This window comes from Gastrolobium bilobum, unplaced genomic scaffold, assembly GCF_033153095.1.
Source record: "Gastrolobium bilobum isolate Gb01-03AN ecotype WA unplaced genomic scaffold, APGP_CSIRO_Gbil_v1 utg4229, whole genome shotgun sequence".
NCBI lineage: Eukaryota > Viridiplantae > Streptophyta > Magnoliopsida > Fabales > Fabaceae > Gastrolobium > Gastrolobium bilobum.
This window is the reverse complement of record NW_026898412.1, coordinates 403,038-475,126: the sequence shown is the minus strand read 5'-3', so window position 1 is coordinate 475,126 and position 72,089 is coordinate 403,038. Positions and strand designations below refer to the sequence as shown.

The 72,089-nt window shown below is 35.7% G+C and overlaps 1 protein-coding gene and 1 pseudogene across 2 annotated transcripts; both read left to right on the top strand.

The window, feature by feature from the left end:
* The first annotated feature begins 25,367 nt into the window (after nucleotides 1-25,367).
* Nucleotides 25,368-26,562, top strand: LOC133315991 (protein SRC2). 2 transcript variants are annotated; one of them, XM_061517674.1, is made up of 2 exons: nucleotides 25,368-25,869; nucleotides 26,089-26,562. In XM_061517674.1, exons 1-2 carry the CDS (start codon nucleotides 25,399-25,401, stop codon nucleotides 26,290-26,292), a joined length of 675 nt encoding a protein of 224 aa, XP_061373658.1. In that variant the 5' UTR covers nucleotides 25,368-25,398; the 3' UTR covers nucleotides 26,293-26,562. The 2 variants fall into 2 exon arrangements, with proteins under 2 accessions (XP_061373658.1, XP_061373657.1); XM_061517673.1 differs by having other exon boundaries at nucleotides 25,368-26,562.
* A 9,917-nt stretch (nucleotides 26,563-36,479) lies between these two features.
* Nucleotides 36,480-68,283, top strand: LOC133315986 (endochitinase PR4-like; annotated as a pseudogene).
* The last annotated feature ends 3,806 nt before the right edge of the window (nucleotides 68,284-72,089 follow it).

Genomic DNA, 72,089 nt, shown 5'->3' with positions numbered 1-72,089 from the left:
GATGAAATTAAAGTATTAGAGAAGTGGTGCTTATGTGGTCCAGTGATACATATTCAAAACCTAGAAGGCAGAGATGATTGTGATCTGAGGGTCGATTTTACAAATGACCAACAGCGTGTTGTTTATGAAACTACGTCTTCTCATTTTTAATATTAAAGATAAGGAATGGAAGTTCTTTATAAAAGAGATAAGAATATTGAGGTATTATATCAGGAATATGCTGTGGTTGGTTGCTTCAAGAAGAATCCAACGCAATGTGGGTCATGTTTTGTTGAGAAGCAAGCTTCGTAAGCGAAGTTGTTTGCTATGGAACTTTGCTTTGAGCTAATAACATCTCAAAAGTTCTTGATCCAAAATGGACAGACAGTCAGACACAAACTGAGAATATTGTTAACACTAGACCCGCCGTATCACGTAGCAGAAGCCGAGTGCTGTGTGTATAAAATAAAAGGAAAAAATTATTCTCATGTTACATGATAACATAAGTTTCTCTTCTTATATATTCTTCAAATAACTGTGCAATCTTTTTATTTTTAAGTGTTGTCTCCTGCTATTATATATTTATGACATAAAATTTCTTCTCTAATGTCAATATGAGACTAAATAAGCCCTAAAATAAAACACCATCCCATAGGAGAAGGCATGGAGTCATATAAAGAATACCATGTGCTTATTAGTTATATATAGGGTACCATGTGCTCATTAGTTATGCAAGGGTTGCAAAACGAGTTTCAACGATAAGGTTGATCCGTTTAATCCGCTAAGGATTAAAATGAGTTCTGTAATTTTTATTAAGGATCTAAAATATATTTTATTTAATAAAAGTATTCTTAATAGAATTTAAAAGTGGTTAAATTTTTTGCCAAATTCATTACCTATAAAAATTGAGATTTATTTTTCTTATATTGTTGTAGGAAATAATAAATCCTTTTTACAGAGATCATAAAAAAATGTCACTTTTTTTATAAATAAATGGACCCACACTTATTATATTTTTGACATGAGATTAGAGACTTATTTTTCCTATACATTTTTTAATGAAAATGTAATTGTCTAAATAAAACATTACATAACCAACAATTACTGGATTAAAAATGAAACATCGTACTTGTGCAAAAAAGAAGAAGGAAACATCGTACTTGTTGTCGGAAATGGTTTTGCGTTTTATTCACAAAAGTAAAAAGAGAATAAATATAAAATAGAGATAAAATCATAAAATAATTTGGGTTGTTCCCAAAAGATTCCCAAATCAAACCAAGTCTTTTTTTTGAAAAAAAAGAAATTGTGTTCACACTTGAAACTAGGCAAAATCCTGAAATTTTAATCTATTTGCAAGCTGAACTTTTGTCCTTTTGTTAACAAACTTTGAAATTTTACTTAGCAGCCACCTACAATACTGATAACAGCTGGCATATATGAAATCTTTATTGGAACGTGACACTGGAAAAGAAAGAAAAAGTAAAATAAATATACTTGTTCATGAGGCAAAAAAATTTATTTATTGTTTTTTAATAAAGAGTAAATATCTTTTTTAGTTTCTGACAATATTCACGGACCCTTTTTCAGTCCCTAACAATAAAAAAAGGATAAAAATTGGTCCCTGAAATAATAAAAAAGAGGCCACGTTCATCCTTTCGTTAACTCCCACCTAACGGCCCAACTAACGGTGCACAGTTGGCACGTTAGTTTGCTGACATGGCTTGCTGACGTGGCTTGGATGTGGGACACCGTGGAAGACGAGACGATGACGTTTTGGTCCCTGTCAAAATCACGAGGGCTATTTTGGTCCCTGTCAAAATGCACGAGGACGTTTTTAGTCCTTGACAAAAAGCACGGGGCCCTTATTGGTCTCTAACCAAAGAAAAATAGGCACATGACTCCATTGCTTTTCTATGCAGTCCAATTTTGCAAAACAGAAGTCCATTACATCAAAAACAGGAGTGCAATCCAATTTTGCAAAACAGGAACATGACATTAAATTGGATTTGTATGCAGTCCAATTTGTTAAACCAGAAGACATGAATGTACAAGAACTACAACTACGTATATTAGTTAAAAACATCAAAAATGACAAACTTAAACATTCATCAACCCTGTGAAACATAATAGCTGGAACATGATTTGAGTATCATTATATTTGAAGACATGGATGTACAGTAGTGCATTACAAAATAAAGCCAACTGCCAGGAATTAAAAGAAAGGCCTATAATACAATATGGCCAGAATTTACAAAAAAAAACATTGACATAATAAGACCTCCAAATACATAATGGCCAGAATTTTCAAAATAATCAGTCACATAATAATAACCCTTCTCAGTTGGCTCATGCACTACTCCCAGGTCATATACAACAGCAGGTCATTTTTTTTAGGCAGGCCTTGGTGGCCTAAAACCAGGTGTGCTCATGAAGGCCAATAATCTACTTCGTGTGCCACTGGTTGCTGCATTCATTGTTTCATTACTCAACAGCTCATTTGCCTGTTGAGGATTTGATGGAGGTGGGCTACTTCCTCTCAAGTTGCCTTCATGTGGCTGAGAACTACCAATTGCTGCAGTCCAGTCAACTGTCATGCATTGCAATTATCAACAATCATTTACCTGACTTCTTCTCTGATTTTTCTCTGTATTTAAATATCAACAATCATGCAATTATCTTTTATAGAAAAATAAATAATATAATTGTAATGCTACACTACTGAAGATATTGTTCGTAAATCGCATAACGTTATGTCTTATATAGACTAAGAGAATTAAAGCAGTTCATAGTATTCTAGGGATCGTAAAAGCTGTTTGCAAGAGCCAAGAATCTCTTTTAACAAAGTGGGAAGCTTAATTAGCATTGAAAAAGAAATGAATAATTGTTAATAAGGTCGAAACTTCAGCTAGAAACACAAACTTCATTGAAATAAAATGCCAAGAAGGAGTATTTTACTTTGTGATGAAATTTAGTTTAATTACTTTGTGATGAACAAATGGATTGCACTCCTATTTCTGATGTAATGAACTTCTGTTTTGCAAAATTGGACTGCATAGAAAAGCAATGAAGTCATGTGCCTATTTTTCTCTGGTTAGGGACCAATAAGAGCCCCGTGCTTTTTGTCAGGGACTAAAAACGTCCTCGTGCATTTTGACAGGGACCAAAATGGCCCTCGTGGTTTTGGCAGGGACCAAAACACCGTCGTCTCGTCTTCCCCGGTGTCCCACATCCAAGTCGCGTCAGCAAACTAACGTGCCAACTGTGCAACGTTAGTAGAGCCGTTAGGTGAGAGTTAACGGAAGGATGAACGTGGCCTCTTTTTTGTTATTTCATGGACCAATTTATCCCTTTTTTATTGCTAGGGACTGAAAAGGACTTCATGGATATTGCCAATGACTAAAAAGGGTATTTACTCTTTAATAAATTATTTACGTATTTATAATAGTTTTTGAAATAATGACGAATATACTGCATAATGTGACGTCCAAACTGGGCGTCACGTGTAGGGTTGGCAAAACAGGCCAACCCGACCCAATCCGCGTTCAACTCGAAAAAAACGAGCCAGGTTCAGGTTCGCTCAAAAACTAAACGAGCCAGAAAACTCAACCCAACCCGACCCGAGCCGGGTAAGGGTTGGCTCGCGGGTTGGCTAAAAAAAAAATAAAAAAATTCCATTGATGCTGTAAGCCTGTAACTTCTAAATTTTTTTCCTAAATTATTAATTCATTCAATACAAAGACATTATACAGATAAACCATAGAAAATTTCTTTTGCATTTGGACTTGAACTTATTGGCAGTTGGCACTACATTCACACTGTCACACATACTATAAAAAAGGTCCTTAATGCACGATTTTGGACTTATTGACAGCTGCATGGTATTTTCGTTTGGGTCTTTAAAATTGAAATTTTAGGTTTTAGCTTTTCACTTTACCTTCATTAATTTTATACTTTTATATTAAAACAAAAAAAAAATCATAACCCGCGAGCCAACCCGTTTTACCCGTGGATTGACTCAATTTTTTTCGAGCTGAAATGAGTCGGGCTGACTCGAGTTACTAACTCATTTTTCCTAACCCAACCCGACTTATTTTAGTCGGGTTACGAGCCAACCCTCATTTTTGCCAAGACTAGTCACATGTGACGCCCCAATTAGGCGTCTCACCCATATGGGTGATGCCTAACTGGGGCGTCACATGTGACGCCCAGTTTGGGTGTTACATGTGCGACCCTATACCCTTTCCACTTTATTCACTCTTCACACCTCTTCTCTCACTCTTCATATCTCTTCTCTACCAAAAATTCTGACATCATACATACAGAATTCGTTATCTTTAATTTAGTATTTTCATTTTATTTCTTATTCTATTTAAGAATGAGTTCACATCCTAATTATGTTCATGTTGTGTTATATTACAATGGTAGGAAGGTAGAAGGTCGACGAGGTGACATGTTTGAAAGTGAAAAAAGGCCGACACGTATCCAACGCAACGCAATCAGTGGCGAATTGCCTCAGAGAATTCGGCATAAGTTAAGTCTTCAAGGCAACCAATGTATCACTCAGATCATGACAAGGTTATGGCAATGTGATAAATACATTAGTTTGCAAGTGGTTGACGATGAAGACGTGGAGATGACAATGGAAGAATTTTTTAACCAATCAAGGACAGATTTTCTGGAGTTGTATGTCGACATCGCCACAGCGGAGAATGTTCCTTTACCGGTGAGGTCAGTTGATTTAAATTCTCCCCGTCTTCCATTAACGTCTGTCGTTCATGCGTCTCCAGTTGGTAACATTTCTGAGGTAGATGAAAATGATCCGACTTGGGAAATGCATGACGAAGACGACGACGATGATGATGAAAATATCGCAATGGAAGAACGTCTTCTGGCGGAGGATGCTAGTGCTTCATAAGGAGATGAAGGTGGTGAGATGGGTGCGTCTCAAATCCCAGTATACCATGAACCAGTGGTCGCACAAATGCCGCAATTGCATGACGTTGCGTCTGCCCCATTAGGAAATCATCATGAAGGTAATTGATATAATTTGTATATACCTGATTTAATACCCGATTTAATACTTGGATATGTCACATGCGGGCAACATGTAGAAATCCAGCCTGTGAGGTAGTTTGTGACCACCTCTGGAATAGCGCCGGTAGGTGGCCCCCCCTGTGGTCTCCCATGCCTGGTCTCCAGTCTCCTCACATGTTCCGTATTCCACACTCGCTATGAAATATGGGCACTCAGCGTCCTCTTACGAAGGACCTCCCATCTATACGGCCCATGTATGATGTACATGCTAGGATCTGTAGGCTCTGGATCCGATGCAGAACCCTCTGATGATGATGAATCACCCATGACCCTAAACTATATAATATAAAACAACATTGAAATTAATCACATGTAACAACACATTTTATGTACAAATTAATTAAGCAATGCCCTAATTTATTATCAAAAATATTAAGCATAAACCCGACGTTTTTACTACAATCGTAATTAATGAAATAATATTAATACGTAGTACAGTAATTTATTTGTAATTAAATAATAATAAAACGTCGGACACAAATTAAATCATACTGACATAATACTTAACCCTAAGTCACTAATAATTTCATAAATATGTACTAATAATAACACCTAAGTGACTAAAAAATTATCAATACACTCCCGCATTCATAACATCATACAAAATTTACGAAGTGACTATCACTATTTTCTAAATCACTAATTAATACGCTAAACTCCAATGCATAATTAAATAATAATAATAATAACTACGTAACAAAAAAATTACTAAATCAATACAACATTCATAGCATGGTACAAAATTTCTAAGTGACTATCCTTATGGTCTAAGTCTCTAATATATGATAAATCCTAACATGTTCGCAAGGTAGCATTGTAATTTAAACGTATACATAGCAGGTATTACGAACTTACCTAAGTTGGCAGAGCTTTGCTACGAAAATTTCCGCGTTCGGTTAAGAGCACAATCCGTGGTTAGAGAAAGGTTAGAGAGAGGTAAGAGTAAGAGTGAGAAGTGAAATTGTAAAAATGGGGGTATTTATAGAGCTCAAGTGTGACGCCCTTTTTGGGTGTCACATGTGACGCCCCATTGAGGCGTCTCCCCTTAGGGTGTGACGCCTGAAAGGGGCGTCAAAAGGGGCGTCACATTGTGCAATAAATATGAATTTTTTTTTTGAAAAGTGTAATAAATGCGTAAATAATTTATTAAAAAGCAATAAATAATTTTTTTTGCCTTGTCCATGATAATGATATAGATTGTGTTTTGAGCTTTTTACTTAATCGATTTTTGACATTAGCAACAAGCCTCACACATTAGCAAGGGCGCGAAAGATCTTTCATGATTTTCATATTCTGCATTTCATCCCTACATTGTTACTTTGCCTGAGCCAAATCCAAACATATGCCTCCCCATTTACTAAGCTATTTTCTAAGCTTAGGCACATCCAGATCCTCCATTAAAATTCTGATTCATAGGGTTATTGTTCCATTAGACCCTGTCATAAAGACATACTTCCGCCATTCAGAAGAAAAAATCTTAACTTCCATATAGTAAATATCATCTTACCTTGACTTCAATATCATATAGAAATTATATGCACACATGATTCATCAATCTTCACATTACATTACATGGTGTATTTTCATCTCTTAAATGAAGGATAGACTTGGGCTGTTGGGTATAAAGATTTTTTAAAAAAATTCTGAGAAAGTGGGTGATATGGCCCAAATAGCCAAAGCCCAACAAAACCATCAGACCCTAATGGCAGGGAGTTGGAGATAACCAATGAAGAAAAGAAAAAAAGAGCAGTGGCGCAAGAGAACATTCTAGATGTGCACGTGGAAGGAAGACCCAAGAGGAACCGTATGAGACCAACACGTCTGAACGAGGAAGACTTTGTATTGTAAGTGATAGAATGTTGTAGGTAGATACCAATATACTTGTATTCTGAGTTTTGTATGTGATTGTAATATTGCAAGCTGTGTTGTCAGTAATTACAAATGGTATTGGACTGATTGGTTATAAAAGGGGATTCTAAAGTGTAATCTTTTCAGTTGTTGATTGAATAAAATTTCAAAATATTTCTCTCCTCCTCTGTTCATTCTTTCTCTTCCTCATCATCTCTTTTAAAGAATTCTTTCGATAGAACTGGGTTCTATCATCTGTTGCTTTCATCTTGAACCATGGCCCCTGACACTCTCTCTAAATCCCTGGACGACGGTTTGGAGAACACCTAAGCTGAAGTAGAGGTGTTAAAGGAGTAGATGAACAAACGTTTTCAGGAACTGGCTTGCAAATTGGATGTTATTTTCGACAATTACAGAGATCGTCAACCATTGCCTAGTGCCTCAACAAATCCTCACTCTTCAAGCTCGCGAAATCATGTTGCAGCAAAGAATTTACGCCTCAAAGTTTCGCGCTATGATGGCTTGAGTGATCCACAAGGTTGGATTTACAAAATCAATCAATTCTTTGATTTCTATGATATGGAAAAGGAACATCGATTGAAGATTGCCCCTTTCTATTTTGAGGGCAAGGCTTTGAAATGGTACCAGTGGTTCAACAAGAATTCGACAATTGACTCTTGGCCAAGATTCCTTTAGTCTTTGCAAATTCGATTTGGTCCGTCTGAAATGGAGGATTATCAGGGCCAACTAAAAAAATTGCTTCAAACAGGAATGATGTTGGAATATCAAGAAGCATTTGAACATCTTTCCAACCAGGTAGATGGGCTATCAGAATCCTTTCTTGTAAGTTTTTTCATTTCTGGGTTAAAACATGAAATCCAGCATGATTTCTCTGCATTTCGTCCTTCTTCTTTAACACATGCCATATCCTTAGCCAAAATCCAAGAATCCAAATTGCAACTTAAGAATAATCCACCAAAATTGCATTCACCCTATCCTCCATTATTACCCACACCCACACCACAATCACGATATAACCAAAATACAAACACTGCCAAAACCACTTCCATAAACATAGATGCTACCCAGAACAAACCTAGTACTCAAAAGAATCACCCAAAGCCAAATTTAAGAACGTAGAGAGAAGAACCTGTGTTTTACTTGTGGAGAAAAATACTTCAAAGGCCACAAGTGCAAAGCTTCTATCCATGTATTAATTGTACCAGATGAGGATTACGCAGACTTGGATGATAGTACTATAAGTCAAGAACCTAATGTTTGCTGTATAGACACACAAGTATTGGACTCTGATGCGCCTCAAATTAGCTTGCACGCCTTATCTGGGGTGCTTCATACCACAAACTCTGCGTTTCACATGTCATATTGGTAAAACTGAATTAACTCTTTTGGTAGATGGGGGAAGTACACACAATTTCCTCCAACCAAGGGTGGTATCATCCCTTAATCTGCCAGTCACCACTGATAGGCAATTTGATGTGATGGTTGGGAATGGCCAAGTCCTAAAGTGTGAGGGATTTTGCCCAGCAGTACCTATTCAAATTCAACAACATATTTTTCTGGTTGATTTTTATATTCTTCCAATTCAAGGGGCAGACATCGTTCTAGGGGTCCAGTGGTTGCAAATTTTGGGGCCAATTAGGCTGGATTACAGCCAGTTAACCATGGAATTTTCATGTGAAGGAGAGACAATAAAGCTACAAGGTGATAAACATTCTGGTCCAATTTCACTAAACCAGTTTAAGATCCAAAATACTGATCAGATTGATTCTTTATATCAACTCACATTGCTAGACTCGGATATCACAACACCAAAACCTACACTTGATCCGAAAATTCAGAAGCTGTTAGAAGAGTTTGACATCCTTTTTCAAGAACCAAGAGAATTTCCATCACACAGACAGCTAGACCATGAGATCCATTTAGAGCCTAATGCACCTCCAGTTAATGTTAGGCCCTACAGATATCCTCACTTCCAAAAGAGTGAAATTGAGAAGCAAGTCCAGCAAATGATCGAATCCGGATTCATAAGGCATAACTCCAGTCCTTTTTCTTCACCAGTTTTATTGGTTAAAAAAAAGGATGGTTCATGGTGATTTTGCATTGATTATAAGGCCCTCAACAATATCACTATTCGTGATAGATTTCCAATTCCAACAGTAGATGAATTAATGGATGAACTTGGGGGATCACAAATCTTCTCCAAGCTGGACTTAAGGGCTGAATACCACCAAATCAGGGTGCACCCAGCTGACATACATAAAACTGCATTCAGAACCCACCAAGGTTATTATGAGTTCCTTGTAATGCCTTTTGGGTTAACTAATGCACCTTCTACATTCCATTCTACCATGAATCTTCTATTACAGCCATACCTTCACAAGTTTGTTGTTGTTTTCTTCGATGATATTCTGATATACAGCCCTTCTTTGGAGCTACATTTGGAACACTTGCAACAGGTACTAACCACTCTTAGAGATAATCAGTTTTTCATTAAAAAGAGTAAATGTTCTTTTGCTCAAACTGAAGTAGAATACTTGGGTCATCGGGTATCTGTAGTTGGAGTTAGTATGGATATGAATAAGGTTAGAGCTATGGTGGATTGACCCATTCCTAAGAATCTTAAACAGTTGAGAGGATTTCTTAGCCTCACTGGGTATTATAGAAAGTTTGTTAGCAACTATGCATCCATAACTGCTCCACTAACTGACTTATTAAAGCATGACTCGTTTATATGGACAACAATTGCTCAAACAATCTTTGATCACCTTAAGACAGCAATGACTTCAGCACCTGTTCTGTCATTGCCAGATTTTAGCAAAAAATTTGTTGTGGAAACTGATACTTCAGACTTGGGAATTGGTGCTCTACTTCTCCAAACAGAACACCCAATTGCCTATTTTAGTAAGAAATTAGGCTTAAGAATGCAAAAAGCTTCTGCCTATGTGAGGGAGCTATATGCTATAATAGAATCAGTCAAGAAGTGGAGACAATACCTCCTTCGGAGAATTTTTTTGATTAGAACTGATCAAAATTTTTTGCGTGGGCTGTTGGATCAAGTTGTTCAAACACCCGAGCAACAATATTACTTAGCCAAGTTATTGGGGTTTCAATACTCCATTGTTTATAAGCCAGGGAAGGACAATAGAGTGGCTGATGCACTTTCAAGATATCCTACTGTTAAGTCAATGGCAACTCTTGCTGTGGTGACCTTTGATATTCTAGAAGAGCTTAAAAAAGAGAATAAGCAAGCTCTTTTTTCCAGCAATTATACCAACAACTAGAGACTGATACAGGAATGCATACCTCTTATGAGGTTCGGGATGGATTGCTGTTATACAAAGGGAAACTGTTGTTAGATCCAACTTCTCCTCTCATTCATAAAGTCCTCAAGGAAAGTCATTCCACCTTGACCAGCGGTCACACTGGTATACAAGAGACCATGGCTAGAATTTGTGCTTGTTTCACTTGGCCTGGGTTCAAAAAAGCTGTAAAAAATTATGTCAATTCCTATTTAGTCTGCCAATAGGTGAAATATCAAACCACCACCTGTAGGATTATTACAACCCATTCCTATACCTGAGAGGATTTGGGAGGATTTGTCCTTAGATTTTATAACAGGTCTGCCCATGTCACATGGCTATACAACAATATTAGTAATGGTTGACAGGTTGTCTAAGTAAGCACATTTTGGTTCTCTTCCTAAGAAATACTCAGCCACTAAAGTGGCAAAATTATTTTCTCACTTAGTCTACAAATTACATGGATTGCCTAAATCCATTATTTCTGATAGGGATCCAATATTTCTTAGCAAATTTTGAACTGAGTTGTTTGATCTTAGTGGCACCAATTTACGCCACACAACTGCTTATAATCCACAATCAGATGGTCAATCTGAAGTGGTTAACAGGGTCTTGGAACAATACTTACGGTGTTTTGTGGCTGATTTTCCTAAGAAATGGTCCAAGGTTCTGCATTGGGCAGAATATTGTTATAATACTTCAAATCATAACTCAACAGGTATGTCTCCTTTTAAAGCAGTGTATGGTCGTGATCCACCTTCTATCTTAGACTACTTGCCTTCTGTTGCTTCAGTATAGGAGGTTGGCAGATTATTAGTGGATAGACAAGCACTCTTACAACAGTTAAAAATTAATCTGCGCAAGTCTCAGCAGATTATGAAAGACCAGGCCAATAAAAAAGAAGAGATGTTCAATATAGAGTTGGTGATCTAGTTTGGGTACTTCTACAACCTTATAGGCAGTCTTCAGTGGCCAATAGGCTCTCTCATAAACTGTCTAAACGATATTTTGGGCCTTTTCCCATTTTAAAGAAAGTGGGACAAGTTGCTTATAAATTGGAGTTGCCACATCATGCTAAGATTCACCACACTTTCCATGTTTCATTACTCAAGTCGTATAAAGGAGAGCACAATATTTCCCCATTTTCCACTACTAGAGATTTTTCAAGGAGGGCTTCCAGTATTGGAACCTCTCCAAATTTTGGGATCCAGAGTAGTTCAGGAAGGAGACTCTCAAGTTAAGCAGGTTTAAGTTTTGTGGGATGGTATGTCTCAGGAGTATATTAGTTGGGAATCATAGACTGACTTTTCCAGGCAGTTTCCTACCTTCAACCTTGAGGGCAAGGTTGATTTTAATACGAGAGGTATTGATATGGTCCAAATAACAAATCCAAGCCCAAATACCCAAAGCCCAACAAAACCATCAGACCCTAATGGTAGGGAGTTGGAGATAACCAATGAAGAAAAAAAAAAGAGCAGTGGCACAAGAGAACATTCTAGATGTGCACGTGGAAGGAAGACCCAAGAGGAACCGTATGAGACCAACACGTCTGAACGAGGAAGACTTTGTATTGTAAGTGATAGAATGTTGTAGGTAGATACCAATATACTTGTATTCTGAGTTTTGTATGTGATTGTAATATTGCAAGCTGTGTTGTCAGTAGTCACAAAGGGTATTGGACTGATTGGTTATAAAAGGGGATTCTAAAGTGTAATCTTCTCAGTTGTTGATTGAATAAAATTTCAGAATATTTCTCTCCTCCTTTGTTCATTCTTTCTCTTCCTCATCATCTCTTCTAAAGAATTCTTTCGATAGAACTGGGTTCTATCAGTGGGGTGCGAATTTTTTTCCAACTTTTGGCACAGGGAAATTGAAAATATTTTCCTATCATTTCAGTTTTAACTACAAAATTTCAAACGAAAATATACAACAGATATTTTTATTTTTCCATAGCATCAGTATAATTAACTCAACATTCTTGAAAAAATTTGGACTTACCAAACACCTTTTTGTAACTTACCGGGAATAAAAATTTCTCACTATATTTCCTCAAATCTTTTTTTTCGATAAATAAAATATTTCCTCTGTCAAAACGCCCCTAACAAAATTTAGGATAATTTCCATCCAAGTCTTGTAATATCTTTTAAAATATCAGTTTCGTATGTCACCTTGGGCTGTAGCGATTGCTAAGGGTGTGCATGGCAACCATTCTGTTTCCTGGCACTGTTTCTGAAAAGAAAAAATTCTTTTCGATTTCTGTGCCTTAGAACAATTTCTGAGAAAAAAATGTGTTTGATAACATATTTTATTTTTATTCCGAGAATGAGAATTTTGTTTGATAACACAACAAATAATAGAATAAAAAATCATTCCTATTAAGCATAAATTTTTTTCGGATCGTCACTTTCCTTTTCATATGGTGTGGTGGTGATGGCGGTGGTTGTAGTAGTGGTGTTGTGGTGGTGGTGGTGGTAGCAGTGGTGTTATGGTGGTGGTGGTGGAGGTGATGGCATGGTGGTGGTAATGGTGGTGGCAGCGATGACAATAGTGGTGATGGCATGGTAGCAGCGGCGGCGATGGTGGTAATGGTGGTGGTAGTGGTGTGGTGGTGGTGACGGTAGTAGCTACGGCGATGGTAGTGGTGATGGTGGCAGTGATAGAGATGATGGTGATGGTGATGGTGACGATGATGATGATGGTGGCGGTGACAGTAGTGACCGCAACGATGATGGTGATAATGGTGGCGATGGTGACGATATGGTGGTGGTGGTGGTGGTGGTAGCAATGACGCGATAAAGGCAGTGGTGGCAGCGGTAGTGGTGGTAATGGTGGCAGTGGCGGCGGTAGTGGTGATGGTTGTGGTGACAGCGACGATGGTGATGATGATGACATGGTGGTGGCGGGGGCAGTGGCATGTTAATGGTAGTGGTGGCGGCGGCGACGGTGGTAATGGTGGTAGCGGTGGTGGTGGTGGTGGTGGTAACAGCAGTGTCTACAACGATGGTGATGGAGATGACATGGTGGTGATGGTGGCGGTGGTTGCGGCAGCAACGATAGCGGTAGTAGTGGTAGCATGGTAATGGTGGTGGTGGTGGGGATGGAAATGGCTATGATGATGGTAGTGGTGGTGGTGATAGCAATGGCTACGATGATGATGGTGGTGGTGGTGGTAATAATGGTGGTGATGGTGATGGTAATAGTGGTGGTGGTGGTGGTAATGACGGTGGTGGTGACGTGGAGGTGGTGGGGGTGGTACGGTGATAGTAGCGGTGGTCGTGTCGGGATGGTGGTGGCGGTGGTGATGATGGTAGTGGTGAAGAGTAATTGAGAGAGATAAATGTTTCTCATTCTGTGTCCAGAATCAAAAAAGCAGAAATATTTTGATTCTTTTTTCTGTTCTCCAGCACAAAAAATAAACCGGTTCATCCCGGGAACAAAAAAATAAACTGATTTTACCAAACGAGTTTCCTATCCATTTCTGTTCCCGGGAACAGAAATTAAAAAAAAATGATTTCAGAAAGGTTGTCATACACACCTTAAATGATATCCAACAAAAATAGTTTTTCCAAACTCGATTGTAAAGTTACAGCACAACCATATTTTTTTAAATAATTAGTCAAGAGTCTAATATGACTTGCTACCAAAGATTAAAAAATAATAAAATAACATTTGGGCAATCGCCAGTGTAATTTTTATTTAAATACTATTGGCTATTAGGAATTCGCCTTAAGGTGAGTTACCAATTGCAGTTATTTAATAATACAAATAGACAAATAAAAAATAAAAATCTCTTAATAATAGCTTGTCGTGCCTCACTTGCCCACATGATCTGATTATGTTAACGATTCGGCTTTTTGACTTTAGTAGTCTCATTTTTATAAGGTTTTATCGGAATAATTTTTTGGTCAAATGTATTACTTATATAATGCATAACGACGCGGTACTATGTGAATCACTTTAGGACATGACACTTTAGCAATCGCATCCTTTGCATTTGTTCTTGACCACTGGAACGTGATACCCTGACAATCACGTCCTATTTCCAAGATGCGGTATCCTCTCAGCCGTGTGTCAGTGCCTCCCATCCCCAAAAAGAATTCAACGGGAGGCGGTAGTGTATAAGTCGCGTTCCAGGTTACAAGTCAAGTCGGAGCCAAGCAGATATATATGTTTCACCTAAAATTTAGGCATATTGATATATTCACTGTAAAAGAGTTCATAAAATCCAATAAATCCAATAGTACCCAATCTTATACCCCTGTTTCGTGTTTGGTCTTCTTTCCCGATTTTCAATATGTGAAAGAAATAATTTAATCCAAAATTTTAAAGTGATGAGTGAGAGTTTTTTTAATGGTTTATATTAAGGTAAACCAAAAAAATAGAATCTATGCAAAACTCATACTTCAAGCCCAAAGGGCTTTCGTATAAGTGAGTGTGTAAGTGAATAATATAAACTATCATAAAGACTTTCATCCAACACCTTAAAATTATAATAATTATAATTTTATTGTTAGTAAATTTCTGAATTAATTATTCTCTGCTTTAAGAGTTAGTCTTCTAACCAGTAAAGAATAAATTGCTAGCAACTATAAAGATCATTTTGTACGAAAATAACTTGTTGCTTTTATTGAATTTTTTGAACTCTTTTACCGTGAATATATCAATAAGCCTAAATTTTAGGTGAAACATATATATCTACTTGACTCCTACTTGACTTGTAACCTGGAACGCGGCTTATAGACTACCGCTTCCTGTTGAATTCTTTTTGGGATGGGATGCACTGACACGTGGCTGAGAGGGTACGCATCTTGGGAATAAGACGTGATTGTCAGGTATCACGTTCCAGTGGTCAGGAACAAATGCAAAGGATGCGGTTGCTAAAGTGTCACGTCCAAAAGTGATTCTCACATTACCGCGTCGTTATGCATTATATAAGTAATACGTTTGACCAAAAAATTATTCCGGTAAAACCTTAAGAAAACGAAACTACTAAGGTAAAAAAATCTAACGATTATCTTTCGAAAACATGAAGCGTGAGGTTGACGTCGTCGTTTCACAAAATAAAAATAAAAATAAAAATAAAAACCTGAAACCTTTCCATATGGCAAGAGTTGAGGTGAAATTGTCCATGGGGAAATTGTAATTATCCCACAAAAGCAAGGCCAAAGTAACGAATCCATAAATAACTAAACAAATAAAACCGGCAACGGCTCGGCTACATAAGTGTATTTTTTTTTTTTTTTGAAAATATTCCGATCGGTTAATCGCTTCGCAACTAATTTAATTCGGGGTGGATCCAGGATTAAGGCTTTTCCCAAAGGTGGTACTGGGGGATTCAAACACATGCTCTTACCCCAGTTATCCACATCTCAAGTGGTATTCTGTAACAGTGAATTTCATCCAAAACTCAACACAAAATTCAACTCTCATGTTCCATCTGAGCTACTACCATTTGATTGTATCTCTTTAAGTCTTTGGAAAATTTCTACACTATTAAATTCTTTATTAAATATGAAAAAAAGTTATATACTTATTTTTTCATTTTATCCATTTTTTATGGTTATTATTTTCTCAGTCGCTATTTTTTCTTATTTTTAGTAAAGAAGTACTCCTGTAATGTTAAAAATATGCTCAAGTGAAAACCTTAGATAGTTAGATACATCAGATGTAGGTATATCTTTACCTAATGAAATTTTTTTTTGGGATTTAGTGACACTTTAGTCATATGTTCCACTACATCGCCCACGATCAGTACATGCGAAATTCTAGCTCTGGATCATTCCACACTGTCCCAACTGTCATAAAACCTTTATAAAAGGGTTATTGCATTGGAAGACACTTACTCTCTAAGCACATTATCCTAGTGCGATCCTGAATATTGTTACTCATACGTCAGATATATACACACCCCATGTCTTACCATCGGACAATTGACTATAGATTCTGATCCATCCCCATATCACACATTTTTATCATCTTTCCTTTAATGAAAATACCATTTTCTTTCGGCGGGACATTTCCCGTTCAACCAGACGAAATATATTGTACGATAGAATTACCCGATCATTCTCATACCCTATATATAAACCCGAATTTATCACTCTCGACACCACAGTATAAGCTGTATTTCTCTCTTAAAATTAGGATTTCTTATACGAGTCATGTAGATATCAGTTTGGGATGTCACCTTGGGCTTTATTGATTGCTCAACTCTATTCAACAAAAATATATTTACCAAAATCAATTGAAAAGTTACAGCCCAACTATATTTTAAAAATAACTTATCATAGACTAATATGACTTCCTAACTAAGATTTAAAAAATAATAAAATAACAATCGGGGACATCGTCATTGCAATTTTTATTTTAAATATTATTTTAAGATGTCGCTCTAACTTGTAACAAAATCTGATATATTATTTAAAATCTTAAATATAACAGGTATGTATAATACAAAATACACAAATAAATAAAAACTCTTAATAATTGCTTGACCCACTTGCCCATGTGAAGGTGACAACTGAAATGAATTTTACATAAAATATATAAATAAAAATTAGATGAGCTAATTTTATCTCTTAAATACACATAAAAATATATGAGAGTTATATATTTTTTTTCTCTTTTCTCTTTTCTCTTCGAATAGTCTCATATGAGGCCATACACTTTTATGTATGTATATAAGATAAAATTATCTCTCATAATATGAAAACATTAATCCCTAAAAATTAATATACTTAATTGCTAAGCAATCGGTTTCTTTGTTTTTACCCTACCCAAGATGCTGTTCTACCCCATGTTATATCTAATTTCCCGGAAGCCTTAAAACTTTACCATTTGGCAAAATCATTGTTAATAAAATCTATCCAACCACCGGTAGATAATTGAATCTCTTAAGCATGATGGCAGAGGTTCAATCTCTGGTTGTGTAATAATTTTTTTTTAAATGGTAGAGACGAAACTCATTTTGGTGATTTCTATGCTTCAAAAGAATTAATATTCATCTGTCGACTGGGTAATATCTTGAGGAAATTAAAAAAAAAAATCTACCAGATCAGCCAGTTGAATCAAAAACTAAGAGTCTGTTTGATTGTGTCCTGGTTTTTTTTTTTTAAAACTGTTTTGTAAAATAGTTATGGAAACAGTTGTTTTCTATATTTTTTAATTTTTGAAAGTTAAAAACCAAAACAGAAAACAAAAACAACTTAGACATGTTCTCTAAATTTGATTCTAAAAACAAAAAAACAGTTATTGTTTTCAAAATATTTTTTACAAAACAGGTCTTACCAAACGAGTTTTTTAGTTTTTTTTGTTCTGAAAACTAAAAAACTGTTTTTAAAAACAAAAATCAAACAGAGCCTAAATTTCCAATCGATCTGACATTAACTGGTACTGGTTTTTGCAATGACATGATTTCTGAAAATTTGTTTAAAATTTGAATTTTTTACATCCTAAGATTCGAACCCGTGTACAAGAAGAGCATGGACACTGCAACACTCACTACTAAACTATAATTAATTGTTTGATAAAATACATCTTTTAACATATTTATTACATAAATTAATATATATTCAATTTAACCAGTTGAATCATTAACATATTATCATATTCATGACCGCATTCCAGTTCAAGTTGAAAAGTATTGGGCAAAACTCTTATGAGGCGTTTAGTAAAGAATAATTTTTGTGTGTGCTGAAAATCATGATTCCTATGAATATAGCAGGAATGTCATTTTCCCATAAAAGTTATCAAAAAATTGTTTGGTTGATCAAAATATTATCAAAATTTTGTCCTAAAAAAAATGTAGGGATTCCAAGAATACCACCCTTTTGGAAGGAAAATTGTACACAAAGCAAAATATCGGGAAAACATATTCCTGGAAAAATTTTCAGAAACCTGATACCAAACGTGGATAAATAAGATTACTATCACCACTTTCTTAGGAATTTCAAAAAATTCCCCTTACCAAACACCATCATAGTCCATGGCAATTTCGTTATTATCCCACAAAAGCAACGGCAAAGAAACGATTCATCGACTAACTTCACCAATAAAATCCAAAAGTGCCACAGAAGGGTTGTGTCTCAAAAGTATTGGTTATGTTGATCTTATTATTGACCACAACAGTAATTTTTAGGGGGAGGGGGAATATTACAGTTCTTTTTATTATTTTCAGAATTATTGGGTTGTTTAAGTAGTGGATAACTATTTTGTTTGTTTTGTTATTTAAATCTTAACTTTGTTTAAGGATGGCGATAGTTATTAGTGGAACCTAATTAATGTTAGTGGGAGGTTCTTTTTATGGTTGACTTTTATTATCTATTTAAACCTTGAAATATTGGAATAAAGATTATTAAAGAAGAAGAATTCTTTTAACACTTGTTTGTATGTTTGAGTCAGGTTTCCTCAGTTGAATTAAAATCGCCTATTTTATTTTAATATAAGTGTATGTAACACCATATGACATCATATTATCCAGTGAAATGGTTTCTCCTCATAATATTTTCCTCACCATTACACTACCCATAATCAGTACATGCGAAATTCCATTTTTGGATCACTTCACGCTCTCCCAACTGCTATAAAACCTCTATTAAAAAAAAGCTACTATAATGTATTGGAAGACACTTATTCTACGCAAAAAAAAATCCCATTGTGTTGTGTCTTGAAGCCCGACACTTCTAATCCCGGCCTCAGATTCAATTAGCACGGCCTTCTTCAGGTCGGCCTGCAGAAGCGACAGTGAACAATAACAACAAATCAAAAATAGAGATAGGGAGGAAGAGAACACCAAGAATTTTAACGTTGAAAACCTCTTCAATATGAAGACTAAAAACCACGGGACCAAGTCTAGAAAATCATCCACTATGAATAATGGAATTTACAAAAGATTCTCTCTACCTCAATAATCAGAGAACTTCACCCTCTAAAGGATGGATCAACTCACAATTGTCTCACACAAGTGTTTCTCTTTGTAAAGGGGATAGAGAATCCTACTTTACAGGGTATTCTTCTTCTTCTTCTTCTTCAGGGATGGCACCGAGTTTCTTCCTCAGAGAATTTTCGTCCCAGACTTGCACTTTTCTCCTGCGCATTTTTTTTTTTTTTTTTCTTCTTCTTCTCTATTTCGCTCTTTATGACGACTCGGCATCTAAGCTTATAAACAAGAGATTAGGGCTCCCATTAATTTGGGTCGGGTCCATCACGAGTCACAGACCCAACAACAACAAGCCTCTCTCTGTGCCCCTGAGGGAGGATATCTGAGCTCCCCTTCATCCGGGATAAGGGGCCATGGTAGTCAACCCGAAACCATCACAACAATCTTCAAACTTTCATGTTGGAAGGTCATCATGTCCGACCAGTTCAAGTCAGTATGGACTTTGTCGAGCTGCAGAAACTTTTCTTCTATCACATCTCGGATCCAATGGTGCCATACATCTATGTGCTTTGGTCGTGCATGGAATGTTGAGTTCTTTGCTAAGTGTATAGCACTCTAATTATCACACTTTAGCACATATTTCTCTTGACTATGACTGAGCTCCTGTAGAAAGCTCTTTATCCAAAATAGCTTCTTGCATGCCTTAGTTGCAGCAATATTCTCGGCCTCGGTAGTGGACAAGACAACACACTTCTGGAGTTTGGACTGCCAAGAAATAGCTCTCCCAGTGAAGGTAATCAGGTAACATGTGGTCGACTTCCTCGAGTAGTCATCACCACCTAGGTCGGCATCCGAGTAGGCTTATAACTCGTGTTTTCCTTTTGCAAAGCATAAATATCTCTTAACCATTCCTTTTAGATATCTGAATATTCGTCTAACGATGCCCCAATGTTCCTTGCCCGGGTTCGATAGACATCGGCTTACAACCCTGACTGCATGAGCAAGGTCGGACCTTGTCCATATCATGACATACATAAGACTGCCTACAATTGATTGATATGGGGCCTTTGACAACTCGTCTCTTTCTTATCACTAGCTGGACTTTGTTTCTGACTCAACTTGAAATTTCCAGCTAGAGGAGTACTGACTGTCTTGCATTGGTACATGTTAAACCTCTTCAGGATTTTCTCTATGTACTTCTCCTGAGATAGCCACAACAGCTTCTTTGAGCGATCCTGGACAATCTTCATCCCGATAATCTGTCTTGCTGGGCCGAGATCCTTTATAGCGAATGACTTTCTCAAGGCTTTCTTGAGGGTATTAATCTTCCTCGTGTCTTTCCCCACTATTAGCACGTCATCTACGCAGAGCAAGAGGATGATGAAGTCAGTATCATACCTTTCGATAGAAATACAATGATCTGCTTGAGTTTTCTTGAAGTTGTGTTGAGTCATGAAAGACTCGAACTTTCTGTACCACTGCCGAGGTGTTTGCTTTAGGCCGTACAGATGTTCTTTACGCGAAAATTTAAAACCTTTGAGTTTCTTCATGTATATTTCTTCTTCTAAGTCTCTATGAAGAAAAGTCATTTTCACATCAAATTGTTCGACCTCTAAGTCTTAAGTGGCCATCATGCCTAGAACGGTTTAGATTGACGTCATCTTCACCACTGGTGAGAATATCTCCTCAAAGTCTACGCCTTTCGTATGATTGAACCCTTTTACTATTATCTGTGCTTTATACCTTGGCTTCGGGTTGTTCTCCTCCACCTTGAGTTTGTATACCCATTTATTTTTCAAAGCCCGTTTACCTTCTGGTAGCTCGACCAGATCAAATGTGTGATTCTCATACAAGGATTTTATCTCTTCTTGCATGGCTTTCTCCCACTCTTTCTTTTCAACACCGGTTACTGCCTCTTCATAACTCTAAGGTTCTCCTTTTTCTGCAACAATTGTATACTCTTTTGCATAATATCTGGTGGAAGGAGGTCTAAATCGGCTAGATTTTCAAGTTTGTGGTTGCTCCTCGTAACCCGATTCTGTTTCGTCCCAGAATTCCAGATGTTGTAGTACTTCCTCACTTTCAGTTAGTGGTTCTTGTTGTTGTCCACCTTCTTAAGTGTTTTGTTGATTGAATTCTCCCCCTGCTTCATCTCGAATAGGATAGACGGGGTGTTCTTGACGAACAACAATTCAGACCTTGGGCTTCCGTATGTCCTCAATAGCCTGACTCTCCATGAACACTACATCTCGGCTCTTCACAACCTTCCTATTGACGGGATCCCAAAGACGATAACCAAACTCGTCATTTGGTGTGCCGAGATAAACATACTCGTTGGTCTTGACATCAAGCTTTGTTCGTTCATCATTGGAAATATGCACAAATAATGATCGGCATCCGAATACCTTCAGATGCTCGTACTTTGCCTTCCTACCCGTCCAGACTTCTTCTGGGATGTATCTTTCCAAAGGACTTGAGGGTGATAGACTGATCAGGTCGACATCAGTCTTGACGGCTTCTCCCCAGAACTTCTTGGGAAGCTTGGCATGTGACAACATACTTCAGACTCATTTTTCATTGATTCGGTTCATCCTTTGAGCAACACCATTTAGTTGAGGTGTCTCTGGAGGTGTATTCTCCAGCTTTATACCTGCTACCTTGCAGTACATCTAAAATGGACCTCGATATTCTCCACCGTTGTCAGCTCGGACGACCTTCAGCTTTCTGCCGGTCTCTCTTTCTACCCTTGCGTGAAACTCCTTGAATGCTTGGAGTAGCTGATCTTTCGTATCACAGCTCTCAGGCAACGAGCTGAGTAGTAAGAGGGCTTGCAACTATCATCTATCTTTATGTCAATCTTTATCAGCTGATTGGCGATTCCTTTGTATGTATTTAGGTGCTCAATCATGCTTTTTTCGTTCTTGTAGTCTAGCTTCACAAGTTGGCGAACCAAGTATGTGTTGTTGCGTGGCGTCTTCTTCTGGATTAAGGACTCCGGCTTCGTCCACAGCTCGTGAGCATTTGTGTATGTTGACACATGCTCGAACAAGCTTTTGTCGATGTATTTGCGGATCATAGCGACCGTCTTCCAATTGAGGAGATCCTACTCTTTATCGCTCTTTCCTTTTAGCTTGACCGTGCTCAGAATGAGCTCATATAAATCCTTGCAATAAAGATGATCCTCCATCATGGGTTTCCAATATAAGTAGTTCTTCGTGGTGAGTTTGAACATGTCACCATAATGTGTTACGACACCCTACAACTCTGACCTCACAGAGCCCTTGATCCTATAGCCCTGATACCACTGTTGTGTCTCAGAGCCCGACCATTCTAAGCCCGACCTCAAATTCAATTAGTTCGGCCTTCTTCAGGTCGGCCTGCGGAAGCGATAGTGGACAATAACAAAAAATCAAAAATAGAGACAGGGAGGAAGAGAACACCAAGAATTTTAACGTAGAAAATCTCTTGACGTGAAGAGTAAAAACCACGGGACCAAGTCCAGAAAATCATCCACTATTAATAATGGAATTTACAAAAGATTCTCTCTGCCTCAATAACCAGAGAACTTCACCCTCTAAACGATGAATCTACTCACAAGTGCCTCACACAAGTATTTGGAACTTAGAATGCGATAGTGGCAGGAATCGTCGACACAGCTGGCAGCGACGAGGAGGTCTCTAAGGGCTTTGAAAGCGCCTTCGCTATCGAGTCTGAAATCGAAGTCATCATCTGCGAGGACGTTAACGATGCAATCAATGATTGGCTCATCAACATTAATAATCCTTTGTCCTAATACCTCGTTCAACACTGGGTATTTTTCTCCAAAAAATAAGAGGGAATTTTCCCATCTTTCAGGAATCCAACAATGTTATTCTTGAATGGCATTCTTATTCACAAAAAAATTCCTAGCAATCTGATTTTCTGAGAAATTTTTTCTAATTCTTATACAAAACCTGGATAAATAAAATTTTCAAATCATTTTTTCGAAAATCTATAAAAAAATTCCTCTACTAAACGCCCCTAAAAAAGTAGGGCATTAAGTGTCTCCTGTTACTGGAAACACTTCAATTTTCTTGCGCACAGAGAAATTGTGGGGCCCATGGGAATTTTTTTTTTTAAAAAATACTGCACAAATTTCTGTGTAACTGTAAGAGGAGAGAAGTTGCATCCAACAACATAAGTAAATATTCTCCAAAAAAGTTTGGTACATTCTCTCGTGCGAGTATTGCAAATATCAGTTTGGGATGTCACCTTGGGCTGTAGTGATTGCTGAACTGTATTCAACAAAAATATTTTTACCAAACTCAATTGAAAAGTTACAGCCTATGTTGCATCGATACTGATACGGGACACGACACGATACGCCGACACGTTAATTATAAAAAATATTATATTCCGACACATTAGGACATGTTTTGATATTAAATAATATTTTTAATATATATAATATAATTTATATAGTACATATAACAACCCATAATAAATCATATAACCAATCAAATATTTAAAATTTATAACATAAATATAAGCAAAAAATAATTTTTCGCACCATGTTTTTTCATGTCAAATTTCGTAACAGAAAAAAATAGATTTATAAATTATTTTTCATGTTTAGTTAATAAAATAAAATTTAGTTCTAAAAAAAAAACGTGTCGGATGTGTGTCAAAGAGTTGACCGCGTGTCAAAAAAAATTGACTGCGTGTCAAAAAACGTGTCGAAGTATTGACCACGTGTCTTGAAATATTGATCGTGTGTCGACACGTATCCGACATGCATTTTTTAAATAAAATTACATGTCCGTGCATCGCAATAGCCTAACTATATTTTAAAAATAATTAATCATAGACTAATATGACTTCCTAACTAAGATTTAAAAATAATAAAATATCAATCGGGGAAATCGTCATTGAAATTTTAGTTTAAATACTATTCGCTATTATTAAGAGGTCGCCCTAACTTGTAACAAAGTATGTTTTATTATTTTAAATCTTATGTATAAGTATAATACAAAATACACAGATAAATAAAAACTCTTCATAACTGCTTGACCCACTTGCGTTAACTGAAATAAGTTTTATATAAAGTATACAAATAAAAATTTATGGAAAAAATAGTTATTTTTTTAAAGACGATCATTTTAATTAATATTAATATTAATATTTTTTATTTAAAATTTAAATTAAAAAAATTTCACTTTCTCCCACATTTTTTAAAAAATAAACACCAATCTCAAAATTTATATACTTTTTTGTTAGTACAAAAAATTTATATACTTAATTGCTAAGCAATCGGTTTCTTTGTTTTTTTACCCTACCTAAGATACTGTTTGTCCCCATGTTATGCCTAACTTGCCGGAATCCTTCAACCTTTACCATTTGGCAAAATCATTGTTATTAAAATGAAGGGTTTGTTTTTTCTAAAGTTACTTTAGATAACTTTATCTAATGTTCATCGAAACGACGTCATTTTGGAACGGAAATCAAGGTGTTTTTGTAATTTTAATTTATTTCAGGGTTATAATAGTCTTTATCATTCTAATTTTTTTATTTTTCAACTCCAAAACGACGTCGTTTCAATGAACATTAGACAAAGTTATCTAAAGTAACATTAGATACTTTTTTCCCTAAAATCAAACGGGTACTGACTTTTGCACTGATCCAGCTTCTGAAAATTTATATAAAATGATTTAATTTCGTAGATCATAAGATTCAAATCCGTGTACAAGATAATGGAAGTTGCAACACTCATCACTAGTTTACAATTTTTTTGTATAAACAAACTAGTTTACAATTAATTGTTAGACAAAATATATCTTTTAATATATTTATTATATAATAAAGATAGATTATATTTATAACTTATTTTTACTTACCATCTTTTATAATTATTTTTTTATTAAAATAAATTTTTATTCGAAAAATACGTAACCGTATAAAAATCCAAATCAAAATCAAATAAATTTCTATTACTTATATTATTTTATGATTATTAATTTAATTTTAATCTAATGATAAAAAAATGTTCTAAAAAATAAATAAATTATAAATATAATATCCCCATATTTTAATATATATAAAACTTTACCAATTGAATCATTAATCCATTAAAAGAGTGCCTCGACCGCGTTGGGAACTGTCCATGGCAACTTCGTTATTATCCCACAAAAGCAAGGGCAAAGAAACGATTCGTCGACTAACTTCACCTATAAAATCAAAAACTGCCAGAGAAGGGTTTGTGTCCCAAAATTCTCTGGGTATTCTCCAACCGAAATAGAAACAATGGGTTCTCGCTACGAAGTGGAAGTGAAGCTCACATCGGCGCGTGGGCTCAAGAACGTGAACTGGCGCAACGGCGCGAACAGGCCATACGTCGTCGTTTGGGTGGACCCCAGCAACAAGCTCTCCACCAGGGTCGACGAAAACGGCGACACCGAAGCTAATTGGGACCAAACCCTCGTTATTCCGTTACCGCCAAAACCCTTAGAAGACATGACTCTCTACATCGACGTGGTTCACGCCGGTTCAGAAAAAGACACTAAACCGCTCATCGGTTCGGCTCGGCTCAGGCTCGTCGAAGTTCTAGACGACGTCGGATTTGGCGAGCGTGCGAGCCGCACGCTCACGCTAAAACGACCTTCTGGAAGGCCGCATGGTAAGGTTGACGTTAAGGTTACAATCAGAGACCCTGGCTATCGTGCGCAGGGTGGTGGTGGTTACTACGCTCCTCCTTACGGTGTCCCTCCACCACCGGCGGCGTCATCGCGGGACTTTGGTTCTGCACCGCCGGCGTATGGTTACGGTTACGGTGCGGCTCCGCCGCAGAGTTCGTATGGTTACGGCGCGGCGCCGCCGGCGGGGTATCCTTCTACGGCGGCTCCGGCGTATGGTTCGGGTTACGGAGGGTATAATGCGCCGCAGCAAACGGCGTCGTATGGTCAAGGGAGTTATGGGTACGCGCCGGTGGAGGAGAAGAAGAAGAGCAAGTTTGGTGGGATGGGGACAGGATTGGCTGTGGGTGCGGTTGCTGGGGTTCTAGGTGGAATCGCACTTGTTGAGGGTGCTGAGTATGTTGAAAACAAGATTGCTGATGATGCTGCAGAGAAGGTTGAGGATGATCTTCGTTACGATGACGGAGGTTACGATGACGGAGGTTACGGTGGAGATGATTTCTAGAGAGTGATGTGATATCAAGCCAATAAAATAAAAAAGGGGAAAAAAAGGAATATCTTATTTTTTCCTTTTTGTTTTTTTTGGATGTGTCTTTGGTTTGGTATTATACTTTACCTTTTTATTAATGAGATATGTTTTTGAAGTTTGCCACTAATTCTTATTTTCACTTTTTTTTTTTTTTCATTTGCGTAGTTGTAAATTTGTGAGACCAAAAAACACAACTCTAGTTTGTGTATTACTAATAAAAGGTCAGAGGGATGGAATTCACAAGAAGGTTCTCGAATGAATAGTATTGGGATAAATTTTATTTTGTAAGAAGCAAGTTGAAAGAGCGATATTGTCTTTGTGGAGGTATTGTTCGTGGAATATGCTGCTGTTGCTTCAAGAAGAATCCAATGCGACGTTTGGACCTTTTGATGGCAAAGTATGAAGCATAGATTAATTCGTGGGGAAAAGCATAATGAGATGAGACTTCATCATAAATCAATGGAGTGATGCGGAGGGTAAGTTTATTTTATTTTATTTTATTTGGATAAATTACAAATATTTTTCATAACTTTCATTAAGCAGAATTAAATATGTATTATTTGAACTAATTCTTAGTTATGAATATTATTGTATTTTTTTTTTAGAAAAAATGATTGTCATTTTAAAATACATAATTTTGTATCATTTTTAATAAAATTATGTAATTTTGGTGTATTTTGTCATTTTTTTCATTTGTATCAAAATAAGAAAAAAAAATAGAGGAGAGAAAATATAAAAACATATCAAAACGATGTAATTTCATTAAAATTGATATAAAATTGTATTATTTAAAATGACAAATATTTTTTCCTTTTTGTTATATAAATAGTGATTTTCCATTTCACATTTTTAGAAATTTTTAGGCGGAGTTTGGAAGAGGAGAAATTTTTTTGTTTTCGAGAATTACGATTTATGGGAATATGTTAGGAAAGTGAGTTTTTCAGAAATGTTATCAAAAAAATTGTTTGGTAGGCATAAATATTCTCATGAATGTTACTTAAGTTTCTTGATTCTATATTTGGTTGATTGTCAATGATTTATGTGAATGTGAGTTGATTTTACAAAACTAATATTTGATGAATTTTTGAAAATATTAAAACAAGGTTATTTATATAAATTTGGATATTAAAGTAAGGTTATTTATGTCCTATAAAGTATGTAAAATTTTCTCGTGGGAATCTAAGAATATCACCCACTTTGTAGTATTATTTTAGGGTTTGATGTTTGTCAATTTAAATGACATAAGTTATGTAGGAGAGAGATAGACACAAGAAATGAAAATCACGGGGGAGAAAGTGAGTGATTTTTTTAATTTAAATTTTAAATAAAAAAATATTATTTTGTGTCTATCTCTCCTTTAAAATGACATAACTTTATGTCATTTAAAATGACAAATATTTTTTTCATTATTTTATGAGATTCTTATTCATAACTTTAATCCACAAGAATCTCATTTTCTCAGGAAAATTTTAAAAATTCTTGTACCACAAAATTTATCTATCTACCAAACGACCCCTTAGTTCTAACATCATTTATATTCTTTTGATTACAGTGTTCTGGTCGACCCACTTTATAGCCCAATCAATTGGGTCTAGTCTTAAAAACACACACTTAGAACCTTTTACAGGGTATTCATGATGAGCCATAAAGACTCATTAATATGGATTCCCCTTTACCCAACACTGTTGCCCATTGTACACTAACAATGGGTGCAACATGCCAGGTCTAAGAGATGAGGTTGACTAGGTAGTATAGCTACACATCCCTCTTCCTAGACTTGAGAGAGATATTTCCTCTTTAAATACCCTCCTCTCATGCGGAGGGGGTATCTTCTCTTTTATCCAATTTATGAGTTGTTATTCTGCACAAATATGAAACAACCGTAGTCATTTACACATACTCTCCCTTTGATATACAACACATGAGAAACTTTAATAGAATATTAGTATTTACCATTGCCACTACAAACACCCTTAAATTAACATAACATACATCGTCGGCTCTACCAAGCACAAACAGTTCACATATATAATTATAATTTATAAGGAATATTATACACAATCTCATTTCCTTTACAAAATTTCGTGACTCCACAATTGGTCATAACCAAAGTTTCATGCTCCACTATAACTTGACTTTTGCTCTATTAACATTTCAAAATGTGGGGGTCCAAAAGGATACGAAAGTGAGATTAAATACCAACCATGTCTTGACGCTTGAGCGAGCAAGGACCGAGACAAATGGAGGAGACTGTTGAGTGTAGTTCTGAGCAGAAACAAAGTGCTGTGAGCATAAAATAAAAATACTAGTGAGATCTAAAAGCGTCCGCATAAGGATCTATGCATTCGCCTTTTACTAAAGTATGCCGTCTGCTTAACCTCAAGCGTCGTACTAAGATTTTTGAAAGATAGTTCCAAGAAAGGTCGGGCCTGAGTTGTCATTTTGCTTGTCCATTTATAAAGCGGGGTCTGGTTCTTTTATATTCAAAATTCAACTAATTATAAACAATTACGGATCTACAAAATAACTAAAAAATCGAATCATGAACTAACTCGAACTGTATTCAAAATAATCAATTTTTAAAGAATAAGTTCAAGAACTGAACCGATTTTTTAAGAACTAATACATGAACCGAACCAATTTTAAAAAGCAGTTCAAGAACCAAACCGTTTACGAACCGAAAACCAAATTGATTTTGAATCGAACTGAACCATTTTCGAACCAAACCATTTAAACCAATTCGGTTCGATTTTTCAAAAAAATTAATTTAATTCAACCTATGCAAATCTCTATAAACAATGCCAACCAACTACTTTACTAAAAGTAAAAATAAGTTAATTAAAAATGCAGTTAATCATCAGAATTACATAACACTGAAAATATTTTCGAAAAATATTTCTGAATTTGTTGTACAAATTTTTTTGCTATCATACGTAAATAAATATGAATGGATGCTAGGAGAAATTTCTAGAAAAAATTTATGGAACGTACTCATTTTTTTTTTTAATTGTGACAATTTTTTTTTTTACAAAAAAAGAATATTATTCTAAAATATTTTTAAATTAAACTATCTATCTGCCTCTGCCTCTCTGTTAGATACATACTAAATCACTTTACCAATGTAATTATCAACATCAATAACACATTTATCCTAAACTAATTGAGGTTTGTGGGAGATGAACCCAAATAAAAGATACGAAGCGATTGAAAAAAGATAAATATATATTTATATATATATATATATAAGTAAAAATAAAACGGGTGTAGGAAAAAAATTAGAGAGAGAAATATGGGGAAAGGGAAAAGAGATAAAGAAAAAGAAGATGAGGGGGAACATGAAGAGGAAAATGACCAAAAAGAGACCATTTGAAACATAGGAATAACAACATTTCACCATGTTTATAATTTTTCACCATTCTGTCCTAAGGCATAAAGTGACTTGGCCTGACGCCAAACAGACTCATAAGTGACGTGCGAATGGAAGATCTGCTTCAATGACGGGTATGATGGTAGACTTGATGATGCTACATAACTGAGCATCAACCTTTTTCCATCGAGGGCGTTCATCTACCGGGATGGACTCAACCTTAGTAATGAGATGGTCAGCATAATCATGTCCCTCAAGCCAAAGTCGAAGATCAGAAGCCCAAGAATCATAATTGGAGCCATCCAACTTGTCGACGTGCAGCGGAACATTAACATAATTAGTAAAAACAGGTGTGTCATTCTTTTAAGAACCCTTGGATGCATCGTGGGGTGACGAATCAGCCATAGGTCACCTGAAACAAAGATGAACAGTAATGGAAAGCAAAGAAACACGCGTGAATAGTAACCAGCAAAGAAACACAAAGTGAGGACAGATCCAGGTGCGCAAGGAGAAGACGAGGTGAACCGTGGTGGTCCGACGGCAAGCCGGAGCTGCACGCGCCGCTGCAAGAAAATAGGCTGCAGCAACTGTCTCACGCGCGTGAGAGCGCGTGGCTGAGGATCTGGAGGTGGGTCCTGGACAGAGAGGACCGCCTCGTCGTGGCGATCAGAACGGTGGGTGGTTCGCCAGAAAATTCGTCAGAGATGGCAGTCAACGGTGGTGGACGACAGTCAACGGTGGTTCCTGACAGCGATAGTGATCAGACAGGTCCTTAGACAATATGGAAGCCGAAAACTGACAGATATGACTGTTTTCGGAAAAAAATATTTTACTTAGCGGACAATTGTCCACCGGAAAAACGTGGATTAGGATTCCTTTTGTTAGGCTCTAGATACTATGTTAATTATCAAGATACAAGAGGTATTCATTGTAATCTTTGTGTTAACTACACGAAGGAGATTTCATTTATATATTAAACCAAATAAGAAATACAAAGACATATACACAATGTGGGACTTCTATGACACTACTTACAATCTTACACTAATAAGTTTTACACCGCATCTCAACCGTTGATTTTCGTGCATCCAACAGTTATAATTTAGGAAGTCATATGAATTAACTAATATTAATTACACTACAAATGACAACCGATGATTTCCATCCATCAACGGTTGAGATGCGGTGTAAGACTTGTTAGTCTTACATCACTGTAAAAAGATCCTGCCCCTATATATATATATATATATATATATATATATATATATATATATATATATATGGCTTATCATTTCTCAAGCTGCTTGAGATAACTTTATCTCCGGCTACTAAATCATAACCGTACAAAGATGGATCAATGGTGATAAAGGAAGAGAGAGAAAATGAGAATCATAATCATTCAAAGGTGAATCAATTAATATAAAGAAATAAATAAACAAAACGACGTAATTTTGGGTTGGCTGGAGATAAATATATCTCAAGCTGCTTGAGAAATATTTTTCTTATTTATATATATATATTTTTCTCATATATATATATAGGTAAAATCATTTCTGCAGCCGCTTTACGTACAACAACGACAGGTGTATGGTCATGATTTTTCACATTTAATGCTTTCATCCTTTGTATGGTTATGATTTTCCGCATTTAATGCTTTTAAGTATATATATGGCAAATATTTGATTGCTGCACACACAGCAGCTGCAGAAATGTAAACCCCTATATATATATATATATATATATATATATATATATATATATATATATATATAAGGTAGGATCCTACCTTGAGAATACCATTAATCTTTTTTGATCTAACGGTTCTCATATAAGGTGTCAAACTTCAAATTTGACACTGGTGTCAAAGGATCCTATTTCTCCTTCTATAAATATATAGGTAATACTTTTCTCATTTAACATGAGAGAAGTTTTTTTTCCCACACTAACAAAAAATGTGGAGCCCACAAGTTAAAGAAAAATAAAAAAGAAAAGAAATTGCAGACACATCTTTTTATGTCTATGTGACATGAGATAGTTATCTCGTACAGTTGGATAAAATAATTTCTCGTATATATATATATATATATATATATATATATATATATATGTTATGAACCTGACAAAGGCCTATATTCTAGAAGGCCCAAATAAGTCTAACAACTAAGAGGGAATTAAGGAAACATTCCTTAATTATGTTAATCCTACTACGATAGCAATTGGTCAACAATTGGACCTCCAATGCTCCTGAGAGGCCCAAAAGTTCACTTTTGTCAGGTAACCCATCTATAAATAAGAGGTTAAACCAATAAGGTACACACGTTCAAAACCCTCTCTCTTAGCTTGTCATTGTGCACACACCCCACGCCTTGACTATGTCGTTATGTTATTGTGCACAGTGACCCGCTTATCTTTAGGGTACCTCTCGTATAGGTACCCGAGGGAGGACAAACAGATCCTATATTAACATACCGATATATGATTGGACATATCGATATATCAGATCGTAACATTGGCGCCGTCTGTGGGGAACGATAAACTTCGATTCCCACCCAAATGTGGTAAATGCGTAAAAGCCGCCGACCAACCAAATCCTAATACGATGGACGCAAAAGACTAAAATGAAGCTCATCAACAGCTCAAGGCGGACCAGAGTTCGTAATCTGAGATATGAAAGCCAATCTCAACGAGTGTGATGAAACCGAGATCAAGGTCGTGACCACCGCTGTCATCAGAATCGTGGCTGAGATCTAGACGAGATTGTGGCTGAGATCGAGGTTAAAAAGAAAGGGGAAAATCAAGCAAATAGCAAAAGCTAAGTCTCCTTCCTTTTAAATTCTAAATTTACATGAAAAGGGGAAAAAAGGATCCACCTTTTTAATATTTCATATTGATATTTGATAAAAGGATTCACCTTTTTAATATTTTATATCGATATCTGATAAAATTGATCAAAGATTTGTCTTGATTGACATAATGTATTTAATATAGCCTTTGATTAAAACCTGATTAAATTGAATGCTTTGGGAGTAATCTGTGGACAAATCAAAGATTTGTCTTGATCGACATAATGTATTTAATACAGTCTTTGATTAAAACCTGATTAAATTGAATGCTTTGGGAGTAATTTATGGACAAATCAAATATTTGTCTTGATTGGCATAATGTATTTAATACAGCCTTTAATTTATATATATATATACACATACATGTGGCTTTATGATAGATGCTCAATCAAATCTGATAACATGAAATACGGTCAACTAATATTAATTATTGATTGATGCTGATCAACTATTAATTATTGATTACAATTATTATCTGATTACACACAAATAATTACTGATTGAAGCAAAATTATTGCTAATAGCCTACTTCATGCTTTACTATGTTGCATTTATTTTTGCAAAGAATAATCAAATAGGTGGTGTAGAGATCCCCACTAAAAAAAGGAAGGAGATCCAGATCCACTCAAATAAAGAAGGAAATCCACCTAGATGAATGCAAGACTTAGGCTAAAGAAGCCAAGCTAAAAGAAGAGCCGAGGCACAAGAAGCCAGGCTCGAGAAAATGAAAAGACCACGGCAAATGAAGCCGGGTTCAGATAAAATGGCACCGCGAAGAAGTGGGGCCCAAATTAAAAATCCATGCAAGAAGAAAAGTAATGCAATTCAAAGAAGCAAAATGCGCCTCCTTAAATATAAGGCTTCAACAAAAGAAGCCAAGCCAGAATGAAAACCGGCCCTCCAGGATATAGATGGTTTATTAAATGGAGCCATAAAAGCTGAAGAGGGATGTGGAATGATCCAGTCCGGGATAAAAGTTGAAGAAGGAAAGAAAGAAACAGCAATAAGGCCATAGCCCCCAATAAATAAGCAAGTTGGCCATGCAGCCGAGTTCCAAAACCTTTTGACACTAAATTCAAAGATCAAAAGCATTCTGATCACAGCATTGGGATCCGAGATAAAGAATAAAGACTGGACTGGAGAGATGGGATCTTGGCAAAAAGATCACACCCCAATCTGAAATATAAATATGAAGACAGATTACAATCCTTACAACAGGATGACACTTAAATCCGAGATAAAGACCGTTCCTCCGGGATATAAATGGTTAATTAAACGAAAGATCCGAGATACAAATCGGAGGTAAAATGGAGATGGATATGGCTAGATCCAATCCAATCTAAGTCGAAGGAGGATATGGCAAGATCCAATCCGGGAGAGAAACGAAAGATCCGAGATGCAAATCGGAGGTTAAATGGAGATGGATATGGCGAGATCCAATCCAATCCAAGTCGAAGGCGGATATGGCGAGATCCAATCCGGGAGAGAGATAAAGATTCGAGATGAAAATCGGAGGTAAAATGGAGATGGATATGGCGAGATCCAATCCAATCCAAGTCGAAGCCGGATATGGCGAGATCCAATCCGAGACAGAGATAAAGATTCGAGATGCAAATCGGAGGTAAAATGGAGATGGATATGGCGAGATCCAATCCAATCCAAGTCGAAGGCGGATATGGCGAGATCCAATCCGGGATAGAGATAAAGATCCGAGATGCAAATCAGAGGTAAAATGGAGATGGATATGGCGAGATCCAATCCAATCCAAGCTGAAGGAGGATATGGCGAGATCCAGTCCAAGATAGAAATAAAGATCTGAGATATAAATCAGAAATAAAATGACGACGAATATGGAGATATCCAATCCAGGATAAATATAAATCCAAGATATAAACTGGAAGACGGATCAAATCCGGGTTCAAATGTAAGAATAATGCATGCATGCGACATCAAGCCTGGTTCAGGGAAAACGGGAGGAGGCTTCCGTAATCCGAAATGAACTAAAATTCAAAAGGGCAGATTGAAGCGACTCTAATTGAAACTCAGGCAAAAGGCCGAGTTGAATATTATAAAACCATGGTATACAAATCCGGGTTAAAGTAAAACGAGGGAACAAGTACATACCTTCGTAAATGTGGATCCTTGTGATTCTGATGCATCAACATAAATCTTAGATATAAGCGCAATTTGTCACGCTGACTCTGATCAAGTCGAAATGCTCCGTACTAAGGTCGAAAGACCTAAGTGGGACATGTGACAATACTACCTTTTTCTTGGATAGTATTGGGTTACGAAACCCAGGTCATGATTGAAGGCGACAATAATCACCTTCATCAATGCTGACTTAACAAAACGTTAAGTTAAAACAAACATATGTCACGGAGAGTGACAAAAAGCGAAATCCGTATAATGCTTTGACCTCGGCCAGGTCAATATACCGGAACTCGTAAAATGCACGAGTTGCGAAAATAAGAATTTATTCGAGTTGTAAAAATAACCCGTCTCGGATGAGGAACAACTCGAGTAAGGTTTGATATTCTTAGAAAATTGCCTAAGTTACAAACCTAGATAACAAGGATACAAGCTTGTTTATCAAAATCAAGAGAATGCTAAGTCCTTAGAAGTATTTATCGAATACTTCAAGCAACTCTGGAATATGATGAACCTCGAATACTTAGAAAAATATATCTAAGTTATCAGGGACACATAAAACTCCAGATGCGAGTATAAAGGCAAAATCGTTCAGCGGGAGTCTCACCCCGTTCTATCTGAACGACACGGCAAAGCAAGCCGGACTAAAAAAGGTGAATGATGTTGATCAAGTCAAAATCCGTGAAAAACACTGTATGCACAGCCGGGTTGAAACAGAAGACGATATCAATACGAGATTCTGGCAAAGCCGAGCTCAGATAAATAAAGCTACAGTATATAAAACCGGGCTAATTATAACAAGGAGAACAAAACCAAACAAGGAGAAACTTAACTCTCCAAACCAAACATGCAAAGAACTGGGAACAAAACCCCGCATCATCAGTCAAAAGGGATATCGAATATCCTAAAATAAGAAAAAAGGAAAATTACAAAAGCAAGTCAGTATTCCAACATAAAGATACTTGGATTAAAGCACTACAGCCCGACAACTCGGATTTTCCGACTGCCGGACTGGGGGGAAAATGCAGGAATGCAACAAAAATTAAAAGAAAAAAGCAGCAATCCTCATACTTCAAGATCTTGGTAAGACAGTCAAAAAGACTGGTCAGCTAGTCCAAGCTACGTACCTTGGCCAAAAAAAAGAGTTAAGGGAGGAATGTTGAATTAGTACACACGGCACCCGGCTCATGAAACCCGGCACCAAAGAAAGAACAAAAATAAATTCGAAACACGGATCGACAAGAATCTATGGATTCAGAACATGGATCAATGAATCAATAAAACTTCGGCAAAGAAGTCAACATAACAAGATAGCTGAAGCCATACGACAAAGGCTAACAAGGCTCGGACCATGAACATGGCCGACTTCCAGACACTGAGAATAAAATATTCGCAATGTGATAAAGAGTAATGCACAGCAACCCTGTATCCCAGACATCCAAACTGCCGGGCTGAGGGGCAACAACCCATGATAAAAATTTGAGATAAAGAATGAAGACGAGTTTGGAGAGATGGGATCATGCAAAAAAGATCAAACCCCAATCCGTGATGAAATGAAGACGGATTTGGAGAGATGTGATCCTAGAAAAAGGATCACGCCCCAACCCGCGACGAAATGAAGACGGTTTGGAGAGATATGATCCTGGGAAAAAGGATCACGCCCCATCCCGTGATGAAATGAAGACAGATTCGGAGAGACGGGGTCCTGGAAAAAAGGATCACGTCCCAATCCGCGATGAAATGAAGACAGATTTGGAGAGATGTGATCCTCGAAAAAGGATCACGTCCCAACCCGCGACGAAATGAAGACGAGTTTGGAGAGATGTGATCCTGGAAAAAAGGATCACGCCCTAACCCGCGATGAAATGAAGACGGATTTGGAGAGACGGGATCCTGGGAAAAAGGATCACGCCCCAATCCGCGACAAAATGAAGACAGGTTTGGAGAGATGCAATCCTAGAAAAAGGATCACACCCCAATCCGGGATAAAGACCTATGATAAAAATCTGGGGTAAAGAATGAAGATGAGTTTGGAGAGATGGGATCCTAGAAAAAAGATCACACCCCAATTTGAAACGACGAAATAAGACGAAGTCAAAAAATGACACCTACGTCAAATATTATAAAGCCAAGGTATTAGAAACCTACGTCTAGCAACGTGCAAGAACCTGGATGGAAAACGAGTTAAAAATAAAAAGCACACTGCAGGACTGTGGCTACTAGCCGTGGCATAGGAAAACGGAAGGACGCTTCCGAATCCTAAACGTTGTCAAAATAAAAATTATGTGTACAAGCTGTGATAAATGAAATCAGGCTTGAAAAATAAGGGGCAGATTGGTACGACCTTGATCAAGTCACCATGACGCCTTAAATTTGAAAACCTAATTAAGAAAATTGGGTTAAAAGCAAAAAGCGGAATCCACATGAAAAACTTTGGCTAGGTCATTTTGTTCAGCTAACGCTGAAAAGCTAAATCTGAATCAATAAAGCCACAGTGCAAGAAGTTGGACTCCAAGCGAAAGCCTCGGAAGGAACAACTACGAGCTCGATGTTAAAAGGAGGCAAACATTGCCTCACCAAAGCACCACCTCAGCCAAAAAAGATTGAGGGAGAAATATGGAATCAACATATTCAATACTCGGTTCACTAAAATCCCACCTCGAAATAACAGAGACAATATCTGCAATCGCTGACCCAATTAAATCGGCCAAGAAAAGTTCCAACCCAAAGAAAATTACTTCAATAAAGATGCCAAGTCAAAGCAAGATTTCGACTGCTAACTTGAATAAAATATGCAAAGGAAATTCAAATGCAGAGATTACTGCTATTTCATCCCGGCAGCCTGGAAAACCAAACTACCGGGCTGGGGGGGCAACTTTTAGCCAGGTTACATGGATGAGGCTTGGGGCAACTCGCCAGTATGATCCCAACAACTCAAGATCGTCCGTTCCCCGGTTACACATGTGCAGTATCTTGCCGGGTTCATGCATAACCCGCCCACATAGTTGACAAGGGAAAATCATTCCCGGTTTCAGAAGAAAGCTACAAACTCAGGACGTGTGCGTATGAAATGATGCTTGGGGGAAACTACTCGGTATGTGAAATATTTTCCATGGTTTATGATCAACCCGCCGAGATAAGGGGCAATGATGACCCCGGTTTAAAAGCCTGAGATGTAAGGAACATATATGCAAAAAGTTTACAAAAACTCAAACGCTCTCAGCTCAGCAGAAAACCTGAAGCTAAAGGTAAGACAATTCACCCCGGCAGCTTGGACAACCAAACTACCGGGCTGAGGGGCAACTGTTATGGACCTGACAAAGGCCTATATTCTAGAAGGCCCAAATAGGGCTAACAACTAAGAGGGAATTAAGGAAACATTCCTTAATTATGCTAATCCTACTACGACAGCAATGGATCAACAATTGGACCTCCAATGCTCCTGAGAGGCCCAAAAGTCCACTTCTGCCAGGTAACCCATCTATAAATAAGGGGTTAAACCAATAAGATTCACAAAAGCAAGGTGCAAGACAATAAAGTCGGCAGAATATTCCCTGCCTTCATACTTGAATTTCACATTTTCACAAATATACCTTTCATTAAAGACACTTCCCACAGCCGTAATAATGCGCATAGGATGTTATCAAAAAAAAAAAAAAAATGCGCATAGGAGTTTTCATTTTTATCACATGCAGACCAAATGCTTCGGCTACATAATCAGCAATAAAAGAATGTGTGGCACCAGAATCAAACAAAACACTAAGCATTTCATCACGAATAGAAATCATACCTCGCACCAAACTAGCTGACATTTTAGCCTCTTGCTGAGTCACTGCATATACTCGGGCAACTGGAGATGGGAGAGGTAGAGATGGTTCCTCAGCCACAATAGGAGCCGGAGTAACCTGAATAGTAGAAACCTGTCCCCCATTAAAGGGGCAGTCCCTAATAAAATGCCCAGGTTGGCCACATTTGTAACACAATCTTTGCTCTTTTCTGCAAACCCCAGCATGAACTTTACCACATGTAGAGCATTGAGGAGCAGATTTAAAATTTCCAGGCTTAGAATTTCCCGTCTTTTTGAACTTACCATCAGACTGTCTAACCCGCAACCCTTTTCCTTTAGAATTCCCAGAAGTGTTTTTAGGACCAGAATTAGGAGCAGATTGGTCCTTATGCTTCCTTCTATAGTACTCTTGAATGTTTTTACACTTTTTAACGAGTGCAGCAAAAGTATCAAAAGTGTGTCCTGCAAGTTTTTCAGAAATGTTATCATGTAGTCCTCTATGAAATTTAAACACTAGATCATCCTCAGTAGGTGGAGCTATCTGGAAATGAGAGTATTTGTCCAGCTTATTAAACTTATTCAGATATTCATCAATAGACATCTGGCCCTGCTTTAGTTCTTCAAATTCACCCTTCTTCCTTATCCGGGCTTCAGCCGGAAAGTATTTCAACAAGAATCGCCTTTCAAATAAAGGCCAGGTAATAGCATGACCCTGACATTCCAAGGGCTGACGGGTATTTCTCCACCAATCGGCTGCATCATTCTGCAGCATATAAGAAGCATACAACAATCTCTGCTGATCATCACACTCCATGACAGTAAAAATGCGATCCAACTCCTCTAACCACTGAATTGCGGCAATCGGATCAATGCCTCCTTTGTAATTTGGTGGTGCATGTTTTCCGAAGACATTAAGCATTCTTTCTCTTTGCTCTCTATTAGTGGCTGGTTGTGCCACACCACCCCTGTGACTAGATTCTTCATTCATATCATTATTTCCTTCACCCTCCACAACAATGGGATTATGAGGAGGAGGAACAGGTTGTTGTGGTTGTGGCTCAGGCTGTGGTTGTGGCTGTTGCAAAGGCTGTGGCTATTGCAAAGGCTGTGGCTGTGGACCTTGCCCACCAGCCCTCACCTCAACCAAGAGTAATCTCATATTTTAATATTTGCCATTCTGCTTGCTGCCATCATTTCTTGATTGGCCAACCTATTAGCCTCTAACAGATCTTGATTTGCTTTCATCATCACTTCCAGCTCTCGCTGCCTAGCTGCAGCCATATTTTGTTGCATCTCAGTTAAGGCAGTTATCATTGGATCTGGCTGTGAAGTATTTCCCCGCTGATTTATTCGGGGTCTAGCCAAATCTGCTAATATTGGATCGGTCGGGTCAATAGGAGGATCAGAAGTCCTTCTTGGGCGAACCATAATTCTGCATATTTCACACAAAGGAATGAGTTAGCTACACTCACACTCAGTGATCAGACATGCATATCATAGTACTCCAGGAAAAACTCAACGATATATCAACCCGAACAGTTTAGGCAATGTTTCACAGGCTCTCCTAGAGAAACTTCTCTGATACCATAAATGTAACATCCCCGTCTCGAGCTAGTTCAATTAACATGCATATGATATAAACAGAAACAGCGGAAGACTTAACTTATGAAAATACGAGCTAACTTTTTCTTTTTCTTTTTAAATTCTCATTCGACGTAAACGAAAATCGGACAGAGTTTCCTCTATAAATCGGACAACTGGGGATTTTCCAATCCCACTCAGAAATATTTCCTGATAAACAGTTTATACAGCACATCAATCCAGAAGTACCAGTCATGCGAATATAATCAGATACCCATCCATGGGCGCATGCATAACTTGGCTCCGTGCCACTATATCTAACAGCATGCAATCCAAAACGTAAACATATCTGAATACTACATCATCATATAACGTGCCTGACTACTCAAATGTACATGCATCAAACTGACAGACATGTACAAAACATATACAGGCCATATACAAAATAAAGGATCTAACATCATGATCCATCAATTAAGAAAATACGAAATACATAAATGCACTCCAAAATAGAAGTAGCCTACAGCTACTCATTATCCAATCCGTCCAAATCCTCAGCCACGGGTCGTGTCCCTGACTAGAGAGGTCTCACAGGGGATCTGGGCACCTAAAAATATGGCCCCAATGAGGGGTGAGATTACAAATCTCAATAAGCTCCAGGTTTATAGAGAATTCTCCATACCCCTGGCTCATTCCTACATGAAAGTCAGATACAGAGTATACGAATACAACATATAACAGATATCATAACAGAACAGAGCATATATCCATATCATATCAGAGATGTGCGCCGTCATTCCCAAGGGAGGACTCCAAGCGGAAATCAACGCACGTGTTCCCGAGGGAGGACCCCAAAGCGGACATCAGGGTACTGTACAATCAATGGCCAGAGATTATTACAGAAATCATCTTACAGAAGTCATATCAGAACAAAACATATCATGTTATCAAATAGCTCTATATGAATGCATCTATACAAAGCATCAAAACAGTCATACAATCCAACCACAGTTCACTAACTATGGTGGAGCACTCAAGTAGGAAAAGACTCCTTAAACATAGAGCTTACCTCTTGAAGCTTTATCGATACCCTTACTTGTTGCACAAATTATTTATATCGCTTCAATAGAATTCCACTCCTTTTCAATTCCTAGGCACACCTAGAGAAGAATTTACAATAGAATCAATAAAATGATACTATGCCATGATCCTTTCCCCCAAAGCATACATTTTATCGCTTATTTTCATTTCTTTACATTTTTGCCAATCCTATGCCAATACACAAGTCTAGACATCTTTATATCCGTTGGTGTTCTTTAATTTAATCAAACATTCCCTTAGGAATTTTCAACATAACTCATGCTATTTTTCTTCAAAACTCATCACTTTTATACAATTTATTACAACACATTTTATTTTTAAAATAAAATATACAAAATATATCCCTAAATACCCTATAGGACGAATCCTATAAGGGGAATTTCCAAAGATCATTCTCTTTTACAATACATTTTCTTTACTTCCTTACAACTTGCAAATAGCTAGGAATACTTCCACTAGATTTCTATTTTGAGTTTAGACACCAAGTCCTTTTTACTTAGGCATTCTTACTAACTCATCCATTTTCACTCATTTCCAACACATTATACCTTCACAATACATAATATAATTTTTCCACAATAACCCCTACTCACTCCATGAAGGCCGAAACCTAGGAGGAAAAATGCAATAGGGCTTTTCAATTTTTATATCACATGTGGATGCTTACTCAACACTATAACTTCCTAAACAACAATAATCCATCATAAATCTCACATTCTAACATCAATTATTCCCCACTCACAACATGCTCATAGATTTCATGACTTACATCATCAAAATAATATCATGGAAATAGAGGTTTCTTACTTCTAAACACTTGTACAAAGCCTAGAGAGCAACCTCCAAGCCAAGCTCTATCAAAAACTCACTTTTTCTCCTCCAATGAATAGTAACTCAAAAATGAGAGGAGGAATAACTCTTCACACACTCAACTATAGCTCAAATGGATAGGTGCAATTGATTCATTGAGTAGTTCCTAATCGATTTCATGTGGTGGGTCATTAGATTTGATGGAAAATTCAAAGAGAATCAACAAAATCAAAAAAAACCCTACCCTTTCTCATGGTGCAGCTCGGGTTTGGAGTGAGGAGAGAAGGGAGAATTTTATTTGGAAATGAAGCTTAAGTGACTTAAAAAGGTGAGCACATGTGGCCCTTTTTATCCGGTTATTTTTCTATCGCGTATTTCACTTAAAATGACCCGTAACTTAACTTAAAGCTACAGATATATTTTTATTTTTCTAAGTTCATTTAAATTAATTTTTATTTCCTAAGGAACAATATTCTTAATTTACAGTACCGTTTCTGCACTGTTTTTGACGAAATACACCGTGGTTCATTAATTGTGAACTTTTTGCATTCGAAACTTAAAACTTATGAACTTATCATTCTTTGGTCTATTTTGAATTGCTTGGCATAAATTGGACTTTCTTATTCTTATTTCATCAATTATATGTTTTTGGACTCTACTGGTTGCTTAAACAGCAGTACAAAATACCCGGTAGAAATACTATTCACGAGATTTTCACAGAAAGTGCTAGACTATACAATTTTTCGTTCTGAACTCATATCTGTCGTCAGAATTGTCAAATTATGTCTCTAAAATCATTTTTCTTATTTAAGCTCTACCGGTTAATTCACAAGACTGCGAATTATCCGACAGAACGCACTGTTCATAACATAGTCATGATTACAGTCAAAATTCTCGGAATCACTCACTGAATCTGATTATGGCATTTAAATCCTTAAATTAAACCTCTAATTAAGATTTACCATTTTGGGTCATTATAATTAGTGTCAGTTTACACATGGGCAAAGGGCAAAGGACAAATTCTGTGCACAAAGCTCCCCAACTTGTGCATATATATAGGGGTAAGGATCAGTTGTATGCAGCCTTATCTTTTAATTTTTGCAAAGAGAGAGTTTTTCAAATTCGAATCCAAGGAGCAATTTTATTACTGTTCCAAGACTCGCCCTGATCTTGCTAGTTAACTTGGATATATTTCATCCTCATCTTGCCATTGTAAATTACTAGAGAGGAAGAAATTCTAATCTCTTAATTTTCAGACAGAAATTCACATTGAGCAGCACGCGGTAGCACAACTCTTCCTAAAGTTCAAAGTCCTAGCAAGCAATATCACACTATATATATATATATATATATATATATATATATATATATCCCTTTGTTTTCTCAATTCTCAACCTTGTCCTTTAAACAGTTTAATTTTTCTTACATATCTATTAGCAACTAGCTAGCAATTTTCCCAAGATGAGGATGAGGATGGGAAATAAGTTACTAAACATTCGTGTTGCAGGATTAATTTGTGGTAGTAGTCTTTGTCATGAATCATGATGCTAATGATGGTGCCTAAAAATGTGAGTGCCCAAAGCAATGTTCCGGTAGCTGACATAGTCACATCAGAATTCTTCATTGGTATAATTGATCAGGCTGACGCTAGTTGTGCAGGGAAGAACTTCTATTCACTTGATGCTTTCCTCAATGCTCTCAATTCCTACAATGAATCTGGTATGCTTGATACTTTGGATGACTCTAAGCATGAGATTGCAGCTGCTTTTGCCCATTTCACCCATGAAACTGGATGTCAGTACCGGTACTATTTCTTGTGCATATATATAAATTGTGATGAGGTTACTTCTATGAGACTAGAGAGTAACATATTGGATGGAGTCTAAAAAATAGTCTCTTTATAGAAATATAAAGATAAGATTGCGTATAATTGACCCTATCGCAAAGTTTGGGAGCTCAGAATGGATCTTCTTGTGTCTTGTTTTAAAATAACCATGTATGTCAAAATTTGAAGTAATTCATTAACGGATCAATGGTTACAATTTTAATGACAACGTTCGTAAAACAAAAGAGTAAATGATCATTTTAATTGCTAACTGTTGATATCAAATGATTGAGATTTTTCACTTGAAATGATCATGTTAAAAAGAGACATAAGATGATTTATTCCTGAGCCTGCGCTTTTGTGCATCAGGGTTTGCTCTTTTGGTTCTTATAGATATATATAAAAGGAAATATACTTCTGATGTTGCTGAAGATGTGTATTTCTCCTGTTGTGTCAGTTCGATTTTTGCACTTATATTTTTTTCCTTTTCTTTTAAAGGGGAATATGACTCTTCTGCAATAGGAAAAAAAAATCTTTTTTCCTACACATTCAATAAAAAATGGGACCCACCAAGAAACACAAGAAAAAAAAATAAAACAAATAACAGCGCATCACATATGAGTCTGCAAGAAAAAGTTTTCATCTTCTACAGCATAAGACAATACAATCTCCTTTTTAAAAGCTTATGGGTCCCACAAAATATTTTCCCCCGCACGAAAACTTGAACCTCTCCTGTGATAGGAGAGGTGTTAAGCCCATATATAAATTGTGATTAATGAATATGATTAATTAACATGGCTACGTGCATGCAGATTTTTGCTACATAGCAGAGATTGATGGTTCATCCAAGGACTACTGCGACTAAACTAACACTCAATACCCATGTGCCCCTAACAAAGGCTACTATGGGCGTGGACCTATCCAACTATCATGGAAATTCAACTATGGACCAGCAAGGCAGAGCAACGATTTCGATGGATTGAATGATGCTCCAGAGACTGTGCCCAATGACCATGTGGTGTCCTTCAAGATTGCATTATGGTATTGGATGCAACATGTGCGCCCTGTCATCAACCAAGGCTTTGGTGCAGCCATTAGAGCTATCAATGGCCAACTTCAATGTGATGGTGCCATCCCCAACGCTGTTCAGGATCGTGTTTGTAAAGAACCTTGGAATACACCACCCTAAAAGCTGGCTCAAGGGGTGGGAGTGCCCAAGGCATTATAAACTCCACATTAGTTGCACATACAACCAATGTGAGACTATATATCTCAACACGCCCCCTCACACAAGAGCTCATTGAGCTTGAAGAGTGGACAATGCAACAGGCCCAGCCTACCTGTGCTAAGAAACGCCACAAGAGAAAGTGGAGGGTGGCGAGGCTCTGATACCATGTAAAAAATCTTGAGATACACCACCCAAAAACTAACTCAAAATGTGGGAGTGTCCAAGATCTTATAAACTCCACATTAGTTGCACATACAATCAATGTGAGACTATATAACTCAACAGTCTTAATTACTACATTCAATATTGTTAACAACTAGGTGTTGATCCTAGATTCCTAGTGACAACTTTACTTGCTAAGTTAAATCCATGTGTGGATATGTCATGGTATGACATTACATCATTTCGTATATAGTTAAGAGTAAGTCGCGGAGGGGCTAGGAGGGGCGATCGTCTCCCTCAAGTTTATCAAATATATATTTTTTAGATTACATTCAAACTTAAAAAAAGAAAGATAGTCTAATATACTTTTTTCCTATTTATCCTTATTATTCCTCATATACGTATCAATCCACTATGTGTTGTCCTACCTAAATTAGTGTGACAATTTTTCTTCTTTGCCCCTCTCCTCGTTGAATTGTGACCATTGACCAAGTATACCACATATCAAATAATAAATAACTCATCACAAGCCATTAGAAGAGCTCTTTGTCACGGGGTTCCTGGCGACTAGTTGTAAAGTGAAGGGTGAATCCTACTGAATAAAATACAGAATTTTATAATGACTGTGGATTGAAAAAATTAACATCTGATATTGTAATGAAATACATGTATATGTATAACAAATTATGAAGTTAAATTTACTGCATTAAAATTTTAATTAATAAATATAATTTTTACTTTATGCCGAATCCGAGGTTTGAATAGTTTGGAAAATAAGAAAAGAGTTCAAGCTTACCGCATCAGTTAATTTTTATCATTATAATATTATTACTATTAGATGTATATCTTATTTGACATGATTTTATTTTTGACTCCAATAAAAAGAAACAATGTGATTTCCGTGTTTAGTTTGTGACGGTCAAAAAGTTCTATCGCCAAAATATAACAATTCAGAAATTTAATTAACAAGTTTTTGGCCGTAATCAATATTCTTATTAACAAATTAGTTCAAGCACTTAAATCAACTCTTTATTGTTACCAAAAAAAAAAAATCAACTCTTTATACAGGAGAAAGGAAGAGTAAAAAAAATGTAATTTTCTCTTGTAAGACTTCAAAGGCATATTTAATGTTAATACTCAGTCTAAAAGGTTCAATAAATATGCATACACCATATTGACCTAGTGACATCAAGACCACAAAAATTAGGTTAAGACAAACGGAATGAAAAACAAAATAAATTAGACCGAGAGAGTTTGTAATGTTTTCAAATAAAAATGAAAATAATCAAAAGGCAAGTCAAGTTGAGTGCTGACAATTGTAATAGTAAATCCCTTAAATTTTAATTTGATCAGTCACTTTTGAATAGAAATTATCATTTTGTGAAACTTATTCTAAAAAATATATTTGTTGTTTTAACTCTTTTCGTTTTGTAAAATCATAGAAATTTCTTTTTTTTTTTTTAAAAATCTTCATTTTATTTTCACACCTAATATGTTGCCGGCTTATATTTTGTTTATATAATAATGGTTATTCAATTACCTATTCCCTGTTATAGTTGTTTATCATTTTTAATATAAAGTCAATAAAATAGGATATTAAAAAAAAAAACAACATCTTGAATGATAAAAGGACCAACCGATTAGCGGATAATATCACATTAAATAAGTAATATTTTTAGAATGAATTATGTAAAGTAGCAATACCTTCGTTACCGGTAATTAACCTTTTTATGGAGATCATATTTTTTGAAGTGTCCAATTGAACCACTCCAATTTTTTTCTTATTTTGTAATATCTACATTCAAAGCAATTTTTGGTGTCTCCAACTTTTCTTTTTCTTCTTATTTTGGTTGCTTGCTTTTTCATCACACTCTTTGATTTAGGGATGGGCATGGTTGAACTTGAATCGACTCAAGTTCAAGAAAAAATATATCCAAACTAAAAAAACAAATGCTCCGGATTGATTGGGTTAAGATTTGAAAAAAGAGAGTGGATAACCTAAACTAAATCAACCCAATCAAATTTGGGTAATGTTGTCGGGTTGGGGTATGTTTATATATTCTAAAAACAGATCTCACATAAAATAAAATAAAAAATTGAATTAATGGAGGCCCATGCCTTATTTTATACATAGTGGAACAAGGACAAAACAATGAATTAATGGAGGCCCATCTGTCAGGCTTGGCTTACAATTCAAAATTTTATGAAATGATCGAGGAAAAAAATATTGCTTTCAAACAAAAGCCATTATGAACTTGAAGGGAGTTTTAGCCTATAAAGATTAAAAGCAGGAGTATATACTTCTTATTTTACAATTGGAATCCAGTTAAAAGAGATGAAAATAATTTATTTTCGTTTCACCAGAAAAAGTTGCCAGTATATATGAAAATTATTTGACATTATTGTTAGGACAAATTTTACTTTTATAGGTAGGTGCATCTTTCATTTGAAGTACATAGTTTGCAAACTCACTGACGCGGATCCAGAAATTTTTATAGTGAGAGGCGAATTTTTTTATATATATTATTAAGAAAAGTACATACAATCATATATGAACTTAATATAAACAGTTTGAAAGAGTTTTATTACAAAATTTAAAGTCAATTCACTTAACTCCTACTCTACGTTTTTTCGTATTATTAAACTTTTCTATAATTGAATATGTGCTAAAATTTAAAATAATTTATTTTTCAATATATGTAATCAAAAAATAATCAAGAAATTGGTTTTCCATTCAATTTTAAAGTCTGATCTTGATTATCTTCCATTCAACAATGGATGCGGGCTCTTTTCCTTCCTCAATATTTAGCTCAAAAAATTAGATCCCTTGTTTGTCTGTTTTGTTATTGTCTTCTTTGACAATGATTTTCGCCAACCTCTTGATATTCAAGTGTGACTAATTTTAAAATTTTTTCTTGAGCCCTAAAAGTTTGCTCCTTCCTTTGAAAAAATTTCAATTTCAATTTTTAAAGTTGTGTTTGTTTAAGTTTTTATTTGAAATTTTCAGCCGAATTAATTAATTTTTTTAGTCTAAAATTAATTTTTTTAGTCCAAAATTATATATATATAGTAAATTTTTTTTATAAAAATCAGGGAGATACGGTGGCCAACCCTAGCCCCTCCTCTGGGTCCGCTATGCTGACACCTCAAAAATTGAAAAATTGTACCTAAAAAAATGACCACAATAAATTAGCACCGAATATTGCTGTCCATCAACAAGCTTGTCGTGTTCTAGAATCAGCGGATATTATTGAAGAGTTAATTAGAGGTGATTTTGTATGTGTAGGAAATCTTAGATTTATGCGGAAGCGGTTTAGGACCTAGTACATTGGTATGCTTACCGAATCATCCTTGTTTCACAATTACCTCTCGGTGCGCAGGTCTCGTGTAGAATCTTCCCTTGTAGGATTCCTCTTCACGAACAGCTCACCTCAGCGCCGCAGCACGAACAACCTCCTTGAAGCTGGACTGTGGCAGATCTTCCAAACTATCTCTCGAGGAGGAAGGGGAAGTGTGTGGGCACTGATTAGATTATGATCTTGCCTCTTTCTCACAAAAAAGACCTACTAGGAGGCTGATGACTTAAGAGGTACTATTTATATGGGTTCCAAGAAACCCTAGCTCATTGGGCTCTAGGTTCCTTGGGCTCTTCCCATACTAATAACCCATTTGGGCTTTAGTAAAAGAGCAAACCCAACAATCTCCCACTTGCTCTTTTGGATACAAACTTGAGTCGTAAAACCCAAGATCATGTAACCCATAAGTCATCATCTATCCAAAAAATACCCCATCCCTTGTCTCAAGCTAGCTTAGGGATCTACCATCTGTTATTAATCAAGGCTCCTGATAATCAACGAATGATTATCTAATTCGGTGCTACTCCACTAAAAGCCCGAACTTGAACTCCAAGATTAACAACACTTCTAACATGAATATGCATCGCCCCTTTGTAGAATGTCTAAAATTGATTGACAAGTTTTCTGTAACTCAATCAATTATTTATTCCCTTGACTATGATAGTTTCTCTGTGGATTACATGCACTGGCCAGTGTCTTTAATATCCAAGTACCGAAACATATCAAGGGGACATATCCTACAAATTCCATGTTGTTTATCTCATAAATACCAATAATCAAATAATCTCACTCCCAAAATACCGAGTTATTGGCCGTCAATAGATCGAACCTCACCCGTTGGTAAATCAAAGAATGAAAACTATTTGATTACCTATTTATAATAAACTCAGGATTAAGAGCAATCACATAACTATAGTTAACTGGATATTTGATACCTTATGACAGAAAAACAACCTTAATCAAATCTCTCCTTGATCCTTTCAATGTGAATGTTAATTCACACCAATATTTTACAATGATTCGGACAAAATCATTTCATAAAATATTGCAGCCTGAATAAAGTGCCCAACTTTATTTAACGGCTATGACTCCATTCATCAATTGTGAGATCCTATGATCATGTCCTCCATGAACGTATCCATATGATCATATACTCCACAATTTGATCCGGACCTTTATGTTTGTAAATAGTGCGCAAAATAAATAAATAAAACCTTATTTATGAAATTCAGAAAATGATTTTATTGTTTCATCATCTTACTCCAAGAGCACAATGAAACCAATAACTCCCACTTGCTTAATGCAAGTCTGGGATCCTCCTAAGACCCAAAGAAGTAACATGTCTCTCGAACACAAGTTCAGGCAAACTCTTAGTAACTGGGTCTGCAAGATCTACCTCTAATGCTATCAGAGTTTAGTGAAAAACTCATAGCTCGAGGTTGATTTTCTTGAGTCAATATCCACTTGAAATAACTGAATTTTTGAAAACTCAGCTTTTCAAGACTTCCACTAGAATATACCAGCATATAATCTCTCGTTCTCCAAAGATACTTGAGTACATGCTTAACAATAATCTAGTATTCCTCTAGGTTCAAAATGGTACTATCTCACTACTCCCACTACGTGACAGATGTCTGGTTTAACGCCCAACATGATATGCGTGAGTCTACCTTTGCCAAAGCATAAGATATCTTGCTCATGCATTCTTCCTTCTTAGAAGTCTTTGGTCACTCCTTAGGAAGATGAATTCCACATCTGAGAATTATAATTCTTCTCTTAGAATTCTCATGTTGAATTTTGGCAAGAGTTTTGTCAATGTAAGTAGCCTGAGGTGATGCCAACAACTTATTCTTCCGGCCTCATAAGAGTTTTATACCAAGAATATAATTGGCTTCCCCAGTACTTCCATACCAAAACACTAACTTAGCCAACTCTTTATGCTTGATATTACCTCCACATTGTTTCTAATAAGGAGCATATCATCTACATAAAGTACCAGAAAAGCTACTGTCTTCCGTTGTATCCTTTACATACAAATACACATCATTCATCAAGGTTCTCTTAGAATCAAAATTTTGATAACCTGATCAAAACTGATGTTTCAAGACCTGGATGCTTGCTTAAGTCTATGAAATAGACTTTCACAACTTTCATACCGTGTGTTCCTACTCATTTGCTATAAACCTTTTTGGTTGTTGTATGTAGATATCCTGACATCCAACTCCCAAAATGAAATCTCATAATCGAGACTTATAGCAACTAAGAGAATCTGGATAGACTCAAGCATGGCGTCTGGCAAAAAATGCCTCCAAGCTAGCTTTGAAGGTTTTCACCTTTCTGTCCATCCTCTCTTTGCCTTTTATGTCCACATGCACCTTGTGGGTTTTACCCCTCTTGGTGTCTTTACTAGGACCGAACGGAGTTGAAATACAAGTATTTCATCTCATTGTTCATAGCCTGAGCAACACTTGATCAACAACATCTTCTAGTGCATTATCGTAACTAGTAGGATCAATGTCACTCAACAAGAAACAACTTGAGAGTTAACAAGGTCCTCTCCCACTACGAATGTACTGCACTAGACCTTGTGTATTTATAGGTAAAACAAAAAATGGGTCAAATGATGGATCTTCAATTTCTTGAGGATCCGCTTATCCTTGATATTGTTTCTTTACATGTGATACTAATATTTCTACTAGTTTCACTTATATATTATCATGTTGAATTTCCAATCATGGTTCTCTTGTTTGTTCACTTAGAGATATATCTATCCCCTCTTGAACAATCAAGGAAACAATGGATGAAGCTTCTACAGATTCTGAAAATTCTTGATCTGAGATAAATCTCCTCAAGAATAACCTAACTTAAGAGCTTATAATTTCTTATCTAGTCCTCCTTTAAGAAAATCATGTGATTGCTCACTTAGATTATCTTGTCCTTAAGACTAAATAAGAAATCATCCCTAGTTCTCTTAGGGTAGCCAAAAGATATGCACTCTTCCATACAAGATTCCATCTCATTTGACTGCTGTTGTAGGACGTGTGCCGTAGCACCCTAAATTCGAATATGGTTTGATCTGGGCTTGCACCCTTTCCATAATTCTTTAGGTGTCTTTCCAACAAACTTTGACGGAATCAAGTTAAGAAGGTACATTTTCTTCTCTTAGGCATCTCCCTTGAACAACATTGACAAAGATGAATAACTGAACATGATCTTCACCAAGTCTAGAAATGTTTGATTTTCACATACTGCAACTTCATTCAACTAACGCATTCTTAGAGTTGACAGTTACAAAAAACTATCCCCTCTTAAATCAGGTAAGACCTGAACTTACCAGACAGGTAGCCAACACTTTAGTCAGACCAACGTGTTTTTGATTTGAACACCTACATGTTTTTCTGCCTCAGACTAAACCTCTTGGAATTTCCAAAAGCTTTAGACTTATGGCGCACTTGGTTCATCTGTCCAAATCCAGAGTAAACATTCATATAATGAAGTACTCATCACCTCTTCTGGTCTGAACACTAATTGGTCCACATACATTAGTATGTACCAGTTCCAGTTGAATAGTTGCGCAAACCTTCTTGGCCCTTGTAGGATTGCTTGGTCACTTTACCTTCCAAATAGGACTAACATGTAGCTGTTAGTTAAAAGATTATTGAACTTTCAGTCCCTCTTTTAACTAAAATATGTTTCCTACTTGAGATAATATGACTCAATCACAAAGGTCAAAGTTATGTTTCATTTGAAACTTTTATTTCTTTGGTGAAAGTTCTTGTTCATCATCCTTTCCATTCAACATAACAAATTTAAAAAAAAGGTATAGGACATAGGTAATAAAGACTATTTAAACAATGTACCATAACAAAACAAGACGAAGATGAACTTCGAAATGTAACTGAGGAATCAATTGCATTGTCAAACCATGTTTTAACCAACACAACTAACAAAAATTGAATTCCTCTTGAAATCCGGAACAAATAAACAGTCACTCAAAACCATAGTCGTATAAATAACTTGTCCTACTGCAAATGCAGACACAAGTTTCCATTTTCAAGCTTAAAATATCTATGTCCATTGCTGACAGGTATGCCATGTTTGAACTACTACAAAGAGTAACAAACATAATCAGTGATTCCTGAATCAATAATTCATTCACTGATCAGGCCTTGATATGCCCATGTCTGGTTCTTTTCATCACCTCTGGGCAATTTTTCTTTCAGTATCCCTTCAGTCTGCACTTGGAGAACTTGCCTTGCGGCTTCTTCATAGCAACTGGTTTGACAACTGATAACCAAGTCATTTTGTTCTTGTTACCACCCTTGGGTTTTTCCCTTTGGATTTAACAAGACTGTTAGCAAAAACTGCACCGACTACATTCTGTCTAGCAGAACTGCTGCTAGACGCAACAAACATGTCATTAAGAGTCTGAAGCATTTTTACTCCACTCTTAATCATGTACACTTGCTTCTGCAAGTATTTGGAAAGACTAACAATAATATAGCAGCGAACTACCATATCTGCCCTTTCCCAATCTGAGAAATGCATCTTAGTTTCCTTAGACGCATTTTATGCAGGTTGCTATGGCCCTCGCATTGTCAGGACAAATTTTAGCTTCCATGTTTTAGAACAATATCAAAGATTTGCTTTCACTTATTCATAGTTGGTACCATCTAGAGATTTTCGACTCAAAATCATTTCTAAGATATTTTCTGAAAAACATATAAAGCACACAATTACAAACAAATAATGCAATAAACAAACGAAGTGCGAGTAGATTCTCATAACTACTCTTGTTTATTGTTAACAATCCTTCAGTTTATCTTTACAAGGCTTACGATGGGCAAGTCACTTGTAAAAACCAAAATTGTTATTTGGGCCTTCGGTGCCATTGCCAGAGCCTCGATGGGAGGGTTAACAATTTTACCAAAGTTGAATGTAATTAACCATTGTTTAATCTCAAAATTATCCTTAGTGTCTATGCATTGCCGACGATGGGCCGTACAATACTTTACTAAAATTTTAAAATGATTAAGATTTAATCTAGTGAAATCTGATTATCCTTATCCGATAGGGCTTCAGCGATAATCATTTCACTAATAAACCCACAAATGGAGCCCGCAGGTTTTAAAATTAATTAATTTTTAAAACCTTCACCCACTCAACATTTTTGTTTGAGAATTTTCATAAGCCCAGTCGAATTCATTGTTTAATTTCAAAATTATCTTTAATAACTTAGTATTATCGACGATGGGCCGTACAATACTTTATTAAAATTTTGAAATTATTAAGGCCCAATAAAATCCAATCATGCTTATCCGTTGGGGCCTCACATGATTATTTTATTGATAGGCCCACAATGCGCCTGGAGGTTAAATTAATTTCTTAATTTAAATCTCCTCCCATAGATATTTAAGTCCAATCTAATAAAATCCAATCATGCTTATTCGATGGGACTTCACATGATTATTTTATTAATGGTCCTATAATGCGCTTGAAGGTTAAATTAATCTCTTAATTTAAATCTCCTTCCATTCAACATAAGCAACATTTTCTAATTTCCAAGAATTATTTAATTGAGAGTATCCTTTGTTTGATTTCAAAAACTATATAAGTAAGAGCGCCGATGAACGTGCACTAAGCTTAACATAATTTTGAAAGCATTAGGGTCCTGAAATCCAGTCACTTTACGTCAGTGTGTGCTCCAAACAATCATGATATATGAATGTTGTATGCAGCGTGTGTTATTCCATGACCATTTCAGAAAATCCACAAATTACTCGCAAAATAAAAGAATTCTCTTAGGAAATTTTCTCTAATTATTTTTCTAGATTTAAATCATCCAAATAGCTGACATAATTATTAATCTAGATTGCAACAATCATAATAATTATCATTTATGAGGATAATTTGAAATCAAAATAATTTCCATAACGATTATTTGTCTTGATGTTAATTATCCAAAATTAATTAATTCAATTATTAATCTAGATTTTTAATAAAAATCATAATAATAATTAATTAATTTCTTAGGATGATTTAACATCAAAATAATCCCATAATAACTATCATACTAGTCGCTGAAGACATAATAGCTATTATGCTCAAGCAATCATACAAGTTATGCAACAATATGGCACCACCTATTCTATATGGCATGTTATCGCAATAAAGCATGTTATCAATCATATAATTTATACCAATCAATAAAAGCATTAAATAATAAATCATAATTACTTTAATCTATGGCCTTCCTATTTTAAAGAAAATAAAATAAAATTAAATTGAATAATACAACTTTGGAATTCGACTTTCGCCTAGCCCATAGTATCTGTCTCAAGCCCCTTTAGGGTTTCATGGGCCCAAAAGCCCAAAGACCCAATCCTTTGGCGAGAAACCCTAGGACGCGAAAGAGGAACCCTAGCCGTCAGGTCTGCCGCGCCGTCACCCGAAGTCAAATCAGGCTGAAACTCCAGGGGAAGGACCGACACGTAGAGACGAGTGCACCGCCGCCGGAACCATCTAAAAAGGTGGCCGGACGCTCCCTCACTCTCCCATTCTTTGCCGGAGAGTGGCAGCCACTCTCAGAAGCTTGTGGAGGCGCGTGGAGGAGCGTTAAGGCTCCGATGGTGGCGATCCACCCACCGTTGCGTTCGTCTTTCCGTCCTCTTTCCAACCATATATAGATCGCCCCATTACGAGATCGGGAAGTCCTCGAAAAGTCTCCGACAGTACTGACTGCGCATCTTACTCGCGGTTTCTCGATCTTGAACTTTTACAAAATATTGAAAAAATACACAGAAATTCAAAATATAAACAAAAACAGCAAGGAGGAAACCTAATCATATGGGATTAGCCTCCTTGTTATAAATCGAGAAATACACGAGAGACCCTAACCATGGATTAAAGCATTTTTACCGATTAAAATTTAAACTTTTATGAAAATGAATTATAAAATACACATGCTAAATTCATACCATAATCCTAGAACCCTAGGTGCCACATTTCAAGAAACAAAACTAATTACATAAATAGTGAAACTAGATTCACATACCAATGTACAGCCAAGGCTCTGATACCAATTGTAGGAAATCTTAGATATATGCGGAAGCGGTTTAGAACCTAGTACATTGGTATGCTTACCGAATCATCCTTGTTTCACAATTACCTCTCGGTGCGCAGGTCTCGTGTAGAATCTTCCCTTGTAGGATTTCTCTTCACGAACAGCTCACCTCAGCGCCGCAGCACGAACAACCTCCTTGAAGCTGGACTGTGGCAGATCTTCCAAACTATCTCTCGAGGAGGAAGGGGAAGTGTGTGGGCACTGATTAGATTCTGATCTTGCCTCTTTCTCACAAAAAAGACCTACTAGGAGGCTGATGACTTAAGAGGTACTATTTATATGGGTTCCAAGAAACCCTAGCTCATTGGGCTCTAGGTTCCTTGGGCTCTTCCCATACTAATAACCCATTTGGGCTTTAGTAAAAGAGCAAACCCAACAGTATGGTCACACTCAAATGTTACAGTTTGCATGTGGTATACGAGGCCATGTAAAGAGCCTTTGTACTTTTGATTAGGAACTTTTAACAAGGTTATATTTATAAATATTTTGTTAATAAATTCTTACAAACTACATTACATATTATAAGTAATATATTATACTATTCATAATATATCGTGTAATTCGTAAAAATTTATAAATATAATTTTTCTATGAAATTTTTGCTTATTTTTCTTTTTCCTCCTTCAAATCAATTCACCCGAATGATTTTACTCTTTACTGTAGTGAGGTGTACGTTGCCTCTGTTTGTCTTAGACATATTCAGGCCATGGTCTTCTAAGGGGGTGTTTAATAGGAGAGAAAAAAAAATTATCTGAAAAAAGAGGGTAAGGAAAAATATGTGACCATGTTTGGTAGGAGGAAGAGTTAAAAGGAGTAGGAGAAATTTTTTTCCCATCTAGTTTTTTAACACATGGACCATCAATGAAATTTTGCCATGAATAAGATGGAAAAAAGAGTTTTTCTTTTACGATGGTAAAATTTTACACATAACAACATCATTAAAATCATCCAATTTTCCCAGAAATTTTTTGACCTACAAAACATTTTTTTTAACTTACCCGACAAAAATTTTTTCCCATCATATTTCGAGCAAATTTATTTTCCTGATAACAAAAAATTTCTCCTGTACCAAACGCTCCCTAAGAGTTAAATGATAAAGGGACCAATGCGATTAGCGGACAATATTAGATTAAATAAGTAATATTTTTTGAACGAATTGTGTAAAGTAGCACTACCTTCTTTACCTGTAATAAAACTTTTTATGGAGATCATATTTTTTTACGTGTCCAATTGTACTACTCCAATTTTTTATTTTTTATTTTGTAATATCTAGATTCAAAGCAATTTTTGGTGTCTCCAACTTTTCTTTTTGTTATTTTGGTTGCTTGCTTTTGCATCACACTCTTTGAATTAGGGATGGGCATGGTCGAATCTGGTCAAGTTCAAGAAAAAAAGATATCCAAACTGAAAAAGGTGCTTCGGATTGATTGTGTTAAGCTTTGAAAAAAAAAATGTAAAACCTAAATTAAATCAACCCAATCAAATTTGGGTTATGTTATAGGGTTCGGGTATGTTTATATTTTTTAAAAAACAGATCTCACAACACATAAAAATATTGAACTAATGGAGGCCCATGCCTTATTTTATACATAGTGGAACAAGGAGAAAACAATGAACTAATGGAGGCCCATGTGTTAGGCTTGACTTACAATTCAAAATTTTATTAAATTTTTGAGGAAAAAATATTGCTTTCAAACAAAAGCCATTGTGAGTAGGAGTGTAAATGAGCTGAACTGAATTAAGTTTATGAAAAATCTTTTAAGCTTGACTTGACTCATTAGCTTAGTACGAGTTAAATTCTAAGCTTGACTTGACTTGTTTATAAAAAATTAAAGACTTGACTTGGCTCATTTATAATTATAAAATATATTTTTTTCAAACTCATATATGTCCAAATGTTGAGACTATAAATGCATCAAATTCTGTATTTTTTCGTCAGAGAAAAAATAATCATAAAACTCACTCAGTCCACATATATTTTAAGATCGAATAATGAGTTATGTAATTTCTTCTTAAACATTGAAAGCAACCAATGCTTAATGAAGAGTATAAATTTGATGACTTAATAAACCAAGAGAATGTGTGATTAGCTTCGCTTGTAATGCAGAAAAGAACATACACACAAAAAAACCCTCGACGACTTCACTGCTAATAGAATAAGCTGTCAAAACTCCAAAGCTTATTATATTATAATCTTCAAAGAAGAATAAAGAAAGAGTATCTGAGTTTGGTTATTTGTTTGTGGAGTTAAAGATAATAGTAAAAAATAGGGTTACAAAAATAGGGTTAATGATTTAGTGACATATCTCCAGAAAAAAATGAATTAGTGACATAAAAATATGTTATTTATTATAATAATATATCAGGTCAGCTCACGGACTTTCAAGCCAAGCCTTATTAAATTACGCTTGGGCTTGTTTGCTAAACAAGTTTTTTTTAAAGCTTGAGCTCATTCTATTTATTAAACAAGGCAAGCCTTATGCCCTTGATAAGCTGCTCGACTCATTTACACCCCTTAATTATAAACGTTAAAGGGAGATTGAGCCTACAAAGATCAATAGCAGGAGTATATACTTATTATTTTACAATTGAAATCCAGTTAGAAGATATGAAAATAAATAACATTCCTTTCATCAGAAAAAGTTGCCAGTATATATGAAAAGGAAAAAATGTGCGTCATTTTAAAGGATATAAAATTATGTCATTTTAAGTGAGAGAAAGAGATATATCATAGGGGAGAGAGAGTGGACAAAAAAAATAAAAATGTGGATCTCACTTTTTTATGAGAGCGAAATGATACAAGATGTGTCATTTAAAAAGACAAATATTTTTTCCATATAAAATTTACTTGACATTATTGTTATTACGACAAATTTTACTTTTATAGATAGTACATCTTTCATTTAAAGTATGGGAAAAGTGTTTGTCATTTTAAACGACAGAAAGTTATGTCATTTTAAGAGAGATACAGACACAGAAAATTTGAATTTTAAATTAAAAAAAACCACTTACTTTCTCTCTCCCATGATTTTCGTTTTTCTGTGTCTATCTCTTTCCTAAAATGACATAACTTATGTCATTTAAAATGACAAACACCAAACCCTTAAAGTATATAGTTTGCAAACTTATCTGACACCTCAAAAATTGTACCTCAAAAAATGAACATTATAAATTGGGAAAAATTCACCAATGTCTTTGTGATTTGTTTTAGATTATCTATGCCCATGTGATTTTTTTTTTTTTTTTTTTTTGTATAAAGTTCTTCAATGCCCATGTGATTTTTTGTTTATCACATATGTCCTTGTCGTTTGTAAAAATTAAAAAACCACAGGGTCATATATGATAAAAAGAAATATACCCTTTTACAAACCACGAGGACATATGTGATAAAAAAAAATCACAGAGACAAGTGATTTTGAAATAAATCACATCGGCATTGGAGAACTTTTCCCTTATAAATTAGCACCGAATATTGCTGTCCATCAACAAGCTTGTCGCTCTAGAATCAGCAGATATTAATGAAGAGTTAATTAGATATTTAGAGGTGGTTTTGTATGGTAACATGTTACAGTTATACGAGGCCATGTAAAGAAACTTTGTACTTTGATTTGGAACTTTTGCTTATTTTTCTTTTTTTCCCCTTCTCCAAATCAATTAAGCAGAATGATTTTACTCTCTATTGTAGTGAGGTGTAAGCTACCTCAGTTTGTCTCAGACATATTCGTGCCATGGTCCTCTAAGAGTTGAAAATAATTGCAGAAAGGTCCAATTATATTCAGTAGTTTTCGACGGAATTAGAGATTCCTTCGAAAGTTTCCGATGGAATTAATTTTCGTAGATAATTTTGGTCGAAATAATTTCTGTGGAAAGTTTTGACGGAAAAATAATTTCGTCGACATTTTTCGACTGAAAAGGAATGCAATTCTGTCAAAAAATCTTGTATTAATTTTTGACAGAAAATAAATTCCGTCCATATTTTTCGACAAAAATGAATGAAATTCCATAGAAAAATCTTGTATTAATTTTCGACGAAAAACAAATTCCGTCAAAAAATTTCGACGGAAAATGAATGAAATTCTGTCGAAAAATATTGTAATAATTTTCTACGAAAAATTAATAAAATTCCTTCGAAAAATCTTGTATTAATTTTCAACGGAAAACAAATTCTGTCGAAAAATGTTGTAATAATTTTCGATGAAAAATAAATTCCGTTGAATATTTTTGACGAAAAATGAATTAGATTTTGTTGAAAACTGTTTCCTCAATTTTCAACGGAATTGCTTTTCCGTCGATTTTTTTTATTTCTCTCTACAAAATTAATACCAATTTATGTTTTGTAGATGATAAACAAGTATAATGAAAGTAAATAACATATCAAAATCATATGATCTTAATATAATTATCTGTACAAAAGTCCCTGTTATATACTAATGAAAAGAGTCTTGTATATACAAAAGTCTCTGTCATATACTAGTCAAAAGAGTCCCATATGTATAAATGTCCAAGACATATACTAATCAAAAGGGAGATACATATACAAAAGTCTCTGCATATTGTAATCAAAAGAGTCTTATATGTATAAATGTCTAAGACATATACTAATTAAAAGAGATATACATATACAAAAGTCCCTGTCATATACTAGTCAAAAGAGACCTATATATATAAATGTCCAACACTTATACTAATCAAGAGGAACATACATATACAAAAGTCTCTGTCATATACTAATCAAAAGAGTCCTACATCTATAAATGTCCATGACATATACAAATTAAAAGGGACATACATATCAGGCCGAAACTCCAGGGGAAGGACCGCCATATAGAGACGATTGCACTGCCGCCGGAACTACCCAAAAAGGTAGTCGGACGCTCCCTCACGCTCTCTTTCTTTGCCGGAGAGTGGCGTCCACTCTCAGCCACTTTTGGTGGAGCTTGGAGGATCAGGTGGCGGCGATCCACCCACCGTTGCGTTCGTATTTCTGTCCTCTTTCCAACCATATATAGATCGCCCCATTCTGAGATCCGGAAGTCTTCAAAAAGTCTCTGACAGTGCTGACTGCGCATCTTCCTCGTGGTTTCTCGATCTTGAACATTTACAAAATATTGAAAAAATACACAGAAATTCCGAAAATAAATAAAAACAGCAAGGAGGAAACCTAATCATATGGGATTAGCCTCCTTGTTACAAATCGAGAAATACACGAGAGACCCTAACCATGGATTAAAGCATTTTTACCGATTAAAATTTAAACTTTTATGAAAATGAACTATAAAGAATTAACAACATGAATATCAATAACAGATACAGAATAAATGTGCTATATTTTCAAAATCACTTAGAAAAATAAATAAAATCAAAACTGATCTTAATTCCCATCACAATCCGGCTCTGATACCACATAAAGGTATATCATCAGAAACGCGGGAGCGCATCGTACTGATGTGATGAAGGATGAAGAAGCGAGCGTGACGATTTCTCATCTTCAGTTCTCCTTGTCAAGCCTCACGATCTTGCAGCAACGCACCACGAATGGTCGCAATTCCGCTCTACGGTTGATCTTCCAGGCTATGACTCAAGGGGATCAGGGGGTCGTGTGGGCAACCGTTCAAATGATGAACGTCTGCCTCTTTGGTTGTGTTTCTGATGTCAGTAACCCTAGGAGGCACTAGAAGAAAAGAAAGTTTATATACTCTGCCCAATCCAAATCTAACCCTAAACTTCATGGGTTAAAATTGAACTTTGGGCTCACTCTCACTAAAGCTATTTGACTAAAGTGAAAAGAGCATACTAAAACCCAACAGATTTTGCATAGGCATTTAGTGTGGAGCTTATGATATAGACCAATAATAATCATTGAAAGTAACTCAAGAGACCGTCCAAAAGCAATTACAAATGAAAATGATGTTGTACGTGATAAAGACTGTCCCTCGAGTGTTAGCCGTGTTTTAGTTTTTTATTAAGAAAAGTACATAAAATAAAACTAAGACTCCTTCCATTTTACAGGAAATTAGCATTTCTTACAGACTATTCATTCATTTTATTTAATAATGGTAACCAAATATAGATTCAACAAATTCATTTTTATTTATTTATAAAGAAACCCTGATTTTAAGATTTATATATAGATTAATAAAAAAGAAACAAAAGAGAAGTTACGAAGGTTATTGTACTTCATTAAAACATGTTTACTGGAACGGACCTAATCTTTGTTTGTGTCGGCAGGTAACTGGAGAATATTTTTAGGGTTATCTAATATAGGTTGAGATACTTTTAACGTGTAAAAAACATTAAAACATAAATCTTTATAATATAACTTTTATGAAATCGAGTTGTAAGAGTATTTAATAGGGAATTTTTTCTCTCATGTAATAAGAGAGAAATTATTTTTGAGAGATAAGTAAAATGGGATTCACCAATTTAAAAAAAAAAAATAGGCACATTTTTTTGTTGTGAGTGAAAAAAATATGCCTATTTTTTGCACTTACATAAAAAAATAGCAACGTTTTTAAATTTTGCCACATTTTTGAATGTAGCTAAACGACTTAGTTTTTGTAGTGCTTATACAAAATAAAAGTTTGATTTCCCAATTTAATATTATGGTTGTAGAGTTGTATTATATTTATTATTATTGTTGTGATGGTCTTCGTTGTCGTTGTCGTTGTCGTTGTCGTTGTCGAAGGGCACGTACAACTTTTAATTTGAAAAATAAGCATCCTCATTTGTTGTATGGCCTCCAAATTATACTAAACAAATTTAGTTAAATACTCATAAATTTGGGAGTGAAATTTTTTATTTATAAATTTGGCATGATGAACTTTTGTGTAAATTTTATATATCCCTCTCCTTATAAATAACAAATAGGTGGGCCCCAATAAATATATATGAATATCTATGATGAGGAAAAACTTTGCCTATATTTAGAAAGCCTATCCCAAGCTAAAAAAAGGAGGGTTAATATTTATCTTTATAATATGATCGCTTTAGATTTATGAAGAGAGAAATACCATAGAAATAACGAATTTAAAAAAGATATCATGAAATTATTTGATTTGTTATTCCTATAGAAACGACTTGTTTTTTCTGATTTTAAAGATCGCAACAAAACAATTAATTATAACACGAGTTAACCATTAATAACAATCAAATTAATTAATTGTAATTTATAAGTTATCAATTATAACTAATATAATAAAGAAAATATTTTTCTTATGTTGACGTAGATAAGTTATTTTATGTTAGTGAAACAAAGTAGTAAGAAGGACCCACAAATGATTGAAAAGAGAAAAAATAAAAGTGAAACGACCCACCTTTATTATGTGTGTAGAAAAATAGATTATCTCACGTTGAATGTGATAAATATAACTCATATAATAAATGAGAAAGAATTGATTATAACGATTTCTTTGACTGAATATATTGACAGTATTTGTCAAAATTCGTTTTTGGTAATATCATTACTGCTAGTGAGAAAATTAGGTGCAGAAACCACTGACATAATGTGACTAGTTACTGCAATTGGACGGCAAACCACTACAATAGAAGGCACTCCATATGTGCTTAACTGAACGGACGGCGCATGCACAAATGGTTTTAATTGGCAAAGAGAAAGCAATGTTTAAGTCTAAGCTGGACCATAATAATAAAGAAGTTCGAACATAATAAAAGTTTGAGTAAATATTTTTTAGGTTGTTAACAAAAAATACGATCTCCACTTTAGTCCCTTATATCTTATGAAATTCAAAGAGGACTTAATTTAGTCCTTTTGAGGGACTAATATAAAACTTTTTTGAATTTGTGAGGGATCACAATTTCAACTAAATGGATCCATTTTGAATTTCTTAGGGATCTCGAGACTATTTTTTTTTTGTAAAGGACTAAAGTGGGGACTATGTTTTTTTGTAGGGTCCAAAAAAAAATATTTACTCTAAAAGTATGAAAGAAATTTTAGGTAGAATTACCGTATCATTGCCATTTATTTCAATCGAGTTCCGAAAATAGCTATGAATAAATGGAATTAATTCAAAAAAATATAAGATAAAGAAGAAGAAAATATAAGGCAAAGAAAGCAAGGGAGAAGAAACTAGAAATTGTATTATTCAAGCATTTCAGAATACAAGCCATACTACCTCAATATATAGATGAAGGTGGGTGAAGAGTACAAAATATCTCCCTCGTCTAATATATTCATATTTTTCTGTTACAATACTTAATCTCCCATAAAATATAGTAAAGTTTAGTAATGTCTATTTGTAACATTCACATATACTAATGTCCATTTGTAACACTCCCCTCGGACATGAATGCGCTAAGTCTATGCCTCGTTAAAACCTTATTAAATAAACTCAATGGAAAAAGGCAAGCAAAAGAAAGAGTACATGATATGCTATTAAGCTTTGCACAATCTGCCTCATTAAAAAACTTTCCAAGAAAAATTCTGTGGAATAAAAACTTGGTAAAGGGAAAAAAAGTGCACTCGCTCTCAATTGACCATATAGCTACTCCTGAAGCAAAGGAAGTGAAGCAACATTTAAAATTTTTCATGATAGTTATCTCATGATCTTCTCTCATAATAAAGCGTAATAATGTCCATTCAATTGGATCGGTAACATTCATTTATAACACTTCCCATTGGACATCATTGTGTTAAGTTCATGCCTCGTTAAAACCTTGCTAGAAAATCCTATGGGAAAAAACTAGTAAAAGAAAAAAAAGTACATGACATGGGCTACCAAAATATCAAATAACCTATCTCGTTAAAAACCTTTGGCCAAGAGAAACCCTTTGGGGGGGGGGGGGGGGGGGGGAATGACATAGGAAAAAAGACTACAATAATAAACCTTTAGTGCTCCATCCTCTATGGATTTTCAAATAAATATCATTGTGAAATGACCTACAATCACAAATTTCATTAACATCATATAAAGATGCATTCTAGTTGCCCTACTAATCAAGTAACGGATGTAATACAATTTGTTATAGGGAGAAAAGAAACATCATAATTGATGTTAGGTCTCTATGAAAACCCTTGTTCTTCCTTAATTGCCTCATTTCCTTCATTCATGCCGGAATGCTTCTGGTATTCTTGAATAATTGTGGGTTCTGGAACCAGATTATCTTTTAAGACAACAAGAGTTACTAAAAAGGAAATGGTGTCGTCGATGACAGTTAAAATATTATCATATTTTTATCCCTTATATAGTTTATTGCATATGTCAACATCAACCAAATCTTCATTGTTTTCCCATGACATCCAAATTTTTCTGTCACTGTGTTTGCTTCTTCAGGATTAACCTCTTAAAGAGGCGCAATGAGTGTTTTACTTTTCTTTTTGGCGGATTTATGTCTTTAGCCCCTACAGATCATTCATGCTTCCGGCGTTGACTAGATTCAAACATATTTAGTCCCATTAGAATCTCCACTATAGGTGGCACATTCTTTGGAAGAATATTGGACTTCGCCACTCATTTGTGATCAGTAAATACATTTGACATTTGTCTTGCTAAAGTTGCAAGTTAATGACATTTTTGAACTTCAAGTTCAGTTATACTTGTATGTAAATCAAAATAACTCAGTTGGTTTCTTTTTCTTTTTCACAAAAAATTCTCTGAATTCATTAAGCTTCTAGCTTTCTCTCCTTAATGTCGGGAAATGTCCCTCACTAAATATGTCGCCCATCAGGGGCTTCATGTACTGGATTCGATATGAAATCTCAAAAACTCACGTAAATGACCAACCTTCTTGGAGGCCTCAATTTATGAGGTTGTGGAGGTGGCATAGGGACATATAAAATATAACAAAAAATGCACATATAGGAAACATTAGGTTCACATCCACGTACAAGTTCAAGAGGGGAATTTGCTTAAAAGCAATTAATCTAAGGAACTTCAGGTTCATGGTCATTTTTTAAAAATAATGACATATACACAAATATTACTTCATATCTTTTCCTCACATTTTTCTATATCGAGACCAATTCTGGGGTCACCTTTTTGGAAATAATAAGTTGTCAGTCTATCATTGACCTCATCTGGATTGTTGTTTTGAAGATTTATTTTCGTTTTTCAATGAAAAATATTAATTGTTTAATTTGGATTCATTAGACATTTTATTTGCATGATGTCCTTCAGGGACAATTAATAGCACAACAATATTTGTAATTGTTTACAATATTTTTCGAATTAATTTCATTTTAACTTCAAGTTCACAATCATTCGAGCATATAACTAGATGGATAATTCAATAAATTGATTCACCTAGATAAATAATCTACTCTTCTAGAGCTATTGCAAATATTGTTGCAGGCATGCTTGTGATAATAGTTACGCCCACGACCACATCCACAATTATGGAATTGTATTGCATTCACTTCAAGAAATGACATAGAACTAATTGTTGTGGTTAACAATTTGTCATCACGTATGACCATAATTTTTATCATGTCTAAAGTTATAATTTGGAATATTCACTTCAAGAAGGAAGTTTAACTCATTGGCCAAACTTTTCATCTTTTTTCCCCTCGATAATACTACTTTTGAAGCATATTCTAGAGACATAAAATACAAAGAATATTTTCTCTCAATATTTTATTTCAGATTCTTTAAAAAACCAGTTAGATCTTTCAATCATGGTCTAGAGTCATAATTCTTCAGGAATTATACTACATATATTCATAAAAATGATGGCCAAGAAAAATCATCAACTTTGTACAATCCTTCTGGGATATAGAAAATATAACTTCTTCAAGAAGTTAACAAAATTAAAAAACTCAATATAGGACAAAATATATCAATAATATTTGTCAATAAATTCCTATGAATGAAACATAAATAAAATATTTATTCTAGAAAAAAGATGAAGGAAAATCATAAAAATAATGAAGTAATGAATTAAATCATTATAAAATAAAATAATAAGAAACATTAATCTAAATATGCATTTACTACTTCAAGAGCAATAACCAAGAAAATGACTTTAGGCTTATTTTCAATGGCGTGAGATACACTATTGTTGCCTTTATTTTAATTAGAAACGTTCATTTCGTAGCTATCTTCGTTTGGCTTCTTTCTTTTGTCATGATTTGATTCAATGTAAGCTTTTCTATCATCCGTTTAAGGGTTATATCTTTGTCTGCACTCATAGACTTTAAAATAGCTAGAGTATTTCATGGAGTTGGCATTTGTTTCAGGCAAAGCTTTTGAAAATTTTAATATATACCTTTTAAATTTTAACTAAATTTTTTTAAAAAAACTATTATATAAAGAATATTCACTAGTATATTTTTATTAATATATTATTGTAGACACTTAAATTATGATAAAGTTATTAGCATTTCAATAGTAACCCCTTTCAGGATTGGCAGACAACACTTCCTTTTTCTTTATAAAATTATGTTCACCATATTTAGAGCTCTCCTTCCATTTCCTAATGAACAACGAGAGGTTTTTAGGATTTTTTTGACTTGCTCCATCTCAACTTTACCCCACTATGTAGAGCCTTTTGTATTTTTTGACTTGAATTGTTAGATTCAAGAGTAGATGTACTGGCTTCGTCATTTTTTAACACTTTTCACCATTTTGATTTTGTAAAGGTGTTTTTGATTCCTTGCATTTGCTTTGTTTTTGTAATAGAAAGATGTTTTTAGCTTTTGTTATCTCTTGTGCCCTTTCTCCTTAAGTAGCTGGGGTTGAATGCCTCATTGGTTATTTTTTAGCATATGTTCTTCCTTTTCGTCCCTCTTCCTATGGTGTTTTGTCTTGAAACTCATCGTGCATGGGACTCTAACCTCCATCCATGGGTTAGGGTGATTTTTCATAGACCAGTCTTTAAGGTCTTTTATGGGCTATGGCGTTTTATTTTCACCTTTTAAGGACTTATTTCATGATGCCTTCGTTTTTAATCATGTCTTTGCTTGGCTTTTTGTTGACTGAGATTACCTAAAGGGCACTGTTTGCATGTGAATATGATCTATACATTAACTAACACAAGTGCACGTTGTCAACAAGTAATACAGGATTTATGAGTCCAGATATCATTCCTAAAGGGCACTATTTGCATGTGAATATGATCTATACATTAACTAACACAAGTGCACGTTGTCAACAAGTAATATAAGATTTATAAGTCCAGATATCATTCCTAAAGGGATGATTTATAAAGTATGTATTCAAGTAAAGTAATAAGAAAAGTTTCAATTTTTATGGTTGAATATTAAAGTAAAGAGTAAGTAAACTAAAGCTAGCTATTAAACTAATGAAAACAGTAAACAGAGTTTAGTGATTAAAGGTATGGATTTAAAAACTAGGTTAGGATCAATTTCTCGAATATTGATGTGCCTCTGGAAAGTGTGGTTTTTCCATGATAAAATTGATAAGAATTGAGTCACAAAAGAGCAATTTAATTACATATTTGCTAATTATATTGATTCTTTCTTGTCAATAATATTTCTCACGTATTGATTGTATTTTTACAGGAAATAGAACTGAAAAGTATAAAAAGTTAAATGATGCGACTCATCAAATTAGTATCAGTACAATCTCCAGAGAGTTGGCGCAAGTTGACGCCAAAGTGAAGAAATCCCACGCCAAGTTGCGCTGTGCTGCACGCCAAATGCCAGAGAATTGGCGCTAGTTGGCGCCAGAATGGCACAAACTAGCGCCACCATGCCACCTTGCGCCAAACTTGAAGCAAACCGGCGCCCAAAATTACAAAGTCAAGGGAAAATGGCGCCAAGTGGCGCCCAAAAGACCAAGGGTGGCGCCAACTGGCGCCGATTCACGTGCAATTAGTTCCGACTTTCGTATTCGAGGCAGCAAGTTGGCGCAAACGTGCGCCCACCCGGCGCCAACTGGCGCCGGGTTGCGGGAAATTGTATCGTGATGCTACGAGGGTATTTTTGGAAGAAGAAAAAGAGTCCTATAAATAGGATCCTTTTGACAGGATCAGGGATCCCGACCTATTTCTTCAGAAGGAGACCGATGGCAGAGCTCAGGAGGATTCTTCTACAGTTCTTCTTCTTCTCTTTTCTTTGTAATCTTATGCTTTTGAATATTGGATTAGTTTTAGCCATGATTATGTTTGGCTAATTTTTCTTCATTGTGGGTAAGGTCACAAACCCTATGTGAACCTTTTGTTTAGTTATGGATTGGTTTACTTTTCGCTCTTTAATTTAATTGATTTATGCCTATTCTGTGCGTATTGCTTATCGTTTATATTAAATCTGATCAGTTTAGTAGTGAATGATAATCTGAGGGTTAGAACCCTAGATAGGAATATTGGGGTTTTGGTCCAGAAAGAGGGTAGGATAATAATTAACATGCGTTCTAGGAATAGACGCGTTCTTGATTACAAACGTTTAATTTATCTGTGTAATGCTTGATCTCAATTGAAACATTGCAAGGAATTGGGGTTTTAATTGTGATTAAAGGGCTAAATTTGCAAGGAATTGGGGTTTAGCTCATAATTGTTTGGATGATAAATTGTTTGATTGTTTATTTTAATTGAGCAATGTGAATCAATCCGTAGTGAAAAGAGGGGATCATAGGGCGAGTGTACTTACCTGCAATATCTCTCATATTTTTATCCAAATCATTTTGCATCATTCTCTTATTTTTAAAATCCAAAAATACGTCTTTGTCTTTAATTTCTATTGTTTTTCAAATCACTTGGGTTTTATATCTTGAAAGGACGTTTATAAGATATTCGCTCACAATCCCTGTGGAGACGATAACTTACTTATCACTTTATTACTTGAACGATCGGTACACTTGCCGGATTGTATCAAGTTTTTGGCGCCGTTGCCGGGGATTGTGATTTCTTATATCTTATAATCTTGAATTTCAAGATTTTTCTTTCTTTTTGTGATTATTTTATTTTATTTTCTTCTGTTCTTGTTTTAATTTGTTTTGAACATTGCTACTAATCTTCTCTTGAAGTTTTATGCGAGGCAAGGTTGATCCTACAAAATTGTTATTTGATCCTGAAATTACAAGGTTTGAAAGGAGAAACAGAAGACTTGCTCAGAAGAAATCAAAAGTGCCAAGTGCTCAATCTGAAGAAGCACCTGAAATCCCAACCATGGCAGCGAATAATGAAGCTGAAAATCCACTCATGGATACCATCCTCACTCCAGCCTTCAACAGGCCTAATTCAAGTATTGTCCAACCGAATATTGCTGACAATAATTGGGAGTTGAAGTCTTCCATAATTCAGTTGGTGGAGAGAGTTCAATTTGGAGGAGATGAGCATGAGGATCCTCACAGGTTCATAGACCGGTTCTTAATGATATGTGACTCAACCAAGCACCCTCGGGTGTCTGATGATGCTATCCGGTTGAGATTATTCCCTTTTGCTGTAAAGGGAGAAGCACTTAGCTGGCTGGAGAGACAGCCTGCACGGAGCATTGCTACATGGGAGGATTTGTCTACAAAGTTCTTTGCAGAGTTCTTTTCCATGGAGAGATACAATCAAATGGTGAATGATATCACCAACTTCACTCAAACTGAGGGTGAAACATTGTGTGCAGCCTGGAACAGGTTCAAGGACTTGATGAGGAGGTGCCCTCATTATAATTTGACTGCTGGTAATCAAGTCAGAATATTTTTCAATGGCATCACACCTGAAGATAGAATGGTTTTGAATGGTGCAGCTGGTGGTACTATTAAAACCATGAGGGCGAATGAAACTCTGGAGCTGATAGAGAGGATGGCCAGGAATGAAAATCAAGGGGTATCTTCAAAGTCTAAGAAAGGTAGCCTTCATCTAGAAGGTAATGAGTCAGTTCTGGCTGAAAATAAATTGCTAGCTCAACAAATGGCTAGTTTGACTTCCAGGCTTGACAAGATGCAGATCGCGGGAGTTCAAGCTCAGTCTGTTGCTTTTGTCTGTGACTACTGTACGGACAGTCATGCTCCTAATGAATGTCCATCTCTTGCTTCTTCTGATTCACCTCAACAAATGCAGGTGAATGGTATATGGTATGACCAGCGCCCTCAGCAGCCAAATCTTCAGAGAAATCAGAATTTTTCTGGTGGTGGTAACAATTTTCAGCGGAGAGCTCAGGGAGTTGGCATGGATTTCAAATCTAATACTTATAATCAGCCTTCACAGAGTCAACAACGAGAGCCTGCTGAGTGGGAAAAAGCCTTTGCACAAATGGCCAAGACTTCTAATGAGATGGCTCAGACCACTAATACCTTTATGGAGGAGACTAGAGCCAACAACAAAAATACAAATGCTTCCATCAAGAACCTGGAGAATCAGATAGGACAATTGGCAAAGCAAGTTTCAGAAAGAATTCCAGGTACTTTTCCAAGTAATACAGTTATCAATCCAAAGGAAGACTGCATGGCTATTATTACTAGAAGTGGCAAAGTGGTAGCGCCTCTTAAAACTCCAATTCTAGATTGTGCGGAAGAGGACGAGAAGCATGATGGAGCAGTTGAGCCAGAGGTTGAGGTAATTGTGAAAGAAAAAAACAAAGAAATTGTTACTGAAAAAGAAAAGGTTGCAGAGCGACCTGTTGTGGTTGAGAAAGAGCATGAGCTGAGTCCTGAATATATGCAGTCTAAAGCACCTTACCCAGAGAGGTTCAAGAAAGAGGCTTATAACAAACAGTATGGCAGGTTTTTAGACATCTTCAAGAAGCTGCACATAAACATCCCTTTTGCAGAAGCTTTAGCAAGTATGCCTGGTTATTCAAAATTCATGAAGGATCTTTTGTCAAGGAAGCATAAGCTACAGGAATGCCAGACAGTGACACTTACTGAGAAGTGTAGTGCCTTTATTCAGCAGAAGATTCCGGCTAAGCTTAGTGATCCGGGGAGTTTTAATATCCCTATTGCTATTGGCGATATTTGCATTGGTCGAGCTCTTTGTGATCTAGGGGCTAGTATCAATTTGATGCCTCTTTCTGTTTATAAGTCTTTGGGGATTGAAGAATTGAAGCCTACAACGGTCTCTCTTCAACTTGCTGATAGATCCGTGAGGACACCTAATGGGATTATAGAAGATGTCCTTGTCAAGGTTGACAAGTTTATCTTTCCTGCTGACTTTGTGGTGTTGGATATGGAGGAAGGAAGTGGGAAGCCTTTGCTCTTAGGTAGGCCCTTTTTGGCTACAGCCCGTGCTCTAATAGATGTTGAGCAAGGAATGATTAAGTTGAGGATGAATAATGAGGAGATTACTTATAATGTTTCTGAGGCTATGAAAAGACCCGCTGAGCATAGTGATTGTTTTCAAATTGATGTTTTTCAAGAAATCGTTCAACAGAAGAAGGTGCGTCCTCAAGAGATTGATTATGAGTTGAGAGCCTGTGAACATATGCCCTTTGAAAAAAAGGAAGTTGCTGTGGAGGTGCTTAAAGAAAAAGTTGATGACATAGAGGTTGGGGCACCTAAGGTTGAATTGAAAATTCTGCCTAATACTTTGAAATATGT

What these genes read in the sequence shown, in the direction of transcription:
- LOC133315991 (XM_061517673.1), top strand. Translation starts at nt 25,399, where the DNA reads ATGGGTTCTCGCTACGAAGTGGAAGTGAAGCTCACATCGGCGCGTGGG.